This window comes from Panthera uncia (assembly GCF_023721935.1).
Source record: "Panthera uncia isolate 11264 chromosome C1 unlocalized genomic scaffold, Puncia_PCG_1.0 HiC_scaffold_3, whole genome shotgun sequence".
Lineage (NCBI taxonomy): Eukaryota > Metazoa > Chordata > Mammalia > Carnivora > Felidae > Panthera > Panthera uncia.
This window is the reverse complement of record NW_026057584.1, coordinates 102,004,508-102,075,490: the sequence shown is the minus strand read 5'-3', so window position 1 is coordinate 102,075,490 and position 70,983 is coordinate 102,004,508. Positions and strand designations below refer to the sequence as shown.

At 52.9% G+C, this 70,983-nt stretch overlaps 1 long non-coding RNA gene across 1 annotated transcript; it reads left to right on the top strand.

Annotated features, from left to right (window-relative positions):
• The first annotated feature begins 44,914 nt into the window (after positions 1–44,914).
• Positions 44,915–62,086, top strand: LOC125911940 (uncharacterized). The gene is made up of 3 exons (XR_007454519.1): positions 44,915–45,267; positions 54,190–54,408; positions 61,028–62,086. It is a non-coding gene; the product is annotated as an uncharacterized LOC125911940 (long non-coding RNA).
• Positions 62,087–70,983: the final 8,897 nt, after the last annotated feature.

Genomic DNA, 70,983 nt, shown 5'->3' with positions numbered 1-70,983 from the left:
TTTTTTAAAGTTTATTTACTTATTTTGAGAGACAGCGTGTGCACACATAAGCAGGGGAGAGGCAGAGAGAGAGAATCCCAAGCGACCTCTGCACCATCCGTGTGGACCCCAATGCGGGGCTCAATCTCACAAACTGTGAGATCACAATCTGAGCTGAAATCAAGAGTCGGACGCTTAACTGACTGAGCCCCCCAGGCGCCCCTCTTTATTGTAGACTTTGGGCAACTAAATCCATTTTTAGATAAAGAACAAATCACATCATTAAAGAGGGGTGCAGCTTGGGGGGTTCGAGATGGGGAGGCCGAGGACCGCGGCCAGCTGGAGCCCTCGGGAGACTCCGGGCCCAGCAGCAGAAGCCAGGGAGGGCCACGGGGGCCAGTCCTCCGGCAGGCCTCTCCCAGAACGCTGGGTGACACATTCCGTCTCTCCCGCTCTTCTGTTGTGTAGAGAGATGACATCCAGAGTCTGATAGGAGGCACAGAGCCAGGCTGACCCCACCAGCAAAGCAGTGACTCCTCTCCAGGCCCAATTAGGAGCTGGGGGGTCCCCGTGTCAGTGACGTGGCAGAACCTCCGCTTCAGCTCAGCGTTCACGGGGCAAGGCGAGCAGTTCCTGTGCGGGCTCCTCCTTTCCCCAGTGATTTCAGGCTCCTCTTCCTGTGAGGCCAGGCCCCCTTCTTCTGACGGAAGCCTCCCCACACCTGACCCCTATGCATATGACCCATAGAGATGGGTACGAGACCTCAGGACAGATGTCCAGCCAACAGGTGGAGATGTATGTCTGCAGTTGAGGGGAGAAACCCAGCTGCAGGCAGACCTCCCCATGGGACGTAGAGCCATGAGCTGGCGAAGGCACAGGGGTGGGTGTAGAGCAGCACAGCAGGCCCGGGTCGGAGCTCCGGGCTCCTACACATAAGGGACTGCAAGAGTACTAACAGCGATCATCACAGGCCACTGCCACGCCGAACCCGTGGCGGCAGGACTCCGGGAGCTCTCCAGACCCCGGGCGACCAGATAGCAACCAGATCTGCCTGGCTCAAAGACTGCCACCTCCCCGCTGGTCACTCTACCCAGGGTTTCTCTGTCAGACCTCATATCTCATCCTTGTATGACTGCCCTCTGCCGTGACAGCAAACGCAGTGATTTAAGATAGCTAAGCTGTTTTGTCTTTATTTCTGCCTCTGACCTTGGTCCTTGAGCTCATGGAGCTGGCCAGCTGGAGGTGCCAAAGGTTGGAAGGACCGGGGAACAACTGTGGGAAGTCAGAGGCCGAGGAGGCCCAGCTGGGGACCATGGCAGACACGCTTGGTGGTCCACGCCTGCAGGGGTGCTGAGTTGGGCATGGAGCCCGGGGTGGCTGTGCCCACTCACCCAGACGAGGAAGAGGCCCTGGTACAGGGAAAGCAGGTGTGAGACCCTGAGCAGCAGACGCATCATTTGCAACCAGAAGTTTCTGTTCCTCTGGGTCAGTTCCCTCATTGTACCCCACAGAGCCCCACTAGGTGGGCACCACGGCTCTCCCATTAGTGGCGGAGGGATCAAGGGCACAGACCGCCAGGAAGGGGAGAGCCAGGCTTTGGGGCAGGTCTGTCTGATGTCGTGTCTCCACCGGATGACCACCAGGCAGTTTGAAGCTTCCCATATCTGGTAAAGTGTCTACACTTCCCATTTTTCTACACATTTTCACTTAGGCCTCGCCCTACGAGTTGGGCCTCATTGGCTCCATTTTATGGACAAGGAAACAGAGGCCCAGGAAGATCAGTTAAGGTCACCCGGATGGTAGGGTCCAGATCCTGCACTCTGACCCGTCACCCCTCACTCAGACTGCTGCCTGTCTTGGCACAGCCCGCCGGCAACCCCTCCCCCCGCCTCCCTGGCCCGGGGAGGAGCATGGGAACCAAGCATTGCCTGGCAGGTGTCCCCTTAAGATAGCACCCACCCTCTCTCCTTGTTTTACCATATTTGATGAGCTCTTCAATGACATTAAAAAAACACAACAAAACATTTTGGCACCTTTGCACTCTGCGTCCATCTTATAATCTTTGTCAGGCCAGGTGGCTGCTGTGACTTTGTTGTGACTTTTCCAGGCACGCACCTCAAAACATGCAGATGGTTCATGAGAAAATCCTGGAGCCGGTGGTGGAGAAGTCTTAAGGACGGGTGCTGGGGCGCCTGGGTGGCTCGGTCGGTTGAGCGTCCGACTTCGGCTCAGGTCATGATCTCACGGTCCGTGAGTTCGAGCCCCGAGTCGGGCTCTGTGCTGACAGCTCAGAGCCTGGAGCCTGTTTCAGATTCTGTGTCTCCCTCTCTCTCTGCCCCTCCCCCGTTCGTGCTCTGTCTCTCTCTGTCTCAAAAATAAATAAACGTTAAAAAAAAATTAAAATAAAAAAGAACGGGTGCTGAACTGCCCTGCTTTAGATGGTGCGGAGGACAAGACCAGACAGAAAACCCCAATGTCAATAGCTCTGGAGCCCTAAGAGACCCTGAAGAGTTGGATTCCAAACGTCAAGCAGTTCCGGGGCTCCCCGTCGGAGAGCGTCCCCATTTATACCTCACAGAGGGCTGTGCACGCTGACAGCTCCCCCAGTCCTCCTGTGTGACAGGAGACCCAGGAAGCCACGTGGCCAATGTGCAAACGTGCCCCCCCGGGTGTTCCTGGTTCCCGAAAGAGGTGGGGAAAGATGCCTTCTCGTCCACCTGGGTGCCCACAGGCGCAAAGCAGGAGAGTTGGATGGCGGGTCTGAAAGTCTGTAGGGCTGACGACCAGCACTATTTGACTCTGAGCCAAAGCAGAGAGGAGGTCGAAGCCTGGGAGCCCGGATGCTGCACCTCTGCTGAGCTGGTACCCACAGCCCTCCACGGCTGGGGTTCACTGCTCTGCTCCTGGGACCCCGCCCAGAGCCCAGTGCGCCACAGGCATCCAATCGGTGTTTGCTGCCTGAATGCAAACAGCACCTGCTTTGGGGTCTGGACAACACAGGTTTGAATCATGCATCTGGACTTCTCTGAGCCTCACCGAGGGTCTGAGTTTTCTCATCTGTAAAAGGGGGACAAGACGTCTCCATAACACTTACTGGGAACACGAATGAGATGGACATACGGCCAGGGACTGACTGATGGGAATGGCTGGGAATACTTCTGAGGAGTAACACTGGGTTGTCGTGATTTTTTTTTTGTGCACTGGCCTCATGTAGAGCCCAAATCCCAGCTCTTGATCACAACAAGATTGGGGGAAAAGCATGAATGGCTCAGTGTAGACCCATCCTCAGTGCAAGGACAAGTGCCACCGCTGTCCTGCAGCTGGACACAGGGGCTTCTCCCTCGCCCTGGGCATGACGGAATCTGCACTGTTCTCGTCCTCAGCGACCAGCACCAGCAGGTGTGTCTGTGGCACTCAACAGGGGCTCCTCCAGGGAGCGGTCATTGAATGAAAGAATGAAACTGACTGGGGGTACCCGGTATGAACAAATACCACACAAGACAATGGTGGTGAACCATGAGCACTAGTTAGAATATAGACTGGGTATTGCTGTAAAACGCAGGTTTACGGGAAGGATGCCAAAGTAACAAGATCCGTGTTTACTGCTCCTTGCGTGATGGGCTGATTATAAGCATGTTATGATCATAAGCACTGTTATGCATCCCCATGGTGTCAGGGCCCCAGGCTATGCTGATCCTAAGAAACAGCTTTCATCTTGAGGTCTAAAGCGGCTGCTCGAGCTCCTGCCATCACACCCACATTCCTGCCAGCAGAGAGTAGGAAGGGGAAGTGGAAGGAACTCATTTTCCTTTAAGGGCATGGCCCAGAAGTTGCTCCTCTCACATCTGACCGGCCAGAACTTAGTCCCAGGGCCACACCTGGCTGCAGAACAAGCTGGGGAGGTGGTCTTTAGCTGGGAGGTCATTGATGAGCTTAAACCTGGAGGGTCATTCACTAAAACAAGAAGAGGAGACGGACGTTGAGGAAACTTTGTTGGCTCTGCCCCGCCTCATTTTGAAAAGATAGAACAGCCTGTTCATCGGTCATGTGTGGTGGGGCAGGGGGCCTGGAGTGTGAATCTGGCTGAGGACGGTCTTAGGGGAGGCAGAGGTGGATGCTGCTGAGGGGTTCAGAGGAATGTGTGGGACCTGTTAGGGGTAGAGTAGACAGCCCGAGAGCCTCCGAGAAGCACAAAGAGTTGGACAAAGAGGCAGTGATAGCCAGCCTGCGGTCTGCCCTGTGTGGTCGTGTTCTAGCCCACGTACGCACACAGAGGGCATGGACAGGGGGCCAGGGACAGCCGATGTGCGTCAGGTAAGCACCACCATGGGAGCCACACGGGTGCTTGCCAGCAGGTCTAAGTGAACCACCAGTGTGTCCAAAATGACACGTTTTCCAGTTTTCCCCAAAATATCAGAGCTCAGGCCAGGCTGATCTGACTCTTTGAGATAACGCTTGGCAGGCCCTGGGCAGTGGCCATGAGTTCTGGCTCACCAGCTCCCTACCACTTCCTGCCAGGCCCTCTTCCCTCATTCACTCGCCCTGCCTGTCCATGTAGAAACAGAGGGGGTGACATCCACGCCACTGAGAGCCCCCACACGGTGTCACCGGAGGCCTAGCTGGGTACACGCATCCCTGGAGGAGAAACGTTCGGCTCATAGTGGCCGTGGCTCATTCCTACGTACGCTGTGCCAGACCCTGTCCCAGGATGAAGGTCAGCAGCTAGGGCAGAGAACCCTTAGACAGAGACAGAAACTTCTCTCTCCTGGGAAGAAGTCCAGAGGGAGACAGCCCACGGCCGGCGCTTCAAAGTCATGGAGAACCCGAACTCTACCATCCTCTGGATGAGCCCAGGTCTTTGTGGTCCAAGATGGGCCCTGGGGCCCCAGGAACGCTCTCCCACATGCCGAGCACGCAGCATGAAGACAAAGAAGTGGGTAAATTCTGTGCTTCCTGTCTTCTAAGGAAATTTCCGGAAACTCCACACAGCACTTACGCTGGGTGGCCCTGTGTCCGGCCGAATACCAGGTTTGTGTTACCAAGACAGGCGGGAGAACGGGTGGGCTGCCAGAAGCCTCTACCATGGGATCTTACGCACTTAGTTCATCTATGCCTCGTGTGGCATGAATATTGGCTCAGAGGGGAAACTGTAGCGCACAGAGCTTCCACGTACGTGGGCCAAGCCTCAGCCTGTGAGTGGCCAAGCATCCAGCTCCCACTTGGAGCCCGCGCGTCACGCTGCTTCGTGCCTCTGTGCTTGGCTGTCCCAGCTCTCTTAACACAGAACTGATCTCAGAGAGGGCCGGATGCCCAGTCACTGTCTACCTTCAAGTTTCTTGCCACTGGATGGCATTTCTCCTTCCCCTTCCCCTTCCTCCTCCCCCTCTTCCTCCTCCTTCTCTTCTTCTTCTTCTTCTTCTTCTTCTTCTTCTTCTTCAGGGCTGGGGGTGGGGTGTGATTTGGCCCACCTACGGTGGCCAAGTCCAGCGATGGGACACCGAGGTTCACCCTGCGAGCCCAGGCCTGTGAGGACAGTGTCTCTGGAGGGCAGGAGGAGAGTGGGGTGACGATGGGGTCTCCCTTAGGGGTGGCAGGACTGCTCCCCAAGCAGAGGAGCCCCCAAAACAAAACGGTCTGATCTCATCCAGCAACCGGTTACTTATTACCTCCATTGTTTTCAACATCACCCTTGGCCAGCGCTCAAGAGTGGCTTTATTTTGCAAGCTGCTTTGTGTGTGCAGACACATGCGGGGTTGATAATGCTGCAGATCAGGATGTTTTGGTTCTTCCTTCTTTAAAGGGAAGATCTTGCTGCCACCCGGCTCTGCCTCGCTCTCCAGATCGGAAACTATGTGACCCTCATGATGGGGTTTCAGTTGGACACCTCGGGCCAGATTTCCAAGCTGAAAGGAACATAGAGCTGCACCAGGGCCAAACACATACTCTGGACAGCTGGGTATGATGTTTTGTCCCATCCCTTGAAAACAAAGCTGAAACCGAGCAAAGAATTGCTTTCAAATCAAATATTTGTTGGCACATGTGTCCCGTTGGTTAGAAAACATGTTTTTTGTTTTAAAATTAGATTTCCCTGGAAAGAACAATGGCAAAATCAAAGGGGACAAGTGTTTGGTGGGGCAGAAAAGAACAAACTCCTTTGCCCCAAACCCCTCGAGGTCGGGGAGCGCCAAGCTGCTCGCGGCGCCTGGCTTCCTGGCTTGAGTCAGAGGACTGGGCTCGCGGCTTGTGGAGAGCGGCGAAGTTGCCACCTGGGTCCCCGGGAGGCCACCGTGCAAAGCATCCAGACAGACATCTCGCAGCGCTGGCCAGCCTGTGCTCCGGCCCAGCTGTCACACTACCTGAGGGCGCCCCGGGGGCCTGGCATCACCGGGATGACCCTGCCTGGGATGTGCTGCCCCACCCCCCACGCGCGCAGGGCTCTTGCTGCCCCAGTGCTGCCCTGCTGGGGGCCGGCACCTCCATGCAGCCCCAGGCTCTGGCCGCAGCTGGGGAGACCAGACTTGGAACCTTGACCCAGGGCGGCTGTCAGTAGCCTGGCTTGAGAGCCTGGCCCAGAGCCCAGTGTCTGTCCCGCCAAACAGATGCTCTCACTTGGGGCTTTTGGATGCGAAACACACAGAGGAGGATCCAGAGAGCAGGGAGAGACGCGCGGAGAGCAGGCAGTGTGTGGAGGCCGTGAAGCAGAGGCCACCAAGCAGCACAAGCCATCGGAGGGGCAGCAGCGAGCCTGAGGACAGGGAGTGGAGGGGGTATAGACGGCAGGTGAGAAGGAGGAGCAAGAACTGAGGCACAGCCTCTGAGGCCAGGGTCCGGGGACATCCAGAACCACGGCCGGGCCTCCAAGCTGCTGCCAGGCAGCCAGAAATGGCACTCTACAGAGAACAGCTACGCCCTGGGATATGCTGGACCCCGCATGCACTGTGATACCTGCTCAGGTGTAACATTCATATACATTTCAGGGGACGTTTTCCGGACTTGGGAGTAGCAGGCATGTACACAAAGGATAGCTCTTTTTTTTTTTCCAGAGTTGTAGTCAATTCCCCACCTCTTCCAGGAAGCCCCCCCCTGACTACCTCTTCACCCATAGTCCTCAGCCCACAGAACTTGTCCCTGAGGGTTCCTAGAGTCCTGTTAGAGCCTAGCCCCTCCATGTTCCATTTCCCACCTTGGCCACAAGCTATCCAAAGACAGGGACTGCTCTGGGTATCCCTAAATCCCTGCGGCACTGGGCTTGAGTCCTGGAGTGTGGCTGAGGATGCCAGGATGTATTGGCAGGTGGCCTGGAGGCTTCACCTGCATACCCCATGATGGAGTCGTATCTGCAGGCAGCCCCACCTGTGCCCCCAGACAGGGAACACCAGACCTATTGGCCTCCTAGGACAGACACCTTTGCCCTTGGCAGAACCAGGGGAGTGGCATTGGCCCTGGCCTTAGGACAGGAGACAGGTGGCCGAGCCCAGCTGGTGAGTCTGTTGGCATTTCAGAGAGAGCCAGATGCACAGGCCAGGGCTCAAGGCTGGACCCGCTTGGAAAGGTGGGGAGCTTTTCTCACTTGGTTGGTGCTATCTACCCCTTGGCCATTAGCTAGAACAGTCGGAAAAAAAAAAAAAAAAAAAGGCCCTGGGGCTTGCTTTCCTCAGGCAAAGGGGAGGTGGAGAGAAGCCACAAGCCCCCAGCCCAGCCCAGCCCCAGCCCTCTCTGCCCACCCTACTTTGTTCCACATTCCCGTGCACCTGTCCAGCTCCCTTGGAGACTGTGAGCTCCAGGAGGCCAGCAAGGCTGAGTCCCGTATCTCCGCGTCCCCAGCAGCCAGCACCAGGCCCGGCATGGAGAAGATGAGGTTTCTTGGGCAGAAGACAGAGATGAGACATCAAGGGGAGCAGGCTGATCTTCGGGGACCTGGACGGGGGCAGAATGAAGTGTGGGGGGCTGGGCCGGAGAAGGAGCCCTGCAGACACTGGTGGAGGGGCTTGGTGGGCACCCCAGGAGGGGCCAACTCCAGGGTGGGCGGGAGACTTGCCTTGCCTGCAAAAGTAGAAGCCATTGTTCTGTCTCAAGTAAGGAGGAGTGGTGAGGGCTGGCCCCAGGCTCCACAAAGGAAGTCACTGGAACTAACAGCCAGGGACAGGACAGATCAGAAACGCAGGCTTTGCTATTTTTTAATAGTCACATGTATGGTCCGTAGTAGATGCTCAAAAATTTGTAGTTACTAATTCTCTCAGCAAGCCCATTTGGGGAGGGTTCCTATTCCCCCTTTCAAATGAGGAAACTGAGGCCCAGAGGAAGCACTAATCTTGCCGAAGCTTAGACACGGGTAAGTGTGTAGGCAGAGATTTGGATCGGGCATCTCAGGTGCCCAAGGGGAGGCTCTTTCCACTCAGCCCTCAGCCCCGTTCTGGAAATGGCCTCAGGTAGGACACAGAGGTGGGGCTAGTGGGCACCTGGGGCCAAGAACCCCCCTCACCTGGCTCAGGAGGAGCCAGTGGCCCTGCGGACTAATCCGCTCAAGCACCATCTGGCCAAAGGGACTCGCCAGTTCCCCCAGTGCATCCCCTCCAAGTCAGGCCCTCAGCCTCTGCGTCCTTTAAAATTTTTGTCTTCTTAATTTGGGGGAAAGGAATAAAAACTGGAAATGAAAAGTGATTGCAAAGCCCCAGCGGCAGGTGTGGGGGTCACTTGGAAGCCCTGCAGCCATAAGGAGCTGGCCCTGGCATGTCTCGTCCCTAGGCCCATCTGCATATCCTTAATCATGATTCCAGCCACAACTGTCCATATGCACGGCTTTCGGGGCAGGACTTTCAGGGCAGGAAAGACGGAGTGAGAAAGCTCAGCTGTCGAAGACCACAGCGCCAGTGACTTTGAAACATAAAGCTTTCTGAATTCTGGGGTTCTGGCCGTTCGGATTCCTGGGAACCCAGTGTCACTACCCGTCATTGACAGGAGATCTGAGGGTACCCGAGTGAGTGAGTGCCCACTCTAGAGAGCAGATAAGGTGCTGTCAGGTTCTATGCGGGGGAGAAGATAGGGAGAGTGACCAGGATGCAGCAGGCCACAGGCCAAGGCCCCAGGCATCCACGAGGTGGGAGGTGGCAGGACCAGAGCCAGGGAGTGACGGGGTTGGAGAGCAGGATCCTGTCATGAGGCCGTGGCTTAGCCACACCTCACGCCAAGCCTCCCACTGCCTGGTGAGGACCTTGGGTTGACGACAGCATGGTGAGTGGCTGGCACCCCACCCCACGTGCCCTGCCTACACGCACATCCAGATTCTGATTGCCCGGGGCACCCGTACATCCCAGGACTAAAAGTCTACTCTTGGCGATGGTGTGAGTTAGGGTAGGCTGAACTGCTGTAACACATAGACCCCGGAAAGTTACAGCTTAAACCCAAGAGAAATGTATCACTCTCCCATCAAACGGTCAAGGATGGAGGTTCTAGGCTGGTGGGGGCTTGGCTCCATGGGGTCCTTCAGGGATCCTGGCTGACTGCAGCTTTGTGATCCTCAGCTGGATACCCAAAGGCCTCCCTGGGCATCCACTCTGGTCAGTGGGAGGAAGGAAGAGCATGGAGGGGTGTGTCCAGGGAGTGTCCAGGGGCCGAGACCGGAACTGGTGCGGCTCATGTCTGTTTGCCTTCCTTTGCTTAGAACTCGGGCACATGGCCACATCTAACTGCAAGGGGGCTGGGATACGGAGCCTGGTAGGTAGCCTTGTGATGAAGGGGAGGGCAGGTGCATACAGGGGAGGGGTACAGAGACGTAGGGTCTATTCCCCTGTCCCTGCGGTGGGGGGCCAGGGTGGGGGAGTGAGGTAGGGGAAGCCCCAGGCCTCCACCAAATACATTGCCGTGGGGAAAATAGGCAGGGCTCCAGCCTCTCTGCCCCATGCCCCTCCCCTGCCACGTCAGCAAGGCTGGCCAGCCCCATGCCCCTCCCCTGCCAGGTCAGCTCTTCCATTAGCTGCACGGCACCCCCCTCCCCCTTCCCACCAGCCCCGGAAGCACAGAAATGTTGTTCTGATCTTCCTTAAATGGGCACGGGTCTGATTTCATTTGGCTCAAAGATTTCATCCACACGGAGCACCTGCTGTGTCCCGAAGCCTGGGCCAGCCCTGTGGGGTGGACACAGGGGGCGCTGTGGGGAAAGCGCAAAGGATCACAGTGAATAAATGTCCAACTCCAGGCTCCACGCTGGGTGGGGCTCAGGGAGTCTGGTGCAGAGAGAAGATTCCAGAAATATGAGCCTAGCAGACATAGAGCAGCAAGGAGGATGCTGGGATCACAGAGGTTCAAAATGAGAGGTCAGGGGCCCAGGTCAGAGGTTACCTAGGGGGTCTGGGGGGCAGGGTGCTGTGGAGGGATGGAGAGTCGACACTCCTATCTAAAGGGACCACCTGCCACTTAGCAACAGCTGCTTGGCACCTGGCAGGAATTGGCACCCAGTGTGGCCCAGTCTTCTGATTTGTCTAGAGAAGCCAGAAATGCAGGGTGCGTGTCTGTGTCTGTGTGTGTGTGCATGTATGTGAGCGAGTGTGTGTGTGCAGAGAAACAGAGAGAGGGGGAGAGAGAGGTTGAGTCCTTAGACACCGACCGAAGGCTGAGGAAGCTTGGCTGCAGGCAAGATTGAGTCCTGGGGCCACCCTGGCACCCTTTGCAATAGAGATACACCCAGGGACCAAGTGACAGGATTCAGAAGGCTCTGACCCCGGTGACTGGAAGATTCGGGAGCCTGACTGGTGACCAAAAGGCCTAGTCACCGTACTGAATGGGCCAGCTTCTCTGTTCCAGATGCCTGTCGTCGTTCTTCACTAACTCACACAAGAACCCGCTGGGGTGGCTGTGGTGACACCCCTTCCCACAGCCAAAAAGGCTGCGCTCAGAGAGGTGTGGTCACTGTGCAAGGTCACACAGCTCACAAGCAGCCCTGCGAGGCTGTGCTGAGCCTTAAGGGTGATGGGGACCAGACCCCTTCTTCAGGGAGGGAAATGGAGCTCAGAGCAAGACAGTGATTTGCCTCAAGTTGCCCAAGAGAGAGGCGGCGGTGGGGACCAGGCTCCAGGCTGTCTACGTTCATTTCCTTTCACTGGGTGCTCTCGCCGGCTCAGCCCCCAGGGCTCCTTGCACAACCATGATTGCGGTTGGAGGCTTGACCCTCCCCCCCACCCCCTGCAGGGCCTCATCCCCCACCCACCCCCACCCCCCACTGCCCGGTACAGCGAGACTTTCATGAAGCACATAATCACCTGCTAACTTATCTTCTTGCTAAGCCTGAACTTTGGTCCACCCAGTTTCCGAAGCCGGGCCCACCTGCATTGCACTTCTGGCAGGATGTGAAGGACACCACGGGAATCTCCCTGAGCTCAGGGCTTCTGCAGATGATTAATGACACATGCAGCCTAAATTTAGGACAGTGCACATCTGCCCAGCGTGGCCTGGGGAAGATCTCTGTCTTGAAGCAGAGAGCTAGCCTCGCTGGCCTCAGGTAACCCTTCCCCATGGAGACCATCGTGACTGGGAAGGCTCAGAGTCACTGCTCTGCCACCCCAGAAAGGGACCGACCTTGAAGTCCTGGGGTGGAAGGACTGCCATGTGCCTTTCCCCTCTTGTAAAGAGGCATCCGGGTCCCAACTTGTGGAGAAGGTCCTCTGCAGTTTAGGCTTCCCTAACCTCTTCCTCCAGCCCCCTTTCCCTCTCCCCTTCTCCGTTCAAACCTCTCTGGATCAGCTGCCAGGATCCCCCTAACTCACACCACTGAGGTACAGATCACTGAGAATGGCTTACAGGCTGCCCTTCCCAGAGTCATTTGCATTGCAAACAATGCTATGGTCATTTTACCCAAAAGGGTGATGTCTCAACCATCAGCAACTGGGAATTTTGGAGATCCCCTGGGACATTGTCAAGCTCTACCCCCAGTTTTCTTGTAGTGTCTGCCCTGGAAGCCCCCCCCCCCTTCTCAAAATATTATCCTTCTTCAGATATCACCCATTTACAAAACAACCTACCCTAAAAACAACTTCGGATGAAGTTCAACTGTCTTGCTTTCATTACTGGGGCCGGTGGCGTGTCCTAACCATGATTAATAGGGCTTCCGATCAGCAGAACTCCGGGTAAAAGGGACGCCCCGTAGTTCGTGGGGGGCAGTTAGCTACCCCTTGAGTCTGACATTTTGTTTCAGGAGTGCAATGTTGACGAGTCCCAGGTCAGACCATAAGAGCTCTTTGAATTCCAAAGCATCAGCTCACCAATACTTGGCTCCTTCACTCCCTCACGCACATAACCCAATACTTACTAAATGCCTACCGTGTATGGCCGTATGCTAATTAGGTTTGGGGTACCGTTAGTATGACACAGACCCAGAGTGACAATGGCCCAAACAAGACAGAGGATTAGCTCTCTGTCATTGTTAATTGTATGTGTCGACTTGACTGGGCTAAGGGATGCCCAGAGAGCTGGTAAAACGTTAGTTCTGGGTAACTAGTTCTGGGTAATTAGTTCTGGGTAAAACATTAGCGTCTGGGAGGGTGTTTCTAGAAGAGGTCAGTATTGGATTCAGTAGACTGAGTAAAGAAGATTGCCCTCACCAATGTGAGCAGGCATCATCCAATCCACTGAGGGCCAGGATAGAACAGGCGGGCAGTTCACAAGATCCTCCTTGTGAACTGGGACACCCATCTTCTCCTGTCCTTGGACATGAACGTTTGGGCTTGGACAGGAACTGCACCACCAATGACCTTGATCTCCAGCTTGCGGCCAGCCGATTGTGGTGCTTCTTGGCCTCCAGAATCACGCGAGCCAATCCATATAATCAATTTCCTCTTATATTTTTATATTCAATTGGTTTTGTTTCTCCGGAGGACCCGGACACGTACATTCTCCCTTGCCAAAGGCCCACGTGTTACGCTGCTCGGGACCCTCCACCTTGACGCTGGGCATTTCTGGAGTGACACCATTGTTTGCATGGTCCCAAATGGCAGCCCACCTTACAACTGTATTGCAGAGGGGCGGGGGGAGGAGGTGAAGGAGTAAGGGCACAGCCAGGAGTTGTGCACATCATGGCCACTCACATCCTGTTTGCCAGAACTTGGGCTCAGGGCCACAACCAGCTGCAAGGGAGGCTGGGAAATGTGGTCTTCATTTTGGGTGGACATAGGCCAGCCAAACATCAGGTGGTCTGTCACTTGGAGAGAGAAGGAGAAAATAAATCTCAGGGGACAACTAGTAGGCTCTGACAAAGCTGGGTGATAAAACAGACATGCTCCTGCCCCAAGGGAACTCATAACTTGATGCGCAAATGGATATTAAATGACAAACGATCCCAAGAGTTAACGGTGCCCACTCTGCAGAGGGGTATTAAGGAACGCACAGGGAGCTCTAACAGGGGCTCAGGGCAGGCTTCTCTGAGGAAGGGACATCAGAGCACAGAGCTGAAGGATGACAGGTTAGAGGAAAAAGGGAGAAGCTGGGAAGCAGTAAGGAGAGCCTGCCAGGAATCCCGTGGCAGGCAGGGAGGTGGCATTTAGTAGGACTAGCAAGAAGGCCGCTGTGGTTGGATCCCAGTAAGCAGTGGGGACAGGGTGGGGGGTGAGAGGAGTGGTATGGACAGGCAGGGCCTTATAACTGAGGTGGGGTGTTTGGTGACTTTCTTCCAGGGTGGTGGGAAGCTTCTGGAATGTTTGGTGGAGGGGTGAGCCCCTGCACTGCAGTTCCTGGTCATTCTATTCGATCGCCTGGTGTCTCTGAAAACGGGGATCTTGGAACCCAGCAAAGGTTACAGGGGTGCAGGGGGGAAGTCCGTCCCAGGGGCAGTGGAGAGAGGGAGTGGACAGAGAGGGTTGCCAGGCTCTACTATGTGCCAGGCATCTTGTGCCAAATCAGAACCACAGACGTTGGATTTGAGAAAATGGACAGAACATTAGCCCAGCTTCTTTGTGGGACAGGCAAAGGAGGCTTAGCCCAGAAAGGGAAAGAGGCCCAGCCAGGTCACCCAGCAGGGGGGTGGCAAAGCTAGAGCCAGAACTGACTCCTTCTGACGTCCTAGGTGGTGCAGGACTGGGGGAGGCTGGTTGGGCTGGGGTCACTGGGTCAAACGGATGTCACCTAGCTCCTGGGAGCTACCTGTCTGAAGCAGCATCAGAAATTTAAACCTGCTAATTAATTTCTCATTCAGCCCTAAGCCATAAAATCAAACCACACACTGAGCTGCCCACAGTGGCCTGACAGCTGGCCTGTCTGATCCTGGCTGTCTGCTCACGATTGGTAGGAGTGGCACCAACAGCAGACCCACGTGGTGTCCGGGCACCCAGCAACTTGAGGCCACCAGCTGGGCTCACTAATGCTGTCAGTCTCCCCGAGCTGCTAAAGTGCCTAGGCACCCACATTGGGGTGTTTCCCCGACCTTGGGGTATAGAACAGTCCTGGGCCCAGCAAGGGCTAAGTCTTCACTCAGCAGCCAAGTGATGCGACTGGCCCAACACAAGACACAGGAGGGGAAGCAAGGAAGCATGGAGAAGGCCATGCTCACGGGTTTAGGTTAGCATAAGGACTTAAGACTCAGTGGGGCTCGGAGCGCCTGGGTGGCTCAGTCGGTTGAGTCTCCGACTTCAGCTCAGGTCATGATCTCACCGTCCATGAGTTTGAGCCCCGTGTCAGGCTCTGTGCTGACAGCTCAGAGCCTGGAGCCTGCTTCGGATTCTGTGTCTCCCTCTCTCTCTGCACCTACCCTGCTCTCTCTCTCTCCTCTCTCTCTTTCTCTCTCAAAAATAAACATTAAAAAATTAAAAAAAAAAAAGAGAATCAGTGGGGTTCATGAGCATTCATCATCTGAGCCAAAGCTCACATTGCATAGTCAGAGAACTGAGTTCAGAGAAGTAGGAGCTATGCCCAAGGTCATACAGCACAAGGCTGGAGCTCTAACTCCCTTGTCAATCTAATGTTTTTCCTGTTCCACCACACTGAGAATGTTCCTTTTCCACCATCATTACTAATCTGAGTCTCTCTTTCATGGATTTGTTCACCTCATCAACTACCACCTCCTAAGCCCCTGCTGAGTGCCAGACACTGTGCTAGGTACTGGGATACAGGAAGCAGTCATGTGGAAAGGTCTAGGAGCATGAAGAGAGCCATTCACTGAGGTTAGTACAAGGTACATGAGTGCACAGGAAAAGGGAGGGGCAGGGGCAGAGACCATAACTCAGAAGGGATAAGCCATCATGTGGATTGCATTAGATAGGGTCGGAAAACCCCACAGTAACAATAGCATAAACAAGGCACTCTCTCTCCTGTAAAATTCCTTGGCTAGTGTGGTGATTTTGATCTGTAAAGATCTTGGGGGCTCAGCCTCCTTGCACTCACTGCATCACTATCCCTAGAGAAATGTCCTGGTCCTCATAGGCCATGATGGTGACTAGAGCTCCAGCCACCACATCTGCACTCCAGGCAGCAGGACAGAAGGGCAAAGAAGAAGGAGGCCAACATATGTTCACAAAAATGCTTGTTACAAGAATGTTCACTGTTAAGAACAAGGAAGGGTTGAGATTTTACCCAATTAGAAAGCTATCAAGTGAGCCTGCCACTGTTTTATGCAGGCTGGCAGGAGATGCAAGAACACTGGGTCAGAGACAAAAGATTTTATTACTCCCTGCAGAACAAGCAGCATGAGCATCAGCATATTTGCATCAGCTCCTTTTGTCCCCAGGTCGCAGGGGGACAATGTGGATAAGCACATGCATGTGAGATGCATTTCAGGAAGGGAACCCTGAGCTTAGGGAACCCAGATCTTTTATAACGGGCAGTAAGCCCACACCTGCCCTTTGCTCCGCTGCAGACACTTCACCTTTCAAGACCATCCTCAGTAAATACACTTGAAAAGATAGTCCCAAACAGAGAGCAGTCGGAGCCTCATTCTCAAGAGGTGGGAAATGTGAACAACCCATGGGGAAATTGTCTGCCAATACATGGCATTTATTTATGATAGCCCCAAACTGGAAACAGCCCAGGGTCAACCAACAGGGAAATGGATATATTCACAGAGTAGACCACTGCTCACCAATAAAAAGAAACTATTGATAGTTGCAATAGCAAGGATGATCCTCAAAAACATGCTCACCCAAACACATCAGACACAAAAGAGTACATACCGTATGACCCATTTAAATGAAACTCTACAACAGAAAAAGCTAAGCGACAAATATCAGAACGATCGCTGCCTACCAACGGGGAGAGGGTCAAGGATTGCACTTAACGTTTGTTCATTTCGTTATATGTGAATTGCACATCAATGTATCATAAACCAATACACACTTAGGTATCTGGAGGGAAGGATACTAGTGTCTACAATTTACTCTGGACATGACTCAAAAATAGGATTGTTAATGGTTAAATAGAAGGGTGGATGGATCACACAGAATGTAGGAGGTGGGTATGCAGGTGTTCACAGAATAACTCTTCCAATTTTCCTGTACACTTGATCATTTTCATGATACAATGTTGGGAAAAAACATAAGTGGCAGAGGTCACATACCCGCTGTCCTTTAAGAAGCTTCCCAGAAGCTGCCACATGACACGTCTGCTTTTATCCTATTGGCCTGAACTTAGTTACATGGTCATATCCAGCTGCAAGGGAAGTTGGGAAGTGTAGTCTTTGTTCCAAGTACCCTTGGATCTGGTAACACCCCTAATGGTAAGATAAAAGGAGAGAATGGATATTAGAGGTCAACCAGCAGCCCATACAGTGCCTTTGTGTGAATTAGGAAAAGACAGCCCTTCCTCTAGGCACAAGGGCCCGGTGCCTGTGCAGCTTGGCAAGCAGAGGGTGGACTAGCTTCACCCTCACTTGTCCCGAGGCCAGATGTCCTTGAGCAGGCATGACCTGTGCAGCACACACTTAAGCAGGCAGCATAAAGTCTGGCACCTTTATTAAAAGAAAAGGAAAAAAAAAAAAGGCTGACTACTTAACTAAATGGGTTTAAAATGATCACGGAAACCCCTTGAGAATAAAAATGGATCTGTTTCTGTGTCGGTTTGATTTCCAACAAGAGAGCTATATTTGAATATCAGGAGGACAGTTTGCTGGTTTTCATGGTCCATGCCTTTGCCTCTGGACCTTTACACACGCGACACGAGCCCACAGACATTTGGAGAAATGATTTATTTTATTTTATTTTAAATTTTTTAATGTTTATTTATTTTTGAGAGAGAGAGAGCGAGCACATGAGTGGGGGAGAGGCAGAGAGGGAGGGAGACAGAATCGGAAGCAGGCCCCAGGCTCCGAGCTGTCAGCACAGAGCCCGATGCGGGGCTCGAACCCACGACCGTGAGATCATGACCTGAGCCGAAGTTGGATGCTCAACCGACTGAGCCACCCAGGAGCCCTGAGAAATGATTTATTTTCGAAAGGCCACTATTTTGTCCTCCTGAGTTTGTCCAGTGGTGAGCTGCTTGTTTTGTGACGAAGCAGTTTCGATGTGGAGGCTGCCACCATGGAAGAAAGAGCTCACCCCAAAGTCTCTCGAAGGGCAAGCAGACACCTCAGATACGTGGCATGTCACCCCGCAAGAAAACGCGCCTTAACAGAGCAAGGAACCTGCCGCTCTATGTGGGCTTCTGGTAGTTCATCAGAGTGGCAAATCCCAGGTCAGATCCCCGGGGGCCAACAGCATTGCAGGGAATCAATCCTTATGGCAGAGGCTGAAAGAGCCGAGCTTTATATTTTTTGATGTTTCCGGAACATGTTTGGAGGCAAAAGATGAGATTTTCAAAATGGAAACGTTTGATGAGTGTTGCATAATCCCGGGCAGACCCAAAGCGGTGATGTCGTCAAATAGCTCTCCCTATTGTGTGAGTATGATTCATGTCTGGGCTACACATGGAATCAAAGCTGTCTGGGATTTCTGTGGAAGACATGGGGTAACCCTATGCTTGTCTTGCGTGAGGTCAGAGAGGCCAAGGTTACGCTGCCCCTTGCCAACGAGCAGAGCAGGAGGCTCTGAAACATGGAGTATGTGTATATGGGGCGTAGTGGAATTGAGCAGCACGTGTAGCCTGAGAACCCTCCTTCTTTCCCCCCTTTGAGACCCGCTGCCCTAGAGGGAGGGACGGGCACACAGGGCCCTTGGAGAGTTCCCTTCCTCAGCGGAAGGTCCTCTCATTCACCAAACTGCCGAGGTTGGAAACTTAAGCATCATCCTTCACTCCTGTCTTTCTGGGTCAATCCAGCATCTGACACTTCTCCCATGGGATCAGATAGATGGATCAGACGCATCTACTGCCATGGTGATGGCCATGGTCCCCTACCTGGGCTCCCCACACAATCAGAGTAATTGTTGAGAAAACCCAACATCAGGGGTCACTCGTCTGCTCAAAATGCTCTGCAGGCTTAATAACTCTGCAGAGCCAACTTTAAACTTTGAACCCTGACCTGTGAGGCCCTTCTCCATCCTGGCCGCTTTTAGAATCACCTGGGAGCCCTACTACTCCTGATGCCCAGGCTGTCCACCAGCCTCAGTGACTCCGGGGTGCAGCCAAGTCTGGAGCCAGCAAGCACCTGCGCCCCGGCCCCTCTGCCACTCTGTGTCTTCCATTTTCCCCTTGCTCCCACACACCAGCCTTCCCCACCTCTTTACGCTCTGCCGCAAGGCCATTGCTTCTGCCTGGACAGCTCCCTCACTTCCTTCACTCAGGTCTCTGCGCAAACACTACCCCATCACAGGGGCCAGCCCATCACCTTTTTCATCCTGATCCTTTTCCCAAAAGGTGCTCTCACCACAGAGGGCTGAGCGGCTCCTGTTTTGTTCCAGAGCCGGAAGTCTAGCAGGGTGCAGGCACTTGGTAGACACTTAAATTCGGTTTCTTGAGGGCAGGAAGAATGAGTGAGGATTGTCACTCTACCCAGACTAACAGAATTTGCCGTGGAGGCAATTTTCCCTAGTAGAAGGGAGCTGTCAAATTAAAAATATATATATATTTTTATGTTTATTTATTTTGAGAGAGAGAAAGAGAGCAAGCAGGGGAGGGGCAGAGAGAGACAGAGAGAGAGAGAGAGAGAGAGAGAGAGAGAATCCCAAGCAGGCTCCACGCTATCAGAGTGGAGTCCGATGCAGGGCTCAAACTCATCAACCGAGAGCTCATGACCTGAGCCAAAACTAAGAGTCAGAGGGTTCTGCTTCACCGCTTAACGGGCTGAGCCACCCAGGCGCCCAGGAGCTGTCTAATTAAATAACAAAAGGCTAGGACCTAAACCGCAGTGGCTAAGTGCTTGGTCAGGACCATATCTGCTTCCCTGTGGAAAAGTCTTCATCTCGCTGCCTCAGTTTCTTTAGCTGTACAGTGAGAATAATTGCACTTCCTTCTTAGAGTGATTTTGAAGAGTAAATGCAGCAATAGAAATGAAACTTTGGGCCCCATTCAAGGCTCAATAGCATAATTACGGGCCAGGAGCTTGTAAACTCCAAGTCGAAGCCCTTAAAGAGTTAACTATTCTCCGATTACCTGATTTAGGTTAACAGTGAACTCTTAATATTACCAACTAGGATGGCGGCCAGAGTAGCGCGGTGCGTGGCCCGAAGGTGCACAGCCACCGGGCTCCAGGGCCCGGCCTACCCCAGCCCCCCCCCCCCCCCCGCCCCCGCCACCCCCGCGCGGGTCCGCCTCGGGTCAAAGCGACGGGCGCCGGCGACCCCGCCCGAGGGCGGCCGAGGGCAAGACCAGGCCCGCGGGGCGGCTTTGTGCGCGGCCTGATTTCCATTTCCCCAGATAAACACGCGGCGGGGGCCGCGACCTCGCTGCATAGCAAATGCCTCGGCTCCCCGCCCCGCGTGGGGCCCGCGAATGAGCTGATTTACTCCTATTTTGCATATTAATTGATCTAAACGCCACCCGTTCTGGGAACAATTAAAGAGGCCCTCTGGCGCCCGGGGCCGCAGCGGCGGCGAAGTGGCGGGCGCCCCCTCGGGGCCGCGGGGGGCGCGGGGGCCGGGGGGGGGGCGCAGGAGCCGCGGGGCGGCGGACCAGGGGGGGGAGCGGGCGGGGCAGGAGGTCCTTGGCGGGCGGGGGGGAGCTCGAGACGGGGGGGTACGGGGGGCGGCGGGATGGGGCGCGGGGGCCGTGGGCCCGCACCGACGCACAGAGTGGCCTTCGTGAGGGCGCCGGGAAGTTCGAGAAAGCTCCCTTGCACGTCCTACTCTCCCACCGTGCCGTAAACACTCCCCGAGGCTGCCCAGAGCCAGGTGGAAGGACCCGGCGCGGCACCTGCGCCTTCACAGACGTAGGGCCTTTATGCTTACCCCTGCCAATGCGTTATCCTTAAGACCCTCGCTTTTCCAATGGGATTGGCCGACTCAGGGTCTAACAGGTGGAATCTGCCTCCTGCCTGGGTGACTGGCCCATGCCCTTTTTCCTGGATGTGCTGCAGCCCAGGCAGGGGCTCAGCAGCCCCACCATTACTTTTTCCAGACCTTTCCACACCCCTTGGTCTGAGCCATTGAGCTGGGACTTATAGTGCTGACATGCCACCCTGCAGCTCTGCGCCATCGGACGTCTCCAGGCCGGTAGTGGAAGGGAGCTCAGAGGAAGTAGGCAAGCCTCAGAACTCATGTTCCTTAGAACACGTACCTTCCCCAGTGCTGCTCACCCCTCTGCTGGGGTGGAAACTGAGTAGTCCCCCTTGACTCTCTTTCCTGACACGATGGCTCTCACCTCATCCCTACCCACACATTCACAAAACACCCTGACGTCTCTCTAGTCCCACTTCCCCCGCCATGCACCATCCGGACAGGTACCTGTAACTTTCTTGTTTGCTGCCACTGTGGCCCTACGGTCTCCTTCCCACATGGGTGTTAGGGGCAGCCTTTCGAGAGGTAAATCAGACCGAGTTACTGCGCCTCTCCCATCCCCTACCCGCAGTCCTTGGAAGCCTTCCCTTTGCTCTCAGAAATCGACATGCCTTTTCATTCCCCTGTGGGAATCAGCCTCCTTACTGTCCCCCAGCCTCTACAAGCATATTCCAAACCTCTTTTGAGAGAGAATATTTATATAGAGATTCATCTGACAGCTAAAGAGCCAGGGGAATGGTGTCTCAGGCAGAGGAAATAGTAAGTGTGGGGCCCTGAGGCAAAGAAGGCCTTGGCCACTTCAGGGATGGCCCAAGGCCTCTATGGCTCCGGGTGCAAGCCAGCACAATGAGATGGGCACAGGCCAGATCTCTCGGGTAAAGAGTTGGAATTTTCAGCAGGAGTGTGGCCTGGTCTGGTTTACACGTTCATGAGCATTTGCCAACTTAAGTGAGAAGCTTCGGGTACTTTCTTGGTTCCTCCTCCAATAGTTCCTGCCGTATCTGTCTCTCTCTCTTTCTTACACACACACACACACAACACACACACATAGCTACACCTCTAATTTGTCCCCAAGTCCTGTGGATTCAAGCCCCAAATTCCTTCTGGGCAAGCCTCTCCTGTCTGTTGCCCCTGTCATGACTTATTACCTGAGGGACCACAACAGCCTGGAAACTGCCCCTGCCACCATGCCCCACCCTCCTGCCCCCAGGCCACCTGTGGCAGCCTCTTGCCCTCACCCCCACCCCTGGGGTCCTGGCTCACCAGCCAGTACTCCCCTGCACTTGCTCTGGTCACTGGTACTATCGGAGCCCGTGTGCCCCATCCTCAGAGCAAAGGACAGTGGCTCAGTTGACCGTTCCATGTAGGAATGAGGGCCCAGGGCTTCCAGACACTTAGGCATTTTACGGGAAGTCTGAAATCCAGATATTTTGGTGAAGTCTCCCAGTTGAAAAATAGTAGATCACAACTAAAAATGTTTTAACTCTGGTAGAACCAAACAAATTATGGGTAGTAGGTCTCGTCCAGGCCTTCCCACTGGCAGCCACTGCTATGGCAGTGTTGGGACTGCTCCCTGTCACCTGGCATTGAGCTAGAGGAGAAGTTTAATTGAGGATTGTTCCCAGATTGCCTGTTTTCTTCTGGTACTTCAAGGATTTCGTGATTTCATTTAAATCTTTGTTTGATTCATGTGGAATTTGTTTTGGTGTAACATGTGAAGTGAAGACCTACATTCCTTTTACAGATGGGTAGCCAATTGTCTCTGTAATGTGGATAAATTCTGTTTTTAAAATGCCAACTTGATCACATAGTAACTTACTATATGTATTAGGTGACTTCCTATAATTACTGACTTACATGTCTATTCATGGACTTGTACCATAGTTTAATTATTTTAGCTGTGGAATAGATTTAAAATACATATAAATGTGGGGGCGCCTTGGTGGCTCAGCCGGTTGAGCGTCCGACTTCGGCTCAGGTCATGATCTTGAGGTTCGTGAGTTCGAGCCCCGCGTTGGGCTTTGTGCTGACAGCTTGGAGCCTGGAGCCTGCTTCGGATTCTGCATCTCCCTCTATCTCTTCCCCTCCCCCTTTCATGCTCTGTCTCTCTCTGTCTCAAAAATAAACAGTAAAAAGGTTTTTTTTTTTAATAAAAAAATACATATAAATGTCTGGTAGGGTTATCTCTGCTGTTTACATTTCTTTTTCAGATTTTTCCTGGATAATCACGCTTGTATATTTTTCCATATCAACTAAAAAAAATTTTTTTAATGTTTATTTATTTTTGAGAGAGACAGACAGACTATGAGTGGGGGAGGGGCAGAGAGAGGGAGACACAGAATCCGAAGCAGGCTCCAGGCTCTGAGCTGTCAGCACACAGCCTGACATGGAACTTGAACCCACAAATCATGAGATCATGACCTGAGCCAAAGTCCAATGCTGAACCAACGGAGCCACCCAGGCACCCCTCAACTTTAGAATCAACTTGTCTAGTTCCATGAGAAACCCTGTGGGTGTTTTTGCTGTGATTGCATTGATGTGTCAATTACCTTATGGAGAACCGACGTCCTTATAATGTTGAATCTTTTTATCCAAGAATGTGGTATAAATTCACATGTGTGCCCTTCGGGAGCATTCAAAAAGTGTCCTTCACGTAGATTTTGCACGTTTTTAAAAAAGCTCTCATCTCTAGGCTGCTTTTGCAAATTGAGTCTGTTAATCTGCTTTAGGACGGGTTGTTGTCTTTCTATTTGAAGGCTATTGATAAGAGAATATGAATTTACTCAATTGCTACTTTGCTCACATTATTTGTTCATTGTTGATATTTTTTCAGTTGATTCTTATGGGTTTTCCAGGCAAATGGTCAACTCACCTCTCCAATTTCATACCTCTTTCCTGTTCTATTCACTGGTCTCCAGAAGGGTGGTAACCATATGGCAGTATTTCTAATTATCTCCCCTTGGCTTCAGGTTAAAATATAAAAGTGTCAACTTATTATCCATCGAGTCTAACTTCTTAAAAGCTTTTTTAAAAATTAAAATAAATATTGAATTTTATGAAAGAAATTTTTAGATCATCACATAATGATGATCAAGAACCAGAATGACACTAGACTTGTTATCTTCAACCCAGAACACCACATGCCAATAGAGAACTTCAGAATTCTGGGAGAAGATTATTTCCAACCCAGATTTATGCATCCAGCCAAACTGTCAATCAATTATCCAAAAACTGAACTTCCATATGCAGTTTCCAAGGAAGCTATTGGCAAACGTATTACAACAAAATGACGGGAGAAAACCAAGAAAGAAGATGTCTTAAGAGCTAAGAAACAAGGAACCACACAGGAGGTGAAGGGAATTTCCAGGATAATGATGACATGTCAGGACTACTACACTGCCAGAAGAGCTACTGGTCCAGGTAGGAACAGGAGGACAGAGAGCTTCAATAGAAAAGTAGAATTGATAGGTTACCAAATGTGTTTGCATGTATTGCTAGAAATTTAGACATGTTTGTGGGAAGAATTAGTGATGTTACTAATTTAATGATATTAGTGATGTTACGAATGAAAACTGAGGTAATTACTAACTCCAGGGAAAACAAAAAACCTGTAGAAGGCAGCAACTTAACCATTATATAGTATGTTGTTTAGCTGTGATAACATATATGTAGATATGACTGTAAAAACTGAGTATTGGTTTAGCAACTGTGATAGAACTATCTAGAAAGGAAAAATAGGGTGTGTGTGTGTGTGTGTGTGTGTGTGTGTATGTAATGTCTGTTGGAGCATAGGCAGTCTTCCACAGGAGGAAGCCAATAAGTAATATCTTTAAAAATAAAGGTCAGGGTGCCTGGGGGGCTCAGTTGGTCAAGCATCTGACTCTTGATTTCGGCTCAGGTCATGATCTCACGGTTCATGGGTTCAAGCCCCGCACTGGGCTCTGTGCCACCAGTGAAGAGCCTGCTTGGGATTCTCCCTCTCCCTCTGTTCCTCCCCCGTGTGCACTCTCTCTCAAAAAATAAATAAATAAACTTTAATAAAAGGGTCAAGAATGATATTTAGAAATATGAAAGTAAATGTCAGAAGGAATACCTAAAATGCTGAAAGTAGTTGCCTCAGAGGAGGGGGCTAGTTGGTGAGTGAAGGGGCAGGACTGCTGCTTCTGATTATCAGCTGCATGGTACCATTTGACTTTTAAAATTTTCTGTGTAAATATTTTGATAAAAATAGGAATTTAACTTTCAAACGTTCATGTGTGTATTACCTACAGGCGCCTTTGGTACCACCTCTGCTCTCAGTAAAATAAGCTGTCCAAAATTTGGGCAGGCCAAGATGCCAGTCCCAGCTCTGCAGATTGCTAGCTGTGTGACCCTGGGCAAATAGCTCAGTCTCTCTGAGCCTCCATTTTTTTTTCTTCTAGAAAGTTGAGATCATTTAGTACCTATATCATACAGTTACTGAGAGGGTAAAATGAGACCATTTCTGGGCCTGGCATACAGAATCATCCAATAAAAAGTGCCTGCTTTTGTGGTTATTGTTTAAGTGTTACGTCCTCAATTCTTAAATGATTAACAGTGGGCAGCTTGCATAACTTCTCTGAGCCTCATCTTCAAAATGGGAATAAAAGACAAGCCTCTGAAGAGGTAAATAGGTAATGAGGGTGGACTACCTGGCACCTTACTCTCTAAGCCTCAGATTTACCCTTTTAAAAAAAATGTTTAATTATGTTTATTTATTTTGAGAGAGAGACAGAGTACGAGTGGGTGAGGGACAGAGAGAGAAGGAAACAGAATCCGAAGCAGGCTCCAGGCTCTGAGCTATCAGCCCAGAGCAGGATACGGGGCTCAAGCCCAGGAGTGTGAGATCATTACCTGAGCCGAAGTTGGACACTCAATCGACTAAGCCACCCAGGCGCCCCCAGATTTACCCTTTTTAAAATGGGAAAATCCTTTTAGGATTTTGTAAGAAAGAAAGGAAATGACCCTAGCTACAGTTTATTTAAAAAGCTAGCTAAACTTAAGAGGAGCAACTTCTGTAAATCATAAAAACGAGTACACCTCAGACTTCTACAGCGCTGTGTGTCCATTGTATTTCAATAAAGCTAAAAGAGAAAAATCACAAAAGTAACAGACGCGGACTTTACCAAGTTCGGAAAACTTACAAAAGTTTAAAAGCAAACGTCACCAGTAACTGCAATGTTTCCTGATGATATTTTTTGCATCTATTCATATTATCACATTGTTCAACACAGGATAGATCATGCTGCAGGAAAACCCATACAAAAACCTCAGCGGTTTAACAGTATGAAAGTTTATTTCTGCTCCCACCCAGAGCACAGTGGTCCGGGTGACTTGTGGGGGTGCTGTCCCTGGTGTGGTGGCCCCTGGGATCTCCCGGGCCTTCCACATCAACCATGCTGACCCCCGGCTGCGGAACCAGCAGGAGCGCGTCTGCGGAATGGAATGCCAGCAAATCAACACCACAATTTCACCCGGAAGTGACGAATTACTTCCCTCACATTTCATTGGCCAAAGCAAGTCACATGGCCATGCTCGCTCCCAAAGGTGCGGAAATGAAAAGCTTCAGCAGTGCCTGGAAACCGATGCGGGTGAACCACGGTGATGTCTGCCCCACACATTACAGAACTGAGATCACGTGGTGCATAGGTTGTGTCCGCTGCTTTTGTCTCCTACCGTCACATCGTGAACTCCTCCTTGAAAACGTAGTAAACGTGCAGACTTAATAAAACATTTTAAGTGGTGTGGTGACACAATTTCCCTTACCCTTTTTCTCCCCGTCCACCTCTTGTGATTTGCGGAACCATGTGTAGGTGGCGGGGGTCCAGACCCCGGATCTTTGCAGCCACCGCTCTGAAATGATCCCCCCCTTCCGCTCCTGGCCGACGCAGGACAGGCGGGTCCTGGCATTCCTTCTTGGGAAAGCTGGTGCAGTTCCGTGGTGTCGTTCCCTCCAGAAGTAACACGTTTGGAGGTGAGGCCAAGAGAACTTGCTGAACAACTGCCGGATTAACAACTCCACATGTGGGGTGCGGCTGCGCGCGGCTCCGCTGGGGCCTCCTTGCGCAGACAGTCAGCCGGTGGTGTGAACGCGCGGTGTTAAAAGTGACACCAGAGTGGTGGAGGCGTCACCGTCAGCTGTTGCAAGAGATGACACCCGGGGCCTGCAGGGGTGGGTGAGAGCGCAGGAGAGGCAGCCCCTCCTCGCTTGGGTCCCAGGATCCCGGGGCCGGTGGGAAGGGGTCCAGGAGGAAGAGAGCTTGGCGGGCCCACTGCAGGGAAGAGTCGTTATCCCAGGCATGCAGGGTGCGGGGGAAGCGGCAGCTGTGGGGATGGCGAGGAGCGTTGTGGAGGTCAAGGGGCTGACAGCAGGAAGGGAAGGGTCCCTGGACTCACGAGGTCCCACTCTGCAGACGGCTGCTCAGTCCCCTTTGTTCCAACAACCTTTCGCTGGGTGCCCTTTCTGGTCATGCAGAGAACAGTTGTGATTTTCACAACAGAGGTGATAAACAAGGTCGAAGAATTACAATCCGGTCGTGAAAATGTCACGGGCACACTTCAAACATTTAAAGAGAAACGCAAACTGCACTCTTCTCTGGTGTTGGGCGGTGAGGGCGATGGCCAGGGTCATGTCGACGAGGGCACAGAAATGTTCCGAAGGACTCCTTCCTGCTCAGGTACTACCCTCGCTGGAAGCCCCAGAGAAGTGCAGAGGGAAAAGCAAACAGGGAGCAGAGAAGGGGAGCCGCGGGAAGGAGGGGGAGTATTTAATTCCCCAGCAGTGTGTGAATAGGGTAAGGCAGTCGCATCGATCCATTTTGCAGGTGGGGAAACTGAGACTTAGAGGGCTAATCAGTCTCCTCTGGGGGCAGAGCTGAAACTGGAGCTAAGATCATCCAGCTTGGGGGCGCCTGGGTGGCTCAGTCGGTTAAGCGTGGGACTTCATCTCAGGTCATGATCTCGCTATTGGTGAGTTCAAGCCCCACATCCGGCTCTGTGCTGACAGCTCAGAGCCTGGAGCCTGCTTCGGATTCTGTGTCTGCCTCTCTCTGCCCCTCCCCTGCTCACATTCTGTCTCTCAAAAATTAATAAACGTTAAAAAATTAAAAAAAAAAAAAAAAAAGATCATCCGGCCAGATGCATTCTGCAGGAAGACCTGTATGCATCTTCTTTCACAGGCTGTGGGTGTAGATGTGAGATCTGACCCGTGTCGTGTCCAGCTTCGGCTGGGGGCTCCACCAAGGTTCAAGGGAAAGTAAAACTCAAGAACATTCACTCCCTTGGGTGTGAAATAAAACGACCCGCCTCTGGCTTTACGGTTTACAAAACACTCTCCTGTTTATTTTCTCATTTTCTCCTCACAACCACCCGGTGACAAACACATTTTGTGCCATTTTGCAGTTTAGGAAACTGAGGCTCAGAGGAAGAACATACTGCGTTCACAGAGCTCTTATCCATAGGTTGGAGCCCCGGTAGGCTGACCCCGTTCCAGGCACTTTTTTCTCTCACCAGTTGCTCAGGACAACCCAGATATTAGCTAACCAGCTTGCCCTGTCCCACTTCTTGTTGCAAAGTGACCTGCCCCCACGTCCCCCCCCCCGCCCCCCAGCCCAGCCTGCAGCTGATTGGACCAGGAGTAGGGTTAGAGGGAGCCAACCATTGGCGGGCCAGCAGCCAATCAGATGCCTCTGTAGATCCCAGGGAGGCCCAGGGAGCTGGGGGACTGAGGCCTACGTTGGAGGACGTTAGCTTGAAGTCTGCATGTACCTGTTTCTGAGATCATCAAAGCCGCTCTCATTTCTCCCTCACCGCCCCTTCCACACCCCTCCACACCTGCCTTGGAATCTGTGATCCCTGGTGCACTAAATGACCTTTCCCGATCTCTACCCCAGTTTAGTCCATTTCCCTGCGCCCCAGAAGTCCTGGCGCCCAAAGCACCAGGGAAAACCATCCTGCAGAATCCGGGAAGACTGAGTTCAGCTGCTCCCGCCCCAGCAAGGCATTTTCTTCCCTTTGGGACGACACCTTTCTGGGGGACAGGGGGATGGTGCATGCCTACTGCACCCACTCTCTGGAGTTGGAAGGGCAGGACCACTGGGCCCCATCCCAGTGTGTGGAGGGCTGGCATTTCCACCACACTTGTGCTGCCTGCCCATCACCTGGCCTCGCAGCCACCTCGTGCTTGTATTCTCGCTTGTACTCAACAAGCCCAGCCTTGAACTACTCTTTTGGACAAGTCTCACAAACTTCCTTCCCAGTTATGCCTTTAAGAAATATGTGTGGAGGGTCTGTTGTGTGTCAGGCACGCTTTCCCGAGCACACATTTTAGGTTCACTCTCACTTTCTGAGTCCGGGATGTGTTTTCCTGTTAGCCTTGCTGCTTGGGCACGAGCTGGGGCTTCTCAGGCCAGAAATTTCACTTCCTTCTTGACCTGAGCTTCGGACCCTCCTCTGGCTTTGCTGTCCTTGCGGCTCTGGCTTAAAAGCCACGATCTCCATCTAATTCCTGTAAAGCTGGGTTTTGCTCTTTCTTTCTGCTGAGCTTTGAGTATGTCCCCGCCTTGCAAGCATAACCCCGACCGACTGCTGCGAGATTGGGTCCGAGAATATACGTTATTCAGGAGAGTGAGTTAGCTAACGTGGGCCTGGCTTCGAGATGTCACTTGGGAGAGCGGTGTCCTAGGGCCCTGAGGCCATTTTCACAGCCTACAGATATTGTAGTCTCCCGAAGGTGGGATCCTCACCACCTTCCCACCCTTACCGTCTCCCTCCTTCCCTTCACCACCAAACAACCCTGAGAGTGTGGTCTCCAAGGGCAACTCCATCATCACCCCACTCCAGCAGCAGCCCAGCCCGGCCCCGCTGTGTCTGCTTCCCACTGAACTGTCTCAACCACTCTTCAGGGACAGGCACCCTCTCATGGCCCTCCCCTTCCCCACAGTGGCCCCTCCCCCCCTTCCTCTGAGTTCTGCTTTCTCTCTCTCGGCCTCTATGTCACTCCCAGAGCCTTCCCCACCCCTCCCAAGTCTGAATCTTCCCTGGCAGTGCATCATGACCCCAGTTTACAGATGAGAAAACTGAGGCTCAGAGAATATTAGGTGCCTGCAGTCAGGCGGCTGGGAAGTGATGGACCCGACTTGCATCGAAACTGGCTGGAGGCCCACCCCAGGCATTTGCCCCTGGCGCAGCCAGATGAACTCACCAGGTCTGACCATTCCCGGAAATCACGTGGGCCCTGGCTTCCACCCCACGGGGAGGCCAACACCTACCTCCCTGCAGTCTTTTCCTCCCACTGGGGCGCACATCTTGAAGATGTTTCTCATCAATTTAAACGAAGATGTCATTTTTCTCCTCTACATTTCTGTCACGATGAAGAAGGCTGCACATCTCATTTCTTCAGAAGCCATTTGCGGTTCCTTTCTGCAAAGGCCTGTTGTTGGTCCGTTTTCCCTTGGGTGATTGATTTTTCTCTCACTGCAGGAGCGTTTAAGGAAACTCACCCTTTGCCATGTGTGTTGGCAAATCTTTTTTTTTTTTTTTCAAGGTTTTTTTTTTTTTTTTTTTTTTGGAGTGGGATTTCAATATACTCTGCAGTTGAATTTTCAATATTTGTTTTTTGAGTTGACATTTACTGTCAATCAACTAGGCCTCCTTCTGCAGTATTCTTTTGGGCTTTTAGCATGTGGAGGTTCCCCTTCCCCTGCCCTCAGCCCCATAGGCGGATGGATATTGTCCACACGGGTTTGCCAACCTTCCTGTGAAAGTTACCTCCAGCTTCCTCAAAACCGGGGTGTACCGTACATGTGCGCCGCTCCTCCTGAGAGTGCCCTGGTAGGGTGCAGGAAGGGGAGAGCAGGTGGCCTATCAGGGTCCATCTGTCCATCGAGGCAGAACAGCAGGAGGCCTTAGGAATTCCACTGGCGGCAAAGGACTCTTCAGCTGGGTGGGTGAATGAAGGCTGGGGAAGGGGAGTAGAAGGAATTTGGCGGGGGTGGGGGTGGGTGGGGGGGGTGGGGGTTGTCTGGAGCAGGAGCCAGCCATGCCAGGAGGAGAGGGGAGGGCATTCCCGACAGGGGCAATGCTAAGAACAAAAGCGTGCAAGAGGATGGCCTATTTGGAGGACGGTCTGCCTTGATCTGGGAGGACAGGTTCCTATGAGGGATGAGAGGGCGGAGGGTAGGCTGGGGACACCAGGGTCCCTGGCCTGGCATCAGGAGGAATAATGGTGCTTACAGCAGCAGGAGCAGCTATACTCCCTCCCATGGCGCGCGCGCGCGCGTGCGTGTGTGTGTGTGTGTGTGCGCGCGCGCGCGCGCGCGCGCGCTTGCAGGTTCCAGGGTCCCTGGGGTCCAGGCGGCAGGGAAGGGCGGGGGCGGGTCCCTGGCGCGGTCTGGTGATGCCCTAATTAAGCTGCGGGGACATTTCCCAGCCCAACTGTCACCAGCGCTGTGCAAGCCAGGAATGCATATTCCCAAAGCGCCAACAGAAGGAAGTTCTTCATAAGAACGGAGCCCGAGGGCGTGAAGGGAAAACAAGCCCTGTTCACACGCAGGCAGCGCATCCGCTCGGCACGGGCCCGAGGAGGCGGAAGCGCCCGCTGCACCGTCGGGTCGCCCAGCGCCCCGCGGCGCAGATGCTGAGCCGCCTCGGGCTGGAGGCTCTTTTCCTGCCCGGCCCCGCGGCCCTCTCGGGACCCGGGCGCAAGCCACCCCCTCCGAGGCCTCAGGGCGGGGACCCGCTGTGGCAGACATACCCCTGGGCCTCCCCCCATGCTGGGGCATCCTTGCTCTTCGCGGGGTCCGCAGCCCCTGGTCCCCCAAACGCCCTGTCCCGGTGTCCCTATGAGCATGTGACCTCGAGCAAATCCCTCCCCCTCTCAGTGCTTCTGTGCTTCCATCTCTGAAAAAGAGGGTTAATAACAAACATTCCTGAAGGTGATGCTTGTATATTACTGGCTATCCGGGGGACTCAGTACATGAGAGATTTGAGGGGTAGAGAGCTGAAACGATGTCTTAAAAGGAATTTCTCCTTGTCTTGCCTCAGAATTTGTCTTCTGTTCCTCCCTCCACAGGCTGCAGAGGCTGCAGGAGGGGTCCCCAACAAGGGGGCTTCATATGGCATGCTCTGCCCACCCCCCCTCCAGAGTTGCCTTCACCCACAAAACCATCAGCATCCTTGGCTTCAGCTTTTGGGCACCTGCGCCCCAGCCAGGTCCAGATGTGGTGGTTCCGGGACAGCCACGTTGTTTTACCCACCTACCCTCCCAGCTCCAGGGGCTTTAGTGAAGGGGGTGAGGGCGAGTTCTTGGGAGGCCATATTGTTTGGAGCTGATCTGAACTTGATGGCCCAATGGCACCTGGCCCCTTGCAGGCTTACGTTGTCATTCATGCTGCCCCCAACCTGCCACCTCTAGCTCACTTCTCTCTGAGCTCCTGGAGCAGATACCAAGCCTCCTTCATTCTGCTTCTCCAGCACCCACCATAAGTGCCCGGCACACAGTCCGTGCCCAGTGAATTGAACTGGCAGTGGAAGTGGCAGCCTGGATGGGACGGGGGAGAAGCACCCAGAAGAACCTCTTCGCACAAATAACCAACATCCGTACAGCCTGAAGTTCTAACATTGGTCAGTTCTTTGGCCAGGACTGGCTACATCATTTGCAGAACCCACTGCAGATGACAATGTGGGCCCTTTGTTAAAAAGTTAAGAGTTTCAAGATGGCCACAACAAAGCATTAAACGAAGCACAGAAACCTTCTAAGCGCAGGGCCCCGGCTAGTGCGTAGGTCCCACACCCTCCTCTGGGTCTTGGAGGTTAGATGCCTTGAGTGTCTCCTATTAAAATATTCCCACCACCCCACCCCGGCCCCCTTTCTGGGGCAATGCCTGTAATGTGGTCACGCTCAGCCAAAGTACAACATTTCCCTTGTAAGGAAAGAGCTTCTGAAAAACCTCAAATCAGTGGGCGAGGATGTGGCCATTCTTCCAGACAGGCTGATGAAACTCTGATTAAAAACAAAAACAAGACCCTAAGGAGATTCTCTTTCAGGGTGACTCACGAGCTTGGTCAGGCCCCTGCCCTGCCCATTGTCCTGCTAATCAGGCCTTTCTTCTGTTCTGCGGTTATTTATTGAGCACTCAATGTGTGCAGGCACTGCTCTAGGCCTGAGGGGGGTAGCAGTGGCCAGGTCCACGAAACTCCTGCTCTCCCAGAGCTACCATTGTAGTGGAGAAAACAGACCATAAATATAAATAGTGGCACAGATGTACACAAACACACACTATACTACAGTGCTGAGGGCTATCTGGTAAAACAACAACAAAGGTCAGGTTAAAATGGATAGAAAGTGGAGTGCGTGTAATGGTAGATAGAGGGGTGAGGGAAGTCCTCCCGGATGAGGTGTCTTTGAGCAGAGACCTGAATGAGGGGAAGGGCAAGCCACACCCAGGTCCGGGGGGGGGGGGGGCAGGGTGTTCTGAATTTTGGCATAACAAGTGCAAAGGCCCTGAGGCAGGAATGTGACTGGCAAGAGCATGAAGGGGACAGTTGTGGGTAGTGTGGGAGGAGATGAGATCAGAGAGGTCACGGGGACTCAGAGCAGGCAGGGGCTTGTAGGCTCCAGGAGGAATTTGGATCTGATACCAACTGGCCGGAGGGCAAGAACTCATTAAGTGTAATTGACAGCAGGCTGTCATTTCCCTTTTCAGAGGTGACTCCCAAACTTAACCTGGTGTACTGAGCTTCTGTATTTCAGCAGCCTCTCAGGAGCTACGGCAAGATGCAGGGAACACAGGAACTGAGAGAGCAGTGGGTTCACATCTCTATTCTGTGGGTACTGCTTTGGGACTTGGGTCCGAAGCTTAAACTCTTCGAATCGCAGACTCCTTTATCGCGCTCTCCAGCTTTGTGGGAGGGCTAAAGGTGTAAAAGACACCTAGTAGGTAGCCTGGCTCACAGTAGGCCCTCATAGGTACTTGGTAAGAAGTACCAGAGTTTCGCGATTGGTTTTAATCCGGGCATCTCCAGAATTCCAATGTCTCCACCCTCTCAAGGAACAATCAGGTTTTGTTTTGTGCATTGTCTTCAAGTTTCCTTCCTGAGGGAGGAAAGGAAAGGAACTTAATGCATGTTCAATACACCCCCTGCCTGGCACAGGGCACTCATACGGCCAGACCATCTCCTGGCAAGCCCAGGGCATGGGCACTATGATCCCATTTCATGGGCAAGGAAACTGAGGCTCCGTGGGGCTGGCTCAGGATACAGTGACGCAGCTAGTCAATGGTTAGCCTGGTGATGCTGGAGGCCAGCTCGCTACTCCTTACAGTTTTCCTGGGAAGGAAACCCAGAGGCCAATGGCCCTGAATCCTGCTGCGTGCCTCGTTTTCCTTATCTGTAAAGTAGAAAGAGTAACAGTCCCTCCCTTGCAGGGTTATCGTGGGAAAGAAGTGAGAGCCAGTGTGAACAATGAGGACAGTCCCTGCCTGGCACACGGTCATTGCTCAAATTAAACGAACTATCATATTGTGGGAAAGCCATAGCCCAGTGTTCCCTTAGTAGTGCTTTCTGAATAAGACCCTCCAACCCTACCCTTCCCTAGGCTGCCCCAAAGGCAGGGAACCGGGGCAAAGTGTGGCTGCGGGGGCCCCCTTTGATAGGCATCAATGGCCACAGCAGTAAACTTCACCCCACATGCTCTCCTGCACTGGGCCCTTGCATTCCCCCACCAAGAGGTAGAGTTGGCTTCTCCTGCTCCCTGACTCTGCAGCCAGAAGTGACACCTCCTGGGAGTTCTGAGCCTCTGGCAGGAAAGACCACACAGCTTCCCCCTGCTTCTCTTGGGATGCTTCCTCTGGGGAAACCAGTTGCCCCAGAAGAAGTCCAGGCACCTCTCACCCTGGAGGAGGCCCCTGAGCAGGTGTCCGACCTGCCAGGGTGCTAGTGAGGTCGTGTTGCACCCTCCAGACTGGCTTACCCATAGTCCATGCCCCAACTCCCCACCAGCGGCCTCCTTTAAGCCAGGAGGGGCTTACTGTCTCTGCAGCAATGAGCAGGGTAAGGGGTCAGCTGAGGTTGGCTGCTAGGTAGGCGCAGGAGATCCCTCGGCCTGCTCTGGGTGCTCTAACGCACTCACACAGGGTCTGACCTGAGGTGAGGGGAGGCTCCACTTGGGGTTGCTTTGGGGATCCCTCCGAGACAGCCCCCAGCTTGCTGCAACTGTGGGCGTCTCTTTTCAGCTCTGTGTTGGGTGATGTCTCGGTTGCTTGAAATCAGCCATGGTGTGGGTTTCCACATTGTACATGAGCGGGCAGTGAAGTCAGCCTTACCCCTGCCCCTGCCCAGAATTGGTTCGCCACTGGCATGGCCTCTTGCCTCAGGAAGCTCCCAGTCTCCTTGAGGGACACAGACCTGTGTGACCCCATCACCTGCACAGATCCCCAGGCCTCAGCGCTGGGGCTGGCGTGGACCAGGTTTACCAAGAAGGTGGTTGGTCTGTCTCTTGCTGCTCTGACCATTAATGTAAGTCCAGGATCCGTACTGCTTTTCACACATTCCCAGGTCAACAGCATAGCTCTCACTTCATAGTTGGGCCCACTGAGGCTTCTGAAGGTCAAAGGGCTTGCTGAAGTCTGTGCAGCTTGTTGGGGGGCAGAGACAACAGTCAATCTGAGGTCTACTGGGCTGAAGGAGCCTTGCAAATTCCATGTCCAGACCTCTCTGTGTCCGGGCCGCAGAAGCCCAGGGTAGGGAGGAAACTTGCCTGCAGACCTCTAACAACTTAGAGATGGCTCCAGGACCCCTGACCTGTAGCCAGGGGCTCCCTGCTTACCCCTTCCCTGCCCCATGTGATCCCTTCAGTGGGCATGCCTACCTCCAACAGAGACCCTGGTTCCTAGAATGTAGCCTGCAAATCCCTTGCTGGTGACTGGTTTGTACATGGGTTCAGATAAAGGCGTCACCCCCCACTCTGTCCCTGACCCCAGGGTCCCAGCTTTTGAGACCTGCCTCCCACGCTCGGCCTGCCTGGGAGTTTGCCACGGTGCTTCTGTACTTTGTATTCTGCTTATCTCCTCGCAGGGTCAATATTTGCTATTTAAATGAATGTCATTTGACTGTGTTCGAGGCTTTGCATTTTGCCCCATATCTGGGGCCCTGGAAGGGAGAATCTGGGGTCACGGAGGCAGTCTGGCGCTCCCAGCAGCCACTGGGACCACGGAGTGGCCTAGGGCTTAGGACTCTCCCTACCGCTCTTCTTTTCACCGCTTCATCCATATTGATATTTAGACACACGCTCTTACTCATGGTCACATCTATTCATTAAAAACCATTCCTGATTGCCAGCCTCCTGCCAGGCACCTCTAGGCTGGAAAGCATAGAGGTGCGTCAGCACAGCGTGTGGCAAACTCTTGCCACAACTCACTTCTCTGTCTCCTGGGCCCCTCGCAAGACGACAGCGCCCCGTGTCCACTGCAGTTAGATGTGGTCAGGTGGTGAATCTGGGCCGACAGAACGTCAGCCGAAGAGATGAACACCGCCTCCCAGGCCTGTCTCAAAATCCTCTCCCACACTCCGTCTCTTCTCTGCCTTCCTGTTGGAATCAGAAGATCCACCCGAGTGCCCCAAGGCCGTGCCAGCCAAGATGGCAGCCAGGACATGGCTTGTGGCTATTTAGATTTAAATGGATGCAAATGAAGTACAATTACAAATTCAGTTTCTCAGTTGTACCAGCCACATTTCCAAGGCTCACTAGCCAAATGTGCACAGACATCTCAGAAGGCCCCGGTGGAGGGTGCTGGTCCAAGCCCCCAGGGTCCTGTGATCCTGGGAATGATCGTGCGCAAGGCTACCCACCAACGAGAGATAGCTACGTTGAACGATGGGCGCGAGTAATCAACTTTTACCAAGTTCAGATGAGCCGGGGGTGTTTGTTATTTATTTAACGAATATACATCTTTTGGCCTGGGGGAGCTTTCCATCTAGTGGCGAGGAGCAGACCATAAACATTCCTGTGCGGGGCAGGAGTACTGAAACAGAGAGGCAAGGAGGCTGCAGGGGCCTGGAGACAGGGAGGGAAGGTCAGCGAAGGGGGCGCGGGCAGAGGGAGAACGGAGAGGCATTTTGCCTCTCTTTCTCCCCCTTGCTTCCTAAAGGTCTCCTCTCGTTCTTCCCTACCCTCTCCCTTCCCTGGGCAGACATCACCACCCTGATCCTCTTTGGGGGGCTGTGCCACCCTCACTCTCAGTGCCTGTTGTTTGAGGGGAAGCTGATTTCATTGGAAAAGGAGAGTTGCGTCTGAGGCCACAGAGCGGGTGGTGTGGGCGAGCAGGCCAGCGACAGTCAGGGGCTGCAGGAGCTACAGCAAAAGGCTGTAGCTTTTCCGAAGGTGGGAAGGAAGCCTGGAGCCAGGGGTGGTCATCCCTCTCACCCCCTGGGGACAGGAGACAGCGGGGAGGAAAACAGAACCAAGAAATGGAGAGACTGATTCCCAGGATGCTGTATGCTTAAGAGTAGGTCGCCCGGGGCTTCTCGGCTCAGTGAGTTCATAAATGCCCTTCGAGACTTAAGCAAGATTGAATTGAGAGCTGTGACTTTATCAAGATCTTTGCTCGGGTAGAGCTCTGATGAACTCATTTTTAACACACCCCACTGGAGTGGCCAGGACGATCAGAGTCATAGGCCATGCCGTGTAGTTTGTGGTAAATTTCCAGCAGGGATCAGTAGTAGTTGAGGGGATATTGGGGGTTAATTTCAGGGTAGGGAGCTTTATTGTATCTGCACATGGGTGAGAGAGAGAAGGAGTGCAGGGCCTCCCGGGCCCTCGGCCAGCCCGCTGATCATTAGCAGAAGGGAAAGACAGGACAGACCCAAAAATGGGGTGGAGTGAGCAGAAAACTCAGAGACAAAGTAAAGATTCCCCTGAAAAAGTCTCTGGGGTCCGACCAAGGCACGTGGCCCTTACACTGGTGCTTTCAGGAACGGGCCTGCAGCAGCTCAGCGTGGCCAAAGGAGACTGAAGCTGACACGGCCTGGGAGCTCAGAGCACTGCGGACTTGGATTTGGCCTTGGCCTGCGGGAGCCAGGGGTGGTTGGTCCCACGACTGCCACAAGGAGGCCTCATCCAGGTGCCTCCTCCAGTGGGTCAGGGCCAGAGGGGCACCAGGAGCACGTGGTCCGGTCCTGGCAGGTGCAGACAGAGACAGAGACATGAGGGTGACTGAGTGGCAGGCCAGGGCTTTCTAGTAATCACACCGGGACCCCCTGTGTCATCCAGAGACCACATCTAATGAAAACTGGACAAAAGTTTGGAAGCCAGATGCCTCTTTTCCGTGTCTCTGTCTTCTTGCCTGTAAAACGGGGCTAATAGCAAAATCTGCCTTACACGTCTAAATGAACTAATGAGTAGACGGCCTTCAGGACAGTCTTGTACATATTGAGACTTAACTCTATTTCAGATATTAACGACAGGCCCCGTACTAACCCTGTGACCCACACCACTTCTTAGGCTCTTCCTGGTTCCAAAGCCTGTGCTCAAAGCCACTGTCCCAGCTACCTTCTTTGTGGGAGCCCACTGCACACTCAGGGCTGTGTGACACATTCATCCATTTTCCAGGCTGGTCTTTGCTCTAAAATTGTTGGCTGTTTTCTCTTGAGAGACAATCTGGTGCAGCGGAAGGACTCTCCATTTTCTCATCTGAAAATTTTACTTGCTATGAAAAGAAATACCTTCGTGTATTTTCATATAGCAAAGAGCACACTGGGCACCATGAGGTCAATTGCCTTTGGTTCCCTGGGAGACCCGCAGAATCTCCGGACAGCTGCGGTTCCCTAGCCTGCTTTGTCATCACACTCACGTGTGGAGTCAGGTTGGGGTGGGGCCCTGCATTGTGTTTCAATGACTCTGGTGACCTCGAAGACACCAGCTGGCCCCTATGCCTCCAGGCTTTGGGGAGGGCTTTGGAGGATCTAGAGAGAGCAGTGTTTGGAGGGCGCAGTGACAAAGCCCAGCCTTGGAATCACGCAGCCCTGGTCTGAACCTGAGCCGTGCGCTGGCTGGATGACCTTGGACAAGTCACTTCCCCTCCCGCAGCCTCGCTTTCCTCCTCCATCAAAGGCGGATAGAAGCGCCAACCCTGCAGGCAGCTCCTGGCGCCAGTGAAATGGAACAAGGTTCGCAGGGCCTGGTTCGGAGTCTCCGCAGCGCCCTTGGGCTCTTCCTGCAGTGACCAAGGGGACGAAAAAGAACACGATTTCCCCAAAGGTGGGCTTGCAGCCCAGGTGCCCCTGGCCGGCTGGCACGGGAGGGGTTAACGATGCCTGTGTCCGCGGAACAATAAGTGGCCAACGGTGGAAACGCTGAACCGCGCTGATGGGGCTGACAGGGGCTATTTTCGGAGCCCAACCGCACGGAGTAACAGGATTGGAGCGGAGGCAAGCGTGACCAGAGCCGTTCTCAGCTACCGAGGCAACGGCCAGCCGGCTGCGCCAAACAAAACACTCCGCTGCTCTTCACCCCCCCCCCCCCGCGGGTTTTATCTTGACCTTCCCGCACGCCACCCTCTCTGGCAGCAAGGAAAAGATTGCTTTTGATTTCCTAACTGTGGTGCGCTTCAGACCCACCGCTCCCACAGCCTTTGGCTCCAGCTTGATGGCCACAGCACAGTGGGGAAACTGAGGCAGGAGGGGCCGCGCAAGTCTTTGTAGAGTGGTCTGGGTGGGAGATGACTTTCTTTCTCACTCCCGCTGTCCTCCCTCAACATCCCTTGGGGCAGGAGTGGGGGTAGCTCAGCAGCCCCGCCCTTTCCTCGTTGTCATATCCAGGTTCTCGTGGTCTTCTGTTAAAACCTCTGCTCGGGAGAGGATTCCTTTCTGCCCTGCACACCAGGACAGTGTCCACCAGCCCTGGCATTGCCACACCCACCGAAGCTGGGAAAGAAAAGGCAGGCAGTACAGGCTCCTGCTTTCAGGGCCCATATGGTCTAGCTGGGTATTAAGACCTGCCAAGAAGGAGCAGGGCAGGAGGCAGGGCTATTTTGCTCTCTCCTCCAGGTGCCAGGAGATCCTTGGGCTCAGCGGGGACACCTCCATTCATTCCTGCGTTTTGCCCATGCCCTTACTAGGACCTCCCCACCAGCAGATTTCCATACACAGTACTCCCCCCTTAGCCACGGTTTCAGTCTTCCACGGTCAACCGTCGTAGGGCCTGATGATCCTCGTTCTGACAGTACATCTGACGGTCAATAGTAGCCTAACGCTACTCTTCCTGCGTTATTCACCAACTTACCTCATCATGTAGGCAATCTCACAGCATCACACGAAGGAGGGTCGGTACCACACAGTAAGATGTTTTGAGAGAGATCACAGTCACGTAACTTTTATTGCAGTATATTGTTATCGTTGTTCTTTTATTATTAATTATGGTTGTCAACTTTTGACTTTGCCTAATGTATAAATGAAACTGTATCCTAGGCGTGTATTCATAGGGGAAAAAACCATAGTATTTACAGTACTCTGTTCAGTACTCTGGGGTTTCAGGCAGACACCTGAAGGCTTGGAACACAGCTCCCTCAAATAAGGGGTGGGGGGTGGCTGTATAACGAAAGAATACATTTAGAAAAGTGGGACAGTACATGTTTTTTCTTCTTTTCCTCATACGTGACCTTCCCGGTAGCCTGCCAGAGGCACCCAGTGCCTCGGGGAGGATTAGAGTTGAAACAAGGCACAAAGAGAAAGTGAGCACGAGGCTGGACTAGGATCCCTGAGCCTACAGCACAGGAGTTTTGAAAGCCAGGCTTCACGGCAGAAGAAAAGGTTTTCTAAGTTCCGCACGTTGTTCTTTATGTATCAAGTAGAAAGCCTGGAGGTCCCAGCTGTGAGGTTTACTCTAAGCTGGTGTAGGGTAGAGAGGACACAGAATGTGACAAGAAGGTGAGCTTGAGCCAGACAAGAGGGTCATGGAGGTGGGGGGGTGGGGGTCTGGCTGGCTGAGAGTGCTGTCAGGTTCCACAGGACCTGGTGCCATTGGCAGCCCAGGCTGGACCCCAAGAGTGGGAGAAGAAAGAAACTCCTTGGGTCAGAGGAGGTGCTGACTGATGCTGCCCCCTTCCCTGCCACCTGTGCACCAGCCTCCTCAGCATTGGCTGCCCCCCCCGGAGTAGAAATGGCAGTGACACAGGCTCAGGAAGCACTAGACGGGCCTGAACTAGCACCCCAGGCTCCTAGACTCACAGCTGTGTGGAAGGGAACCAGAAGGGAGCTGAGGGTGGCTGGTGAACTTGCCAAGGGGTCAGCCCCACAGCCAGCCATGCGGGGGGCCAGTGGGGGGGGGTGGCAGATAGACCTCCAGGCAGCAGCCTGGAAGTGGCAGCTAACGGCAGAGCCCAGAGCGGCCCCGCCTAGCATGGCTTAGGTGCAGTGAACGGAGATGGGACTGCCAGCCACAAGACCAGAGGGCTTGTTGCAGGCAAGATGGCCCAGCCCCTGCACCCCTCGAACTAGCAGTCCTTGAAGGTACAGCCACCAACCCCCCCCCCCCCACCACCGCAGCCTGGCAAAGAGGGAGAGGGAGGAGGAGTGGCCTCTGGAGAGCAGAGACAGCCCTGCAGCATCTCTGACCTTTGAAAAGTCAGGTACTTAGCTAAAGGATGAAATGCACTTGAACTAGGAAGTTTAACTCTCATTTGCCCAGCAAGATGAGGTCAGGTGGGGTGTTATTTCTGTATGTGTGTGTGTGTGTGTGTGTGTGTGTGTGCCTCCAGTCGGACACTGTGTACATTTGGAGCCCCTGCCCCAGCTTGTGGCGGCCAAGAGCAGCCCTGCGGGGCTGGGTCTCTCCGGCAGGAAGTGTGGCAATAGCAGCGGGGCCCGCGTCCACCCCAAAGCTGTCTCTGAGGGGCAGGTTTGCAGACCAAATGAAGAATGTAAACAGGAGTGCAGGAGGATTGTTTAAGGGCTTTGGGCAAACAAAGTTCCCCAGACCCGGGGGCTCCCCCACCAATTGACGGGCAAACAAAGGATGCGCTAATTTCTCCTTTCACCGAGGCCCCCCCCCCCCCCCCCCCCCCCCCCCCCCCCGACCCTTGCCCCTCCCCAGCGTCCTCTGGCAGTACCTCTAGTTAACCTTGATAATGCTGGGAGCAGAGTATCTGCCCTTTGTGTCCCCCCCCCCCCCCGTCCTCCCCCCATGGTGAGGGTGAATTAATGAGGTGTCCATGTGACCCGCCCGCCTCTGTTTAATATGCGGCAGAGGTCACAGTCGCTGAAGCCCGCGTTGTCCGGGCTTGTCCAGTGGGGGAAGAAATGGCTGATCCGGGTTTTATGTTTCTATTAATACCTGAGCACAAACGCATTGTGACTCAGCTTCGTCCTGACCCGGTGTCCAGGGGCCGGCTCCCTCCCTCCCGCAGCTCGGGACCTGGCCCCAGGGGTCCCCAAGGGGTGGGGGGTGGGGAGGAAGGGGGTACTGGAGGGAGGTCCAAGCAGATCTCAGGTCCCCTGGCCCGCTGAGGCAGAACCGCAGGAGTGGGTTGACAAACTAGCGATTTAAGGAGCATTCCTGATGACGTTTCTGTTGGATAACAGAGTTCAGGAACCGCTGGCCCAGTTCCGATTGGACATCCAGTTCAGTGGATGAATGTAAATAAATGCAAGAAGGAATGACCCAGACTGCCAGGCTTCCTCAGTGGCCTCTGGAGCCAACTCGACCACCTTGACCCAGTGCCTACATCTTCCTTCGCATATGGAATGGGTTTGGGGGAAGGTTTAATGAGATACTCCACTTAAAAAAAACTTGCAGAACGCCCCGCACAAGAACACAGTGTAGGAGTTAAGGGAGGAGAGATATATAAACATCTTTATTGAAGGGTGATTCACATCCGATAAAATTCACCTGTTTGAAATGTACGATTCAACGATTGCAACATATTTTATGACCTGTGGTTTTATTAGTCTAATAGTATTGGTACTAATTTCCTTTTTCTTCTACCCTGGTTGTCCTAGCTGGGGGCCACAGGAGCTAGGCTCCTGCGTGCCAAGGTTTGAACACTCTTCTTAACACAGAAGCAGGTGTGATCCTGGCTTCTCCTTCTCCTAGCCATGTGTCTTATAAGCACCCTGGCTTGCTGCCTCCTCCCTATGCTGGTAGGACCACAGCAGCTGGCCAGGCACAGTGTGAGGACTGTGGGTCACCAGGCCTGAGCAGATGGCTATACCCACACCCTGTCTGTGGTCCTGAGATGGCTCTCAGGGACTCAATGGGTTACAGGAACAGGGGTGCGCCTCTCTCCACCTCCAGCTCTCCAGCCATCGTGCCCTTACCCTGAGGTAAGCATGACATGTCCTGCCCTTTCACTGTGGCTCCTTCATGTGGTATCTGGACTGCACAGGACAGTTCTCTGGGGACCTTGAGGCAGAAGAGATGGGAGGGGGTGTCGGGGCATCAGGGCCACTGTGCTGCCCAGCACCCCTTCTGGCAGGCCTGAGCTGGGCTATTTTTATTTCAAGATGTCCTTCAGCAGCTAAGACAGTCTGTTCCTCCCTCCTCATCTTGGGACCTGATCTCTGAGTTGACCGTGCTCACCGGTCTGGCTCTCGGATTTGTCAGCCTGTTCTTCCATACCTGTATGTGCACCGCGAGCGCGTGTTTCTGCAGGACTGTGTATGTGCATGCAGCCCACATGCAGGAGCGTGTGTGTGTGTGTGTGTACGTGCACGGGTGTCCCAGGACACAAAATGCATGTATCTCAATGGGCAGCAAGTACACAGGTACAAAGACCCTACTGATTTCCAGTGTGCATGCAGGCAGGTGCCCAAATACGTAAGCTGGTGCGTCTGGATATATGCAAGGGTATGTGTGCAAGGTTCTGCTTAAACAAATTCTTCAGTGTTGCCAGGTGAGGAACCACAGCTGTCAAATCACGTTTCAGAAATACTGCCTGCCAAAGACCAGACACGAGACTCCGCTTCGCTGCCTTATCGCATCTAATCGTGACAACTTGAGGAGGCATCATTCTTGTCTTTTACAGATGAGGAGTCCAAGGCTCAAGGAGTAGTAACGTGAAGTGGCAGAACCGGATCTGACTGGTTCTAAAGTCTTTGCCTTTTGTTAGTCTGTGTTGTCTGCCTACAACGATGGGAAACACACACACACACACACACACACACACACACAGCACATTTTAATAGCTCAAACGCAGTGCCAGCGGGTTGCTTTTATGGTCTGCGAAGACATCTGGAGTGTAGTTTTTGCTGGGGAGGTCATTGAAGGACTGGCCTTGAGTGTAAATGCTCAACTCAGACAACCTGCCCAAAAGGGTAGGCGGGCAGCCGGACTCTAGGGTCCTAGGGCAGCAGCCTTCAGAGGCTCCCCGATGAGAATGGGCAGACTGTGTCCCTTTACCCACAGGACAGGCTGGGCCTCTGCTTTGAGGACCCCCAATCTAACGCTGAACCCTTGGCAAGAGAACGGCCCCACGTAGGAGCCAGATGGGAAGGCTCCCCTTGCCCTTGCCTGCTCTCTGCCAGCCTTGGAGAGACCCTGTTGTGTCCTGTCATTCCCCTGTTACCCAGACTAAAGCAGCCTCAGGAAGGGAGGGAGAGAGGGAGGCCCTCCACCGGGAAGCCCCTTAGAAAATAAACAGCTGTGCTTTGTGCCTGTTGAACCGCAGAGACTTGTCAAGCTGCTAAACCATCTTTCTCTCTTGTTGACCATAAAATATATCAGCCCTGGAGATGGTGGGGGCTGCAAACTGCCTTCAGGAGCCCCTTCGGAGAGGTCTCCGGTCATCCCAGCCATAAATCAGTGCGTGACGAGGCCGGCATTCAGGCCCTGGTTCCACAGGATCGTAATGGGCTACCGCAGGAGTCCCAGGCTCCAGGCAGGGTCTCTTGGCACACCACCTTCCCCACTACTCCTAATTCCCCTGGAAAAAGGGGGCTTTCTGCCCACTTGAGGTGTGGAATGGTGCCTCCCTTGGCAAAGGTAACGCAAAGCTAGGGGAGGGACTTAAGGGGCCTCATTCCCCCTCCTCTTGCTGCCTCTGTGTTCTGCTGCTGGGAGACACGGTTCTGCATCATCAGGAGGTCCTTGGGGAGCACCTCAGAGAGTCCTTGCTGTCCTGCAGCTCAGTGATGGACTTTTGGCTCCTCTAGCCACCCCCAGCCTCCTCCCTCCTCGGACATACCTCAGGGCTGCAGATCTGAGTCACTTTGGCTGAGCAGGAAGTCCACACCCATGCAAGAGGCTCAGATGGGGCTCAGGGACCTTGGAATTTGGCCTCGGCTCTGTCACCAAGCAGCTGGTGACCTTGGGCAATGCCTTCACCACTCCCTGGGGCCCTGGGCTCCTTGGCTACACACCCATCAGCCTAGGGGAAAATGACCACCAGCTTTGCATTCAGGGCTCATAAAGCCCAGCTCTGTTTCTTATTCTGAGACCCTCCAGAGGGGATCATAGTTCTACTCCCGGTGGGCCCTCCTCAGCAGAGCCAGTTTGGGTCCTCTGGGCAACAGACACTGAGACAGGGTTAGCAATGCAAGCGGCTTATGAGGGGTCAGGCCTGTGAAAGACAAAAGGGGGGGGAGCAAGATGGGGCGCCACAGACTCAGACCCACACGCAGTCGGGACTCTACAGGGAGATGCGGAGTGAAGACGGCCCCCAGAGGTATCCTGTGCCAGGCTGGAATAGCCAGGCCCTAGCCCCTCCCCGGCCCCTTGCGGTCCCTGGTTCGGGTGTCCCGGAAGTGCACGGACTTGACCTGGAAGTGGAGGGGAATCCAGAAGGCGTTGCCGGTAGGCTGGAGGCTCCTGTGCTCCCACCAGTGAAGGGCGGGTTCCTTCTGGAAAGGAGAGGAAAGAAGCGTCTCCATGCCTGTCGCACCAGCCGCGAGACCCTGGGCATGCGCTTAACACCTCTGAGCTCAGCCCTCTTGTGGCCCAACTGTGAGTCCCTGGTAGCGTTGATGGAGACCCCGTTTACAAGACGGCAGTGCGGTGCCTGCTACGTGGAGGTGATGGGTCGTGGTGACTGCTGTTATAGCCATGGTTTGGGTTTTGGTTTTGGTTTTTTTAATCTAGATTGGCTGTGATTTCTCTCCAGACTGTTGAGACCTCAGTCCTGGAGAGAAGCTTTCACTCCTGCCTTCTCTCACTCTGGACCAGTGGCTGGACCCAACGGGGCTCCCGTCAGCAATCCCTACTGTAAGGGAAGCAGCAGTTTCCACACCTGGTCTCTGTCTCCGGCCTCGGGAGTCAGCCTCGTGTGATGGAAAATGGCTCTAGATCTGTGGTGTTAGGAGACACGCTCCCCACCCCCCGCCCACCCCCCATTCCTATGGTGACGTCCTAAAGTCCACTACCTCAAAATACAGCTGTCTTTAGGGAGAGGATCTTTTTAAAAAGGTAATTAAATTAAAACAAGTCATTAGGGTGGCCCTAACCCAACATGACTGGTATCTTCCAAGAAGAGGAAATTTGGACACAGACACGTGCAGAGAGAAGATGGTGTGATCGCTCGCTCAGGGGAAATGCCGACATCTGTAAGCCAAGGAGAGAGGCTTGGGACAAATCCTTCCCTCACGAGGCTCTCAAAAGGAATCAACTCACCTGACACCTTGATCTCAGACTTCCAGCCTCCAGAGGTGTGGGATGATACCTTTCTGTTGTGTAAGCCACCCAATCTGTGGTGTTTTGTTATGGCCGCCTAAGGTGATGAATACACGTGGTAAAAATGCATCAATCGGAGTGTTTTCAGCTGCAAGGAAGAAGATACCTGAGACTGGCTTAATCCATAGAGAGATTTAAATTTCGTACAGCAGGGAAGCGTCAGGGAGATGATTCCACAATGTTTCAAAGCTCTGCCTCTTCCCAAGTATACACTCTGCCTCCCAAGTTGGGCTTTTGTTCATTGAGCTACTTTAGATAGGTGGTCTTGGGAGGGCCTCTCCGAGGAGATGACGCTTGACCAAATCTTGCAGGTTGAGAAGATGCCAGCCCCGGGCAGAGCTCAAGGAGGACCAGCTTTCATTGTCCCGAAGCCAGCAACCATGTCCCCCTTGCGGCTGGGGCTGGGGAACTATTGGTCACTGACTTTGACTCCCAGCCCAAGGACACCTGGTGCACTGCCTGCCTTCAGGCAGTGCCAGGCGTCCATCCAGCTCATTATATTCGACTATTTTCCATTCCTGGCAACATCCGTTGAAGGATATGCAAATAAGAAAATCAACTGAATTTGTTTCACAAAGAATGACATTTAATCAGCACAATAAATCCTTACATATAGCCGTTGGCTGAGTAAGATGACAGTTAATGGAGAGAGAGAGGGGGTAGAAGGAAAAGTATGAAGGGCAGAGAAATAGAAAAGAGGAACAGAGAGAGACCGTGGTTGCAATAGGGCTAACGAAGAGCCAAGGTGTCCAGAGACCTGAGGTTGTTCGTTCGTTTGTTCACTCATTCGTTCACTCAACAAATATTTCTTGAGAACCGACCAGGTTATAGACACAATATGGACACTGAAAACATGGGAGTGATCAAAACAGATACTGCTCCTTGTCTCCTGGGGACTCCCAGTGCACTGGGAGGAGGAAGACAGTCACAACACAATCTCACGGACAAATACATAGTTACAGTCAACAATAACTACTATGAAGACGTCAGGAGGTGAAGAAAGCCTTCCTCATAGAACTTCAACAGGATGAAGGGGAGTTAACTAGGCAAGTTGGGATTGAGGGTTGGTGTTTCCAACACAGGGAAACATTTCTGCAAATGCCCTGGGGGAGGAGGAAGCATGGCTCCCCCAGATCTGAAGGAAGGCCAGTGAGATTATAGCACAGAGGTGGAGCCGGAGGGTAGAAAGAGGTGTGGTTGGGGAGAAAGGTAGGGCCGGATCACACGGGGTCTGCTGGGTACGGTGAAGAGGTTGAATCTGTACAGAAGTACGATATTAGGATTTAAATTTTGAGACGACTTGGGTATCCTGGTAGAGAATGGACTATAGGGATAAGGGGGAGTCAGGTAGGCTGGCTGAGCGGCTCTTGAGCTGGTCTAGGCAAGAGATGATGGCGGCTCAGACTAGGGAAGGATCTTGACCTCGGCACTATTGGCGTTCCAGCTTGGGTGTGGAGCCCACTATTGTGGGGACTGTCCTGGACATTGTAGGATGGTTAGCACATCCCTGGCCTCTACCCACAAGATGCCTGTAGCACCCACCACAAGTCACGGCAACAAAAAAGGTCTCCAGAATTTGCCAAAATTCTTCAAGGAACAACACCTTTGGACTAGGGGTATGATGGAGAAATGGAGAGAAATGGAAGGCTTGAGGGCAAGTTGAGGTGCAGGTGAACAGTTAGGACGTGGCAACTGAGCATGCAGGGGAAGAGAGAGGAGGGTACTGAGGATGACTCCCAGGCAATGCGATGGATGTTGCTGCTCACTGACATGGAGGAAAAGGAGTCCAATGTGTAGTGGACATGGGGACCGGGGCACAACTGGGCTCTCCTGTGAATGAGCAATGAGACCTCAGGCATATTATCTTCTCGTACTTGGTCTCAGTTTTCCCACTCTCAAAGCGCGGTGTTTTCTGCTAGGTCTGGAGCAGCAAACATGTCAAGTTGCTACTTGTCCTTCCTGCACCGGAGGCAGACATAACTAATCAATTGTGGTTCTCTGAGCCTGGACGCTCCGTCACACGGTGCTCCAGAAAACAAGCGGAGGCGTGGCACGAGAGAGGAGACCTGTTTGCTATTCCTGAACTTGAAACTCCTTTCAGTCCCTTCCAACTTGCCCAATGTTGACACCTTCTCGGCAAGAACCAAAGTATGCTTGAGACATTCTGAGCTACGGTGTCTGAGCAGAAGCGGGGACTCTCAGACTTTAGGCCAAATACTGATCTTACTATGTTAGTTACCCCAAGGGTAAAGCAACAAAACGGGAGTTCCCCATTTATGCCCTTTGTTGCGAAAATGCAACAAGGCTTTGGAAGTCTCCAGTGGCAGGCTCCCGGCAGGCCCTGGGAGTGACCCTGTCTCTCAGAGCTTTTGTCACTGTCTTCCTTTCCTGCTTACTGTGCCTCTGAGATGGTCTGCCTGTCTCAGTCTCCATGTGTCCCACATCCCCCTTCATCTCATTCATGTGCTCTGTGACTACCCCTCCCCCACCAGATTAGAACACACAACATGAAAGTAGATGTTTTATTGTATTTTTTAACTTTTATTCAAAAGCACTTTATGCTTTCTGCTAGTACTTTAAAAAGCAGATGCACAAAATGTGAATTTTTAAATATTTGTCTTCCTTCCAATTCTAATGATGTAGCTAACCACCATTAGAATAACCCTACAGTGCTGCTGTTGGTAGAATTGTGCCCTTGGAAGATCTGGTCAAGTCCTAACCCCTCCTCCTCCCCCCGCCCCCACCCCCCCTCACCCCCGCCGCTCAATAGATGAGTGTGATTTATTTGGAAACAAGATCTTTGTAGATGTAGTCAAATTGAGATGAGGTTACACTGGATTAGTGTGGGCCCTAATCCAATCACTGGTGTCCTATGAAGGGGGAGTTTGGGGCGCAGACACAGGTGGAGAATACCAGCAATGATGAAGACAGAGGTTGGAGTGATGTGTCCACAAGCCAAGGACAGTCAGCGAGTGTCAGTAACCAGCAGACTCCAGGAGAGAGGCATCCTCGGCCCCAGAAGAAGCCCCCGGTTGTTCCAAACCCCCCAGTTTGTAGTAATTTGTTACGGTAGCCCTGGGAAATAGATACAACCCCCAACCCCGATTCCCTGGAAATGAGGCTGCTCTTTATATCTGAGTTGCATGTGGATATTTTTCTCTCTGGTTCAGTGACTCTCGATGGAGAAACAGGTTCTCCCACTCTCCCATCCCTGTCCTTGGATCTGGGCTACACACCTGCTTCTCAGACTCCCGGGTTCCTGAACGAGAAGCTTGGGGAACGGTCTGGGCCTCGTGGGGCCGGCCCTATGGTAGCCAGTCTCCAGAATGGCCTCAATGAACTTGGCCTCCGGGGAGTCCTACCCTTGCCAAGGGCCCACCCCTGTACCTGGCCCACTCACTTCACTTGCCTCATCCTGATCCCAGCCCCACTGGGTCCTGTCTTTGTTTTACATGCTGATCTTTTGTTCACCATGGGTGTCTTATATTAGTTTCCTTTTCACACGATATCACACTTACCTGCAGTGCCGAGTGTTCCGGCATCCCTCACGCTTTGCTCATGAACGGAGTGCCTCACTTGCCTGGCCCTGGCCTTGGCCCTGCCCCTCCCGTGCTGCAACAGTGCCAACTTATGTGATAGGTGGAATAAGTCAGAAGCATGAAGCCAGGTCATGAAAGACATTTGGGCTTTCACCTGGTCTCTTGGGTCACTCATTCTGGCGGAAGCCAGCTGCCATTCAGCGAGGACCCTAGCAGCCCTGTGGAGGGGTGGGCAAGGTGGGGACCGAGGCCTCCCTCCAACAGCCGGCACCGGTGCGCCAGGCCTGTGAGGGGCCGCCTTGGACCCAGATCCAACAGCCCCAGGTAAGCCCCGCCAACACGTTGATGACAGACGCCACACTGGAACCATCAGCAAGTTGCCACCGAATTCCTGATCCACAGAAACCGTGAGAGCTAATACATGGATATTGTTGCTTTAAGCTGTTAAGTTTTGGAGTGAGGTGTTACACAGCATTATTGACTAGTACGGTTCCCTACCTCAGTGTCCATGGCATCCTTCTCCCTCTCCCCTGCTGGCCTCTACTGGTCCTTCAGAACATCTCACTTCCTGTGTCGCCGCTTCCGAGAAGCCTTCCTGAATGCCTCCAGCTGGGTTAAGCACCCCTTACACTCTACTCTCCAGTTGCAGTGATCTCTGTCAGTCTTAGAAAGGCCTTTGTCTTCCCCCACCTACTCTGCCCCCATTTCCATACTCTCTGCTCTCCATGTCTGGAATATTGCCCCTGTTTGCTTATTCTTTCAGACAGACCAGATGTCACCTCCTCCAGGGAGTCTTCTCTGACCACCTGGATAACTTGGGCATCCTTCTGTGGGCCTCCCAAGCACCCCATGCAATCTTCTTATGTTAGGGTTCCGTGATGCTGCTGTCCTGCGTGATGGCAAGTCTGGGAAGGTGGGAACCGTGCTTCTCATCTAATACCGACCACAGGATGGTGAGCGAGGGGGCAGGGGGTGCTTGTTGGGGAACCATGACAAGAGGCAGTTGAGGCCTCTGCAGTAGAGATTCCCAGGCCTGGTGGGGCGTCAGAACCAGCCGCTGAACTTTTCCGAGGTAGAGATTATGGTCTGGGAGGGAGACATTTGCCTCCAAGGACAGACACCACGGACGCCACCCAGATTTCAGGGTCAGTTTGGCACCACGAAAGAAAGGACAGCTACAGCAGGGTGATAAAGCAGGAGCTGCAAAGTCAGCGCCCAGAGGGGCCAGCAGGACAGCATAGTTACCGGTGTCAGGTGAGGGGGCAGGTGGGGACAATGACAAACAGGAGAGATGAGCCCCTGCCAGCTCCCAGCTCAAAGGTCACCTTCCTCAAGAAGGTGTTCGTGGACCCAGGCTGGATCAGGCCGGTCACCCTGTTAGGGGCTCTCTTAGCTCCTAGCCCTTCTCCCTCGAAGTGCTTACTATTATTGTAATTAGCACATTTCTTGTATGATTTGTGTAGCAGAGTCAGCCTCCCAGACAGATGGGAGAATTTCTCAAGGGCAAGACTGCCTGTGTCCCCAGGACCTCACCATGCCCGGCACTTCCAGAGCGCGCTATTTCTATTTGTTGAAGGAGTGGATAATTGGATAAATAATGTTACAACCTAACATGCAGGGTGAGGTGATGGAAGAAGGGAGGTAATGACGTGTGAAAATAAATGAGTGGTGTGTATGTTACAAAATAAGATCACCGGATGGAAGAATAAGCCAGGGAGTGAAGCGATAAGTCAATGGCATCAGCCACCTGCGTGGGAGCAGTTGCAAGGGGTTTACATCTTTAGGGTCTGATCTGCTCGTGAGGTCCTTTCCTGTTCTTCCAGCCCCACCCTCTCAGAAGAGAGCAGAGCTTCCCTTGCAAACCCACTGGCACCAACGATGTGCCAACTCGTGTATTTAACCCTCGCTTTGCTTTCCTTGACTTACAGGCAGGGGAACAGGAGCCCAGAGGGGACAGGTCACCTGTCCCAGGGTGGGTGTGTCTGAGCATCGAGGTGCTTTCCTCTTTTCCCCAGCCCATCATCCACCACATAGGGCCCAGGAGTCAGAGGAGCCTCCTGGTGGCCCCCCTTTTGTCCCGTACCCCCCCCCCAGTAGGTACTACGTGGAAAAGACTCTTTGCTACTGGAGGACGAAGGTCAGATCAGACCCTGGCCGAGGGCCCAGCATTTCTGGCCCGGTTTCGCCTGGGGAAGCCAACTGTGCAGAAGGTCAGGATGCCGACGGGGGTCAGAGTGGGAAAGTTAACATTCCCAAGGCACTCTAAGCAACAGGATTTCCTGACGTGGGACTATTACCTTTCTCACGTTACGTGGCCAGATTGACTTCCTGCCATTATTAACGGTAAGAACGTGACGAAGGCATTTATTTAACAGGAACAAGGGAAGGCGTTTGCTTGACTCTGGACTTTGAGGAGGGCAGTAGAGCAGGGAATTAAGTCCGGTAGGAGGGCTGGGATCCTAGTGCTGGCACTACCTGCCCGTGCCATCAGTTGGAGCAAGTCACTTCACGCCTGGGGGCAGCCTCAGTTTCCTTTTCGGCGCGTGGTGAAAAATGCTGCATCGGAACTCACAGAGCTGCTGGTGGGGAAAGTGAGGACATTTATGGGGGGAAGTTGTTTTGCAGGCTGGAAAGTACCATGGGAGCTTAGATGGCCTCCAGCAGTGTGGTACCTCAAGCTGACCCCTCTCAGCTCACAAGTCCTCGCTGCTTCCAGGAAAAAGTCCCCCTCCGTGGCTGAGTCCAGGCTGACGGCCGGCTGGCGACCAGCTTGCACGTGTACCTCCTGCTGGCTCTGGTCCGGCGGGGTTCTGCCCCTTGTTCCTCTCCTCCCTTCTGCATCTGTACTTCTTTCTGCTGGGGGTTCCTCCCTGTCCTCTGCTCGTCCCAGTGCTCTCCTCATCCACGATACCTTCTCTGGTCTGGTTGCTTCACGGCCGAGTGGCTTGTCCTCTGCGTCTTAGAACCCCACGGTTCTCCACGTGTGGTCATGAGGCAGCAGCCGGGTACTTGTTAGAAATGCAGATTCTCGGGTCCCACCCCAGACGTATTAAAGCAGAAACTCTGGGGGTGGGGCCCAGAAATCTCAAGCCGTCCAGGGAGTTCTGATGCACTCAAGCAGCATCAGATGGCCTGTCTCTGCATCTGGGCTGTGAGCTCCCTACTTACAGGTACTATGTCTCACTTAGTGGCTCCCCAGACCTGGCACACAGAAGCCACAGGTGACCATGACATGGCCTCAGGGAATGCCCGTGCACTGATGCGAACCAGGACTGGTGCCTCAGCAGACATGGCCTCGCCTTCCCACCACCACATGGGGGCTCCCAACATCCCCCCCTTTCCTTCCTTCCCAAGGCCCTCTCCCTAGATGCTCGCAAAAGCTCAAGGCCTCCTGTCTGGCCTTTTCCAGAAAGCCTCCTCTGAGTCCTATGATGACCTGGTCTGCCATCTCCCTCCACAGTCACTGCCTGAAACTTCTGGACACCATCTGGGCCTCACGGCCTGATCCCACACTCAGCGAGATCGCCCTTAAACAGAGGGTCCCCGGGGTGCCTGGGTGGCTCAGTCGGTTGGGCGTCCGACTTCGGTTCAGGTCACAATCTCACGGTGCATGAGTTCGAGCCTTGCATCGGGCTCTGTGCTGACAGCTCGGAGCCTGGAGCCTGCTTCGGATTCTGTGTCTCCTTCGCTCTCTCTGTCCCTTCCCACTCATGCTCTGTCTCTGTGTCTCTCAAAAATAAAATAAACATTAAAAAAAAACAAACAAACAAAGGGTCCCTTCCGCGTGCATCCTTCATGGGAAATTTTGTGCCGCCCTGGTCTGTGTTCACAAGGGCGCTTGTGCTATGGGGTGTCGGCCTCCGCAGTCACCCAGCGGCTTCAGTGGGGGTGGTCAAGGGGTGTGGGTCTGTGAGTCTTTATGCCAACGTTTATAGCAGGAGCAATTCATACCACTCTCCTGTTTTCCTGACCTGAGGATAAAGAAAAGGAAAAAGACCCACGGTCAGCCACAGAGTTTTTCCACCCCGACGCGCTTCAAGCTTCCTGGATGTACCTGTGGAGTTTGCAGTGGTGACTGTGCTAGAAAGGACCTGCCAGGCCACACTGGCCTCTGCCCGACTCACAGCCTCTCAGGGATTTGCTTTTATATCACGGCTCTTGCTGGTGCAGCTGCGTCCCTAAATCCTTCTTTCAAGCCTTGGACAGGAGCCAGCCTCGGGCAGCTAGACTGCCCAGGTTCAAATCCTACCTGCGCTGCCTGGGATGAGTTCGTTATCCGTTCTGTGCCTCAGCGTCCCCACCTGTAAAATGGGCCCGTGTAGTAACATTTTGCTCTTAAGGTCGTGATGCAGATGAAATCAGAGAGGACCTGCGAAGGGCACAGGGTAGAGGTCCCATAGAGGAGTCCCCAAAGTTCTCGGTTCAGGGGGTGATGGCACCTCTCTCCCCGGGATCCCGGGGAGGGAAGGAGGGAGCTGAGGGGGGGGGGGGCGGAGGGCTGGCCTAAGGACTGCCTCCTCTGTAGGAAGCCACCACCAGGCTCTAGATCCAGCATCACACAGGACTCTGGTTGTGGACCAGAATTTCTAACCTTTTTGGCTGCAAGGAGAGAGACCCTATTTCGTGCTAAACAAAATGTTCCTCTTTTGTGCTTTCTCAGCTTCCGCCGTCTGAGAGCAAACAACTTCAGCATCGCCTTAGAATCTATATTCCATTCATGACATCGGCATCTGTGGACATTTGAAAAGTATTCAGACGTGTATGGGTGAGACAGATCTATTTAGTCTGCTGACAATGGATGGTTCCCTGATGGATTCTCCGGAAGAACCCCTACCCGGGTGCCTCCAGGCTGGGGACCAGTCGGGTATCAACAAATGAAGTATGAATATAAACCTTTATTAATATAAAAGATTAATATAAATTAATATAAATATAAATATTCATAAACATAAATTAATATAAACAAATGAAGTATTAATATAAACCTCCCCTCGGGCGTGAGCTTCCTTACCACACCGTGCCGAACATGTAGTAAGATAAACCCATTTCACAGATGAGAACACAGAGGCCCTGAGAGCTCACTGCCCAAGACACAAAGCTAGGGATTAGCAGGGCATGAGTTAGGCCTGAGTGTCCCCAAAGCCCATGTTTTCCCCCAACTCCACTCTTCCTTGCGACAGCTGGGGACTATGAATCTGGTCTCCATGGCTGGGGACAGGGGACTCCTGGAGAGCCAAGCAGGATCAGCTACCAGCTACCAGTTAGCATTCCCAGAGTAGCCAGTGGGTCGGGTGCCTCTGTATTTGTTACCTCATCTACTCCCTCAAGAATTCAGTTAATCGTCCTCTGTAGGAGAAAATCAACTCTCAGAGGGGTTGAGTAACCCGCCCAAGGCCACACAGCTAGGAAGTGGCAGGGTTTGGGCCAGAATCCAGGTCTGTCTGTCCTAGGGTCTGTGTTGGCCCCTTTGTACTGTGTGAGCTACCCGGGGCCTAAGATAAAAGGAGTACAAGTAGGTCTCTTGAGCCATAAGATACCCCTCATGACATGGTGGGTATTAGCAAAATTTAAAATCCTAATTCCTCGCCCCAGAGCTCGTCCACATTGGGATGAATAATCTGTCTCCACAGAGGAAAACGTCAGGGTCTCCGGGTTGAAGAAGAGTGTGGGGAGGAGACTGCTTTTCTTTCTTAATCTCAACTGAAGAGTAATTAAAAAAAAATTTTTTTTAATGTTTTATTTATTTTTTGAGAGAGACAGAGACAGAATGCGAATGGGTTGGGGCAGAGAGAGAGGGAGGCACAGAATCTGAAGCAGGCTCCAGGGTCTGAGTTGTCAGCACAGAGCCTGACATGGGGCTTGAACTCACGAGCTGTGAGATCATGACCTGAGTTGAAGTCGGACGCTCAACCGACTGAGCCACCCAGGCGCCCCTGAAGAGTAATTTTTAATGTGGTAAATATTGTAAGCTCGATCCAGTGCCCAGGTTTATTGGGCAGGAGGCTGGAATGTCCTCATCAGGCATTATCTTTTTGCAACACAAAGAAAAAGACCAAACCCAGCAAGCCTTCCTCCCAGGAGCTGAGAAGGTAATTGTCTAATGTGACTTGTAATCAGTGAAGGTCTTGTCCTGACTACTCGGCTCTCCAGATGGCGCCTCCCATCTCTCATGGACAATAATCCCTGTGGAATTCTGCTTAGCACAGACAGGCCAATACACAGGTAGTGGGTTTTGTTGCCAGAGAGCATTTTGTTTTCTGTGCCACCGTTCCCAAGAAAGTGCTGGAACTAGCCTGCTTTGCATCTGTCTCTTATTCCAAATACCTCCAGAGCAACTCAGAATCCAATGCCTTGGCTTGGGGGCAAGTAAGGGGAGAATGTGGGGAGGCAGAAATCCGCCCCCCCCCCTTCCTGTTGTGTGCCTCTGAGCGAGCCACTCAACCACTCTTAGCCTCGGCCTCCTCTTCTGGAAGATGGGGAGCGTCAGGGCTTCATGCAGGCGGCTCAGGGCTCGTGCCTCCTAACAGCGCCTGGTACATGATAGACACTCTGTGGTCCCTCTTCTTGAGACACTGCTGATCTAAAGGATGGCCAAGGAGAAAGATGGCGTGGTGCGTGTACCCAGGTGCCCTTGGTGGTTGTGGGGCGTTGCTTTGGTCAAACCACATCCCTCCTCAAAGGTGGTCAATGGCTTCCTGGCTTGCCTGACTGTAATCCAGATTCTTCAGCCTGGCCACTGAGACCCTCGTTTCCCAAAATGCCTTTTCAGTCAACTTTTCTATTCTCCGAAAACCACTTAATAAATATTTAAAGAAAGAGCGAATACGATGAATCTAGCATCGTGTGGCTAGAACTCTTGGCCCTGTTCCCAAGAAGCTCATAAGCTAATTGGGAACAAGACTTAAGAGGGCAGAAAGAGAGGAAGTAGCCGTTTATTTTACATGTTAATCAAAGGACCGGAGCGGATCCCAAGTTCTGGTCCTGATGCTGCCCTAAGCATCCCGAGGGCCTGCTCCACTGTGACATTTGGGGGATGCCCCTGCAGTTAAGGGGGCTCTAAGGTCCCTTCACTGAACAAGGACAGGACCTGCACTGAATACGGGTCCTCTAAGCCGTTCATCACAACACCCAGGCCAGGAGGGCGCTGGGAGCCTGACATGGAAACTCCACCACCCCAGAAACCCTGAGTGCTTCGTCATCTTGATCCATGCCCCACCCTTTGCCAACAGGCGTAGAGAACGTCAGAAATAATGTGTTGCATGGTTTTTGGTGGAAATGGTCACCCATTCACCAGCATGATGATGTAAGAAATAAGCTTTCATTGGTTTAAAGTCAAGGTGTTCAAGACTGGCAGATGGGCTGCGTCATTTAGAGACTCGTCCCACCCAGGCGGTATGAACAGGATGAGGATCCGGGGAGGTCTGGGGGCTTGGCTCGGGGCAGTTTGCTACCTGTTGGGAGGATTTTCAGGGGCCCGAGGACAAAGGATTCTGAGGACAATGGGATCCTGCCCAGGAATTGGTGATTATTGCAGGTGAACTCGTGCAGGTGGTGGGGGGAGCCCCTCAAAAGGCAGAGAGCTGAGATTCTCGATGGTACTCAAGAGCCTGCACGGACCACCGGGGCTCCTTGGGAATGAAAGCTGGTTTTCTAAATGCCTGTGTGGCAGGATTGGGACTGGGACTTGCTTCCATGGCAGCCTGGTCATGAGGCTGTGGGGAGGGAGCTAGCCAGCACTGACCCCAACTTCACAAGGGCTACCCTCATCTACCCCCAAACAGCCTAAGCATGGCGCATGACCGGGGTCATAGGTCAGTCCGTTTTCAACAGGGCCTTCTCTTACCTATCATTTGCAGGGCATTTACTGTAGGCTAGCCTAGCGTAGACTCTGTGCTTATTTTTTTGCTTTTTGTTTTGTTTTTTATTTGAGAGAGAGAGAGAGAGAACTTGCATGTGCAAACATGCAGGGGAGGGGCAGAAAGAGAGAGAGAGAGAGAGAGAGAGAGAGAGAGAATCTCAAGCAGGCTCGTTTACGCTCAGCGCAGAGCCTGACGCAGGGCTCGATCCCACCACCCTGGGATCATGACCTGGGCCGAAATCAAGAGTCAGATGCTTAGCCGACTGAGCCACCCAGCCGCCCCTGCTTACTCTGTTTGTAGGTGGCAGATGTGAACCTTCATGACAGCTGGGCACAAGAAAGGCCACGTTCGTTTCTCTAAGCACAGTTAAATCTGTTTCAAGACTCCCCACTCAAAACTGAGAGTTTTGATAGTCAGTCATTAGTCCCTCCCTATGCCCTATTGGCCTATTGGGGGGATTTGGAGGCCCTCCAAGAAGCCACAGTTGGCGGTGCCTCTTTGCTTCATGCTGGGTGGCTGTGGCAGGCACCTTTGGGGTAAGTCTGCCGGTCTGGCTTCCCGTCCAAGTCAGCATCGCCCCTCCAGTGGAGAGCAGCTCCTTCTGGTGGCCATCCTCTGAGCTAGCCGATCGGGGGGACCTCATGAAGGCCGTTGGGCTTCCATGTTTGTGCCTGGAAGTCCCAGGTGTGAGGGCCGCCATTTTCTCAACAGGCAGAAACACTTGCATGTTTCCACATTTTCGAGCCTCGGGTCCTCTCGCCTGCTCTGTCTTTGTCCCTCTCCTCCTTCCTCAACGGCCATCTGGACCTGGACCAATCCCTCTCACTCACTTGGCGTACCGAAACTTCTACTCCTTCTCTCTGTAGGACTCTATAATTTAATTTGCCTTGTTGGGTCCCAAACTCCCAAAGCCCTTGAACTCATAGGGCAACAGAAGCCAGAACCTGAAGGTCCGGGGCCTGGTTGCCCCAGAAAGCAATGAATTCCCTAACGGTGACTACGCTAAGACAGCAACAAAATTTCTCAGAAAATCATCCATTGCATAGGAATCCTCATGTAAGCTCCCAGCAATGCCCTGAAAAGGTGATGTTGACCATAGTCACCCCCATTTAGAAATGGGGAAACGGACTCAGAAGGACTAGTTAACCGTCGTGCGGCTCGTGAGTGGTGGGACATTGGTTTGAGTTCCAGGATCGAAGTCCCCGCTTTTGACTCCGTTCTGTGGTGGTCCTTAAAGTAGGGCCCGACTGTCTCTGGGCCTCCGTTTCCCCACCTGCAAGGCAGCAGATCCCGCTTCCCAGCAGGCAGACTGAACGCAGCAAAGCCCAGGCCTGCGGGTCTGCACCTCCTTTGAGCTGGGCAGCCCAGGTTTGCAGGCAGAGAGTACCCCGCAGCCGTTTGAAACATTTATGCTCAGCCTCAGGCCCCCTGGTGAACAAGGAAGTGACCCTGATCTGGGGGCGTCTCATCTTGGGGCTTGGCAGTCATAAATGAGCCACCAGCTCTCAAGCTCCTGGTCTCACAGGTGAATAACCCGAATAACGACCTCTGGGATATCAAAGCCGGCAAACGATCCTAGAAACGGCTCCTGACAGCGGACTTGCATAAGAGTATCTCCTGGGCGGGCACATCCCCCAGATCCCACTTGCCTTTGAGGGTATCCTTGAATGGCCGTATGTCATTTTTAGTAGCTTCTGCCTCCCTCACAGCGAGGGATCTTCGAAGAGGGGACGCCTTGGGCCCCACCTGGTCTGTGTTCTTCGAGGAGGGGACAGGGAGGGAAGATTTCTCCCACCCCCAGCATACCTGGCTTGTTTCATCTAATCTCCAGCCTGTTTTTTCTGCTGTCCATCCCGAAGACGGTTTAATCTCAGAGCTAAAACCACCAAAAGCAACTGTTTCTTTCCTCCTGTGACTGCTAGGCGGGTAACAGCACCGTGCAAATTCGTTTGGCCCCAGGGCCGGAAAGCATCAAAGGCATTTGGAGAGCTCATGAGTCAATTTCCATGAAGCCTTTGGACAGTGATGTAACCACCACTTGTCAGTCTCCCCAGCGCAGCAGCCCTGATCCCCCAGAGCGGACATCTGGAGCAGAGACTGACAAGTGGATTCCAGAGCCCAGCCCTGCCTCCCGCCCGCTCCAGCCCAGCACGGCCGCTGCCGCCAACAAGGACACACAGTGTCTTTCTACACATTCCCACGTACGCACACCCTCCTCGCCCCCCTCTGAGCTCCAGCCTGCGTTTCCGGCAGTGTGAATTCTGACAGCTCGGGCGGGTGTCGGCCTCACTGGTACATTCCTCGCTACACCACGCTGCCTAAAGCACCTCGCTGTTCCGGAGCCTTCCTGCCGAGCTCCCCACCCCCATCTCTCCTGCTGAAGGTGCGAGGAACCTCGTGGTGGCTGCATCTTTGTCCCAGCGAGGCCTTGCAAAATGGCACACAACCCCCCCCCCCCACTTGCCTATAATTTGCTGTGCTGGACTTCTGAACACATTTATTTGGTGCGGTATCTACACCCCACCAAACATCTGGAGGGAAACTAGGGGAAAACCCAGGAATTTAAATGTTTATTCTGTACTGTAATTTCAAAAACCAAATCAGGGAAACTTCACATCTTTAGCCAACTGCTTGGCGGTGTATAGACCTAAGCCAAGATGTAATCTGATAAAGGTTGTCTGCCCTTGCCCTCTCCGGGTCTCTTCATATGTGATCACCACCATATAAGGGCCACGAGTTTGTGAATCTCCTAAAGCTTTTCAAGATGACGTCAACCATAAAGCAAAAAGACCCACCCACTCCATAATTAGTTGGCGGTCACTCTTCTGCCAAGTTGCCACTCCCTTTTGTCTGCTAAAGGGAAAACCAATCAAAATTAATGGAAAACTGAAGGATTCGACCATTGTAAAGATGAAATTTTAATATCTTCAGGAATTAGTTACTTGGATTCAATACTTTAAAAGACATAATTCCCAGCAAGTGACATCTTCTTTCTTCCTTCCACAATTTTTTTTTTTTACTTAAGTTCTAATGTCAGACACTAAAAGTAGGTTCTAGAATACAGTATAACACTTAACTCTCCCCTAAAGAACTTGGGATCAAGTGGGATTGGCCCCCGTTTAACAGATCATCACATCCAAGCGTGAAAAGCCCAAGGAGATAAAAGGGCAGGAAGACACTGGGGGAGCCGATCCAGACCTGAGACAGAGGAATGGTTTGTGAATAATGCCATTCCTGTTCAAGAGTCCCAGTGCTGGTGATACTGAGGGTTTCAAGATGTCAGCCTCCCTCCTGACCAGTCCTGCTGGTTTCTCACTGCTCACTAGCCAACATGAAGCCCCATCCCCAATCAGTCCTTCTCTGCTTTCCCCGAACTCTGCCAGGAGAATTCCCAGTTTGCATCCTTGGTGAAGCTCCCCCTCTCCCCCACTCCTTGCCTGCCGCTACCAAGATGCCCTCTGTCCATCTACCCACCTGCATAAACACTGCCTGTCTTTCGTGCAGGTCCTGCCTCAAGGCGTATCAGCGGTGTGGTCACACGAATGTCCCCTTCCAGAAGGGCCCCGTTCTTGGTTTGATGCTCTGGTGCCGCCATCTTGAAATTCTTAATAATTTTATCTTTGCTCTTGTACATTGCAGGTGAGGTCCAATGGGATGATGGAGCATGGTTGTGAGCGGAGGAGACAAGCACAATCCGGCTGCATGTGTTTGCGATGCCCTATGAGCACGGGATTCCGTGGGCCCACAATTCGTGGGAGCTCAGTGTCTCTCAGCACGAGCACAAGATAAGTGTATTACAGGCGTGGACAGCCCTGAAAGGTCACGCTTTCCGTTTGAACCAGAACTCGCTTCCAATGCAGAAAGAAGGCCCTGGTTCCTGTAGGAACCAGGAACAACTGAGGGGCCCTCCCTGCCACATGCCGTCTTACATGTTACTGTCCTGTACCAGCTGACCACTGACGCTGGCAATGAGGCCCAAAGAAAAGGGAAAGATGAGGCAGCCCACGGTTTCTTTTCCTTCAGGGCTCGCTTTTCTCAGCAGGAAGCTGAAGGTAGAGCATGTTGATGGGATATGTGCATAACAAGAAGCGAAGTAAAAACAGTTTCCGCTGTCCTGGCAAGAACGAAATACACATGCATATACTGGCTATGAAATACAATCTGTGTAATTCAGCGATTCTTTATATGAGTTAATGTTCTTATATTTACATGAAAACTGGCATTGCACAGCATAAAGATAAACAGCATAATGTATGCAAATAATTTAAACGTTTTATTTTATTTACTTAGAGTGACATTAAATAGCAAGCAATCACTATGGCAAGATGAAACAGACAGAAACCACAGGAGGGAAAAAGTTTGCATTTTGGGGTTTTTAGTGACACGATTTCCTGCCTTTTTAAGCAGGGGACCCCCATTTTCACTTTGCATTGGGCCCTGTACCTGTGCAGCCCGGCTTGCCTTCAGAGCACGTCCAGGTGATCCCCTCCGGAACCTCTCCAGCCTGCAGCCACTGCCCCACCCCCAAACACCGAGAACTTTCCTGCAATGGCCACTGCCACCCATTCATTCAGTGAGACGTCCTTGTCCTCCCCTCCTTCGTCTTTTTCTAATGACATTGCTCTACCTCACAGGACTGTCAGAAGGCACAAGGGGATTCTGTGACTGGAAAGCTCTGGAAGATCTTTGTTGTATTTAATTTGCATTGTACACAGTAGGCACTCAATAAATGCTTGTGGCAGGCCATTGATTGAACTGTAAGGTCCCTGAGTCTGGGGACCAGGTCTTACACCTCTGAGCGTTTAAAAAAATTTTTTTTTATGTTTATTTTATTTTTTTAATTTTTTTTTTAACGTTTATTTATTTTTGAGACAGAGAGAGACAGAGCATGAACGGGGGAAGGTCAGAGAGAGGGAGACACAGAATCTGAAACAGGCTCCAGGCTCTGAGCTGTCAGCACAGAGCCCGACGCAGGGCTCGAACCCACGGAACTGTGAGATCACGACGTGAGCCGAAGTCAGCCGCCCAACCAACTGAGCCACCCAGACGCCCCTGTTTATTTATTATTGAGAGACAGAGAGACACAGAGCATGAGCAGGGGAGGGTTAGAGAGAGGGGGGAGACACAGAATCTGAAGTAGGCTCCAGGCTCTGAGCTGTCAGCACAGAGCCCGACGCGGGGCTCGAACTCACAAACTGCGAGATCGTGACCTGAGCCGAAGTCGGTTGCCCAACCGACTGAGCCACCCAGGAGCCCCGCATTTTTTTTTTTTTTTTTTTTTTTTTTTACAGTGCTTGCACAGAACAAGACACGCTGAATGTTTGCTTTTGGATAAAGATCTGCTTTCAGCATTTTGCTCAGGAAACACCTTCTCTGTGGTTAGCACAAGGTAAGCTCTAGCTCTTGCTCTGGTCTCCATGAGTTAAGCGATCTAACTAGCTAGGCTGGTCTGTATGAATGTTGGGATTTTACTGGGAATGAGGGGAGGCAGACCCTCGCTTCCTGTGGATCGGGGCTGTGAGGCGATATGGCATGGGTTGCCCAAGCCATTTCAGATATTCTGCCAGCCCAAGCCTAGGGAGCAAGCTGGTACACCTTAGGAGGAAAGGGTGAAGGGAATGACAAAGAGAGGCCTCAGAGCTTGAAGCCACTGCGAATCACTGGATCAACCCGTACCTGAAGCTTACATGGCTACGGGAGTTTTCATTTACATGAACCAACAAGTTTCTGTCTTCAAATGGGTTATTACTGAAGCCAGTTTGATTGGGGATTTCTGTCCCTTGCAACAGAGATGGTACCAGCAACAGAAAAGTGAAGAGAATGATTTAAGAGACACACAGAGACAGGCCTAGAGCCCAAGGCCCCTGACTCCCCACCCAGTAACCACTGCGGTAACCTTGCCGTAATGCCCCCCGTGGCCAGGGCCGGAGCAGGCGGGTCTGAGTCTTCCCTGTGGTACCGCACTGATTCCCACCTAGAATTGTGAGAGCAGGTCGCATTCACCCAGGCAGAGCATCTGAGGACAATAACACCACTGGGAGTGGACCTTGAGACTTCACGAGGCCACCGGGAGGGAACCCAGGTGGCAGTGCGCTGTGGTTAGCTCAGGACAGTCTGCACTCCATGAACTCCCGGTGACGGGTCATGCATGGCTGGCCGCCACCAGCTCTCTCGTTCCTGCCCTGTGGGCACAGTGTGGTGGGGAGCATGGCCCTTAGCCTCCTAAGGCTTAAAGGACCAGGTCGGCCACTCATCTTACCTTAGGGCATACGAGGAGGTGGTGGGCCCGAGGCTCCCCAGGCATAAGATACAGACCCTTGGTGGCAGCAACCCTGCTCCCCTCCAGGCCACTGGGTCCCCACGTCCAAAAACCTCCTTCACGTGTTGAGGATCGGGAACCTAGGGTCCTGCAGTCACCTTTCCATGCTGGGTGCCTTGGGCAGGTGCCAGGGAGGAAAGACGTTCCTGCGGGAGACGCTGCGGGGCTCCGAGGGCTGGTTTGGCAGGTGGAAGGCGCCGGTGAGGCTGATAAAGGGGGTCTCTCCCTAACCAGAGACAGGGGGCTTGCAGAGCTGGTAGCCCTGAAGAGGGTCTGGGTTTTGATGACAGGCTGGCTGGCAGGGCCAAAGGCAGGGCATGGAGCCCCCGAGGCTTGGTCCTGGAGGCTCAAGGCAGTTGCTATGGTCCCAGGAGGCCTTTCCCTACAGTAAGCAAAGGTTTCCTTGGATCTTTTGACTAGTCCCTTGGTTAACTTACCTAACCTCCCTGAGCCTCAGTTTCTTCTTCTGTACAATGGGTATGCAACCTGCTAGGGTTGCTTTGGGTATCCACTGAGATCATGAGCCTGGCACAGATCAGTCCTCTTCGGACATAAGTTTCCTGCCCCCTCACCCAGCTTCCTGTGTGCACTCTGGTTTTCTCTAGTTTTTCACCTGCTCTGCCCACATGCATTGCCTGCCTTGGGCTTAATGGAGCAGTGCGGGTAAATCAAGCCCACATGTCTATCACCAGGCACTAAATCTCCCCAGAAGACATTCCTTACTGCACAGTAATGCTGCCTGCTCCAGAGGATTGCACCATAGGGCAGGCTCCCCATACTGGGAGGCTTAAAGGGCCAGCTCACGGACTCCCCTGTCCCAGCCAGGGAGGTCCTTGGGCCAGTGAATGGCGGTGAGAGTGGGTCTAGCCTTACATGGGCAGAGGCGTGTTAGTGACAGCAGAAAGAAACCGACAGCAACCCCACACGGAGGGACCAGGGCATGGGTTAGGGGATCAGGGCCTAGGCTTTTTCCTCCATTTCTCTCCACTCACATTCTGGCTGCTTCTTGCCTGTCTGGCCTTGGGCAACGTACTCCCTCTCCTGTCCACTTCAGACTTCTCAGTACAAAAGGTGGGTAGGGATCCCTTCTGCCTCCCAGGTCTGTGGGGAGGACACTCCACCGATAGCACCATCGTTCCTCGGTCTGGTGCCACACACGCGCATCATCTCAATGTTCCCACTCAGTTTGCTGAGTTAGCGAGGGTTACTACTCCCAACTCCCAGTGGAAAAGTAGCACTGAATCTCTGGCTTGCTTCGGCTGCATCATCACTGGTCATCGTGGGGCATTTGCCCTGTGCATCAGGCAGGACAGGGGCCGGCCAGGGCCCGGGCGTCAGGGGTCCTGACCCCCGTGCCTGCTACCCCCACCCACCAGCCATGCTCTGACCGCTGGTTCAGGCAGCTTCCAGGCCAGCCTCCCCGGCAGTTTGGTCGCAAATAGACGGCTGCATTTGAGCTGATCTTTGCTGAGCCCCATCAGCTGAGGAAGGGCCCTCATCCCCAGTCACCAGTTCTGTCTGGGTCCCGATTTGGAGAAGAACCCGGGGATGAATCAGAGTGTCTCTGTGCCTGCCCTAGTTCACCCTGCCGGTGGGTGTAGGTGCCAGGAAGTAAGCCTGGCTGACGTTGAGGCCAGCGCTCTCTCCTCTCCAGCCCACATGTGTGGCTCAGTCTAACGCATCCCTCACTCCCAGAAAAAGGACAGAAGAATTCAACACAAGACCTGTCCTCTGGGCTGCAAAGGATGGCACTTTTTAAGATTTGTTTATTTTTAAAGTTTATTCCTTTTGAGAGAGAGAGAGAGACAGAGAGAGGCAGAAAGAGAGGGAGAGAGAGAATCCTAAACAGGCTCCATGCTGTTAGCGCAGAGCCCAACTCAAGGCTCGATGTCGAGAACCGTGAGATCATGACCTGAGCCAAAATCCACAGTCCTATGCTCAACCGACTGAGCCAACCAGGTGCTCCAGGATGGCACTTTTATTTATGATAAGTGGCTGGCCAAGATCAAAATGACCAATGAGAGAAGCCAGTCTCTTAAGGATCACTTTGTCACCAGGTCTCTCCGGAGAAGAGAGCGTTTATCTGTTCTGAGTGGGGGGGCGGGACAGGCTCACTCTTCCTTCTGAAATTTTTGGAGGCTTTAAAACAGTAAAATCCTGATGTTTTCATCATGAAAATGGTGGGCCCCTATTAGAGCAAATGTAGGAAATACAGACAGATGGTGAAGGGGGGCGTCCCTTACCTACCGCCCAAGAATAACCAACAACCTGCTTGTGCTTTCGTCTGTATAAACCTTTCATTGGTTTTTCAGCACGTATTTATCGAGAGTTTCTCTAGGAGGCTGCTGAAGAGTGAAGGTGAAATCTGTGCCCTCATAGCTCTGGGTGGTTTGTTTGTTTGTTTGTTTGTTATTTTGCACGTAGTTTCAGTCATTTCCTGGGCACCGTGTCGGATGTCTGTGGCCACCACAGCCGACTACAGTCCTGACCAGGCTCGTGGCAGCTTCGCGTTCAACCACGTTGTTTCTCAGGCCGCGTTGCTCTGCCTTGGCACCTGTGCAGCCCAGAACTGCAGTGTACTCCCCGCTCGGGCCATCCTTGACCAGCAGGGATGGGAGAGCCGTGGGCAAATGTCCTGTCGTGCTCCCTGGGTGGACAGCTCTGAGACACATTTTATAAGGCTCTGATGGGTGGAGCGCAGTAGCCCACAGCAGTGATCAGCTTAGGAAGTGCTCTTGAATTGGCTTCCCCCCTTCCCTGGGGCTCCCTCTGGACCCCCCACTGTAGCCCCTGGCGAGAGCTCCCCAGTAAACCATCTACCTGCCAACCTTTCACCCTGCTCCCGAGGAGTCCAGGTTAAGTCAGTGAAAGGTCATGCTATCTGTGCCATTTTTGTGCAAAAAACATTTAATCCTTTTTTTATAATGTTTATTTATTTTTGAGAGGGAGACAGAGCATGAGTGGGGGACGGCTAGAGAGAGAGGGAAACAGAATCCGAAGTAGGCTCCAGGCTCCGAGCCGTCAGCACAGAGCCCGACACTGGGCTCGAACCCACAAACTGCGAGATCATGACCTGAGTGGAAGTCGGATGCTTAACCGATGAGCCACCCAGATGCCCTGGTCTTTTCCCTTCTTGATTGCTGTTGGGTTTACTACCTCCTGTCATTGTTGTTTCTTGAAGACCCGGTAGGGAGGAATCTTGGTCCCTATTAGATGCTGGTCCCCAAGTGAGGGCTGGCCCACCTTTCTCTCCTTCTGTGCTGTCTTTCTTCTCCCATGTGAATCCACACTGCTCCTCACCTTTATCCCACCCCCATTTCTCCAAGGTTGCACTGGGTCCCAGGCCAGAGACAGGGGTGGAGACAGCTGCGTCTTTCTGCCAGCTCCCGCTGACCACAGGACTGCCCTGTGCAAAGAAAGATTCTGACACCATGTCTCTGTCCTCGGCAAAGCCCTTCATGATTAGTGATGACGCTGTGGGCATAGAAAGGGGAATGGCCACATATATGCCCCATATTTGTCTTCCTTCTGTAGGGTCCTGCTCACAGCTCTATGGCCAAGTTCATCCCTGGTCAGTATAGTACCTCAGGGCCAGACTCATGACCTGTCGGGCCTGGAAGAGACGTGTCCAGCACAAATAACTCCCAGCAGTGTGTCCCAGGCTTTCACTATGTGCAGTCTCTGTGGCATGGATAGAAGCACACAGCTCAGGGGCCTCAGATTTAGGATGACCACACTGTAATGGAGACCCGTGAGCAGGTCTTATAATCCTTTCTTTCTTTCTTTCTTTCTTTTTCCTCTCTTTCTTTCTTTCTTCCTTTCTTTCTTTCTTTTCTCTCTTTCTTTCTTTTCTTTCTTTCTTTCTTTCCTTCCTTCCTTTCTTTCTTTCTTTTCTTTCTTTATCTCTTTCTTTTCTTTCTTTCTCTCTTTCTTTCTTTCTTTCCTTTCTTTCTTTCTTTCTTTCTTTCTTTCTTTTCTTTCTTTCTCTCTCTCTTTCTCTCTTTCTTTCTTTCTTTCTTTTCTTTCTTTTTCTTTCTTTCTTTCTTTCTCTCTTTCTCTCTTTCTTTCTTTCTTTCTTTCTTTTCTTTCTTTCTCTCTTTCTTTTCTTTCTTTCTCTTCTTTCTTTCTTTCTTTCTTTCTTTCTTTCTTTCGAGAAAGAGAGAGAGAGTGCACACATGAGCAGGGAAGGAGCAGAGGGAGAGGGAAAGAGAAAATCTCAAGCAGGCTCCATGCCTAGCACAGAGCCTTTTGTGGGGCTCGATCTCACGACCATGAGATCAGATCCTGAGTCAAAATCAAGAGTCAGACGCTTCACCGGCTGAGCCACCAAGGTGCCCCTCTTGTGAGCAGGTTTTTTTTTTTTAATGTTTATATATTTTTGAGAGAGAGAGACAGAGTACGGGGGGGTGGGGGTGGGGGGGGTGGGTAGGGGCAGAGAGAGGGAGACACAGAATCGGAAGCAAGCTCCAAGCTCTGAGCTGTCAGCACAGAGCCCGACACGGGGCTTGAACTTATGCAAGATCATGACCCGGGCCAAAGTCAGACGCTTAACTGACTGAGCCATCCAGGTGCCCTATGGTGTCACCCCGAACTTCTAAGGGCAGAAGCCATATCGTAGCCCCTGTCCTTGGACCATGCAGTTGGTTGGGGTGGGGTGGTTATAGGATATCAGGCACAGCTCCCCAGACTTCCCTATGATGGGGAAGTGTCTCCAACTTTGGAAAATCCCAGGGTCATCTGGGGCACTTCGGGCTTCGGGATGATTCCTCCAGCCAATGACACAGCCAGATGCCCATCACTGCCCTCCTTGCGAGAAGCGGGGGCCAGGGGGGCTGACTTGTGAGCCAGACAGGAGGCATGGCCAGCTACCACATGATTTCTGCAGGGCCCCATTAGGACGGACGAGCGGTGCCCCTCCCCCAGCCCCCACGAGGCCTGATCTTGTAACGATCTTCATCACCAGCAGCAGCTGGAGAATGAACTCAGCTACTGAAAACGCTGCAGAGCCAACAGCCTCTGTGAATCCACCCCAAGCCCCCCTGCTCCCGCGGAGCCCAGTGGGAAATCCAAAGGATTGGCATCCCTTATCCCTCACGTGGACCCCTACTCCCTTGCTCCCCAGAGTGAGGCCCAATGAGATCCAGTCACAGTATGAGCACCACCTGGGAACATCTGAGAAATGTGCATGTTCAGGCCCCACCCAGAGCAGCTGAATCAGAAGCCGCATTTCGCAGGATCTGTGCACATTAAATAAACTTGTTATATCAGAGCGGCTTTAGATTTCCTGAGAGGCCGTGAACAGGGTACACGGCGTTCCTATGTACCCCACACCCAGTCACCCCCCCCCCCATCGCAGTTCTGAGCACATTAGCGTTTGAGGAACCCTGTTCTTCTCCCTGCTTCCTGTCCCTCTCTGTCCCCGATCTATTTCCTTCCCAGCCCCATGGCTGAAGTCAACAATGGCTTATCGGAGTCTCCTCCTGCCCCCTGGGAACTTTGTGATGTCATAGGGTGCTCATAGGGTGTGAAGCATCTGACACACGGTCACGCACCTCACAAACATTATTTTGTGATCCTCTAAACATCTTTATGAGGCCGGCACCGTGAACCCATCTCACAGACGAGGAACTGATACACAGAGAGGTTGAATCAAAGCCGGAATTTGAACTCAGATCTGCCTACCTGTAAGCCAGTGGCCTTCCCCTGTCCGCATTGTCTCAGGGAACCAATCTGTCCCTGGGTGGCTGCACGCTTGCTTCCAGGAACTCTGACCCAGCCAGCAGCGAGTTTCCCAATCGGTCCTCCCCTGGGATTTTCTGGTCTGCAGGGCTTTGAGGGAGAGGCGGGCCCCCTGGAGACACAAAAGGTCAAGGAGTGGTCTCAGCTGTTCACAGTCCAGGGCGGCTGCCCAAACTCACGTACCTACAAATTCCAGACGCTCGTCTGGTTGCCTGGGCAGGACTTCTTCAGCCCAGGTGGACAGAATGTTCTGTCAGGGGCAGACTCTGGAGGAGGCTTCACAATCCGCTCGGCTGACGGGGATGTGTCTTCCTTTGGGGCAGGGCAGGGAGAAGGCTGGGAGTCCGTCACCGGAAAGAGAAGGACCCCCTAAAGAAGGCCTCTGGCTGTTTAAGGACTTTGCCAAGTTCATTTCTTCCAGGAAGCCTTCCTGAATGGAGGCCCACCCCCACTGTTCATGGATGTGTTTGTTCACCCCACCATTAGGTGAGTCCTCTCACCTCAAGGAAAAGGAGGCATCTGGTGGGTGGTGCCACTGCTTATCAGATCCACAGTCTTGGACAAGTCACATCAGCTTGCTGACTCTCTGTTTCTGCACCTGCAGAGTGGGATTACAATATCCCCTAACTTGCTGTGGCTCAAACCCACCCCAACTTTGTGATTCTTCTTACTGTAATTAAGACCACGAAGTAGCCACAAAAATTCACGTTGATAAATTCTTGAAAATCTAGTAAGGGCATGTAGAGAACTTGAATTTTTGGCAACATGGCAGACTGAATTAATGTGAAACTCCCCTTCGAATACAAACACGGAGAAAGGTTGCATACAAGCTAATATCTTAAAAAAATACCTTAAATACAGAGCGGACCTTAAGGGGACAGGAACTCCCAGGGCCAGTAACAAAGAAAGGACACAAGCCAGGAACTTTGGTCAGCTGGGGCTGGTGTCACAGCTGCCCACAACCATTTCCAGCCCAGTTGGAGAATGTCCGGGTGGGGGTAGGAGATATGGCCTGGGGCCCGTGGAGGTGGGAAGGGGATCCTTGCAAAAAGCTGTATCACTTGAAAGGCAGCCCCAGTCTCTGAAAATGGGACTAGAGAGCTCCGTCCACTAGCTCAGTAAAGGAAGTGGGTCCCTTCTGCTCAGGGCACCGAGTGAGATTAGAAAAGCCTTCTGTGAGAATTCAGACGTTCAAGTTTGTGCCAGGTGGAGGTGAAGAGCTTAAAGGCACACCAGTAGGCAGCCTTCAGCAGGAACCCAAGATAAGAAATTAACATAAAGTCTATCAACAGAACCAGGGAACCCCCTGGGGCCCTAGAATGGGAAGCCAAACCCCTGTGCAGAGCCATCGTGCCACCTGGAGCATCGAGGCTCCCTCAGAAGAAACAGCCCCTGCAGAAGATGAGCTTGCAATAAACAAGTGTAAGCCTCCAGGGAGGCAAACCCCGGAAAGGTGAGTCTGCAGACACTGCGAAGGGAAAAGCGTGCACCCCTAGAAGAGGGACAAGAGAACGGCATAAGAGAGGGAGCGTGCTTC